The 72,089-nt window shown below is 34.8% G+C and overlaps 1 protein-coding gene across 1 annotated transcript; it reads left to right on the top strand.

Moving 5' to 3' along the window:
- Positions 1 to 45,925: 45,925 nt before the first annotated feature.
- On the top strand, positions 45,926 to 72,001 carry LOC129234021 (6-phosphogluconolactonase-like). Its single transcript, XM_054867925.1, has 5 exons — positions 45,926 to 46,056; positions 49,666 to 49,866; positions 60,762 to 60,910; positions 64,129 to 64,269; positions 71,643 to 72,001. The coding sequence occupies exons 1-5, from the start codon at positions 45,930 to 45,932 to the stop codon at positions 71,754 to 71,756; spliced, it is 732 nt and encodes a 243-aa protein (XP_054723900.1). The 5' UTR covers positions 45,926 to 45,929; the 3' UTR covers positions 71,757 to 72,001.
- Positions 72,002 to 72,089: the final 88 nt, after the last annotated feature.

The raw sequence follows: 72,089 nt of genomic DNA, 5'->3' as shown, positions 1-72,089 counted from the left end.
AACTCATTTTCAATTCATTTTGCAGTTACGTCAATGTTAAACCGGAGCAGCGACATGTCCCAAAACATTGATAAAAATTGTAACAGGGGTGATTGTGTTCCGGTATTTTACCGGATTTCGGGTATTTACATCTTGATTTCCGGTATCTTCATCTTCGAAAATACCGGAACCATCCTATATTTTCAGAAAAACCCGCTTTTGTAAAATTTAGGTCGATGTTTAATGAAACGCCGAAAGTCCAAATTTAAGACGTTTCGTTTGGTATAAAGCGTAAGCTACCATCATGTTTTGCAATCTCTATGGTAATTATTGAAGAACAGCTGGGGTGAGAGATGGAATAAAGGCTAGATAAGAAGAGAAAGGAGCGTTACTTGATATTTTTCCCCTTAATATTTTCTTTTCAAGATGTCTAATATCGTTTCTCTGTTGCATATCTTAATATGCAGATGATGTAACTAGGGTTGCCCATTCCCCCCCGACTGCGATGGCACCCCTCAATTTTACCAAGCCCCTTTTCCCTCAAGAATTGCCACCCACTAATAAAAAGACTTAAATTCTTCTAAATTAATTTCTCCAAAAGTTTCTGTGGTATAATCTGCTTCATGACGATCCCTCCCCCTCCCCTCCCCACACAAACACATGAAAATCCTTGCTATAACTCTATTATTAGATTAAATTACTGAAATATTTATTCACCAAGATGGCCTATGGCTTTTCTCTGTTGTAGATGCTTATGTAATAGGCTTTACAGTCCCCCCCCCCCCCCATTAAATGTTGAATTTAACGACTTATATATATCGAAAATATCGATATTTGGAGAGCGATATATCGTGGCATTAAAATTCGGATATCGCCCAGCCCTATTGCGCAGTGATCATAATACATTCTGCCACTTTTGCCCCAAACTTATTTAATTCCGAAATATTTATGCACTTTTAGAAAATGAATGTAATAAATGGTTAAGGATTCAGATACAATGGAGGAAAATAAAACATTCTTTGAAAAATTTTTAGAAATGAGAAAAATTAAAAGAATTTAATTCTCTCCATGCACATGGACATATTAAGTCCAATTAAAACTTCGAGTTTTAGCCCCAACAAATAATTATGTATATAAATAATGTGTGCATACACGTAATGTGTATATGTATGCCCATCAAAACACTTTTTCTTCTTGGGAAAAAAGTTCAGGTATTTTTTCATGGAGTCACAATCACCCCTGATTGTAAGAATGCCTTACTATTGAGGTAATAGTAAACCTGTATTTGTCATAGAATTGAAAGAAGTCGACAGTTTCCATCGCACTAAACTATTAAAAAAACGAGCTAATGTGTGCATCACATGACTTCCTTTTACTCCAATTTAATGTCATTTCCCCGTTACTGGCATTTTTAATGGGATTCAATAGTTCACTCTCTAAATATCACCAGCAGGGGCCGAATTGAAACCAGATTTTTAAAATAAATCGCCAAATTTGTCGCCAAGTTGACGACAAAACTTGGCGACCACAAGACTGGCGATATATCGCCAAGTGTCCGCCAAATTATAACACCACTTGGGTTTACATCGAAATGAACAATGATTTCCGCTCAAAAAGGGGCAAAAGACCCCCTTCGGAGCATACGAATGCAACCAAAAAGGAAGGTGCACAACGAGACCCCACTTGGAGTCTACGTACCAAATTTCAACTTTCTAGGACATTCCGTTCTTGAGTTATGCGACATACATACACACATAGGCACATACATACGTATATACAGACGTCACGAGAAAACTTGTAAGGGTCATTCCATGTCAAGTGATCCAAAATTTGGGAAATTTTTTCCCTCACCCTTTTGTATTTCTTTGAAATTTGGCTCATCGATTGTACCCTTCGAGGTAATCAAAAGTCCAAATTTTTAGATTTTTATCTCTATTATTTTTTTATTTATGACACTTTGATTTTTCGAAAAACCCGCTTTTTTTCATGGATGCTTGAACATAAAATGGACGATAACTCAGCCACCAAATATAGATAGAAAGATTTGGTAAAAAGCATTTTAAAGTACATTAGTTGCTGTTTAATGGGATATGCAACATGACTAATTTCAGAGAATTTTTAATTTTAAAAAAATGAAATTTAAATTTCTCAGAAAAGGTATAATGAATTTTTTTTAAAAATTGTCAAAAATTTGTGTGTATTTTATCTTTTTTTGTGCAAAGTTTCAAGTTGGGATCTCAATGGGATCATATTTTTATGAATTTTTAAATAAAATTTGACTTATGAAATAATGACATTTTTCAGATTCTAACTAGTTAAGTATGGGATTTTCTTACTGGTGATGGTTTAGTAAGTAGTAATTGATCATGATTATGCTTAAAATGAGCTGACATGAATTTGTAGATTGGTAAGCCCCCCCCCCCCCACCACTTTTAATTTTTTTTCAAAACATTTCAAAAATTAAAATTAAATAAAACAAAATAAATAGTAAACTTATCAAAAGTTGGTAAATAATCTGCTTTAAAGCAAGAAAAAGCCCCCCCTCCCCCAGCACCACCACTTTTATTTTTTTTCCAAAACTATTTTCAAAACGCAAAAAATAAATAAATTAATAAAATAAAACAAAATGAATAGAAAGCATATAAAAAGCTGGTAAATGTTCTTCTTTAAAGCAAGACGAAGTACATCCCCCCCCCCCACCCACACATACGATTAACACTATAATAGTATCACGCCTCACCTGACGCTTTTTTTTTCGGACCAAGTGTTTCTTTTTCAATACGAACTTCACAAAATTTACTTGATTAATTCACTATCTGATAAGGAAAGTTATGATTCATTTCATCCCCTACCCCTGCGCCAACTTTCAATTTTGGAGGGAGGAAAGAAATAGTTTGCCCCAAGATCATAGCAAAATAGGAGTGTTTCCCCCCATTTTGTTTCATTCTTTTCACACTAAACTAAAAACCAATCTAAGTATCAGATCATATGTATCTCCGCATAAAACTGTCTTTCTACAACATTTGGAGTGCGGCGGTCTTCTTTTCTTTAATGCAAGATTTCTTTTTAGTTTCAGTTGTAAAGGAGAACAATGCAGCGAGATCTATTTATGCATATATTAAAAGCAGTTATAGATCAAACAAATTTTGCTAGTTTGAGCATAACCTTCCATGTTGTTAAGCTTCATTCCAGATTGCTCTTCCCCCTCCCCCTATCGTCCCACTTTTCGAAAGAAAAAAAAAGCTGCAAATGAGTGGTTCTATTTGTCTGTTAAAGTTTTTCTGACTTTTAGTTTTTATGACCCCCCCCCTCCCAAATTTATAAGCCTTAGTCACTGCTGATGTTTAGCAGCATGCATCCCAGTTTATTATGATTATAACTCTTACGTGCCAGTTTTTTTTTTTTTTTTTTTTTTTTTTTTTTTTAATACAATTTTGAAAAAAAAAAGATAAAAAGTGGTTGTGCGGCAGGGGGGGGGGGTACCAATCTACAAATTCATGTCAGCTCATTTCAAGCATAGTCATGATCAATTACTACTTACTAGACCATCCTTAGTAAGAGAACCCTATATTTAACTAGTTAGAATCTGAAAAATGTCATTATTTCATAAGTCAAATTTTATTTAAAATTCATAAAAATATGACCCCATTGAGATCCCAACTTGAAACTTTGCACAAATGAAGATAAAATACACACAAACTTTTGAGATTTTTTTAAAAAAAAATTCATTATACCTTTTCTGAGAAATTTAAATTTAAAATTTAAATTTCATTTTCTAAAAATTAAAAACTTTCTGAAATTAGTCATGTTGCATATCCAATTAAACAGCAACTAATGTACTTTAAAATGCTTTTTACCAAATCTTTCTATCTATATTTGGTGCTGAGTTATCGTCCTTTTTATGTTCAAACATCCATGAAAAAAAGAGGGTTTTTCGAAAAATCAAAGTGTCATAAATAAAAAAATAATAGAGATAAAAATCTAAAAATTTGGACTTTTGATTACCTCGAAGGGTACAATTGATGAGCCAAATTTCAAAGAAATACAAAACGGTGAGGGAAAAAACTTTGGATCACTTGACATGGAATGACCCGTAATTGACTCGGGGATCGTCAAAATGGGTATTTCGGGTGTCTGTACGTTCCTAGGCACATATCCACGTGTGGTCGAGTTGGAAAAAAAAATTCAACATTCATTTGGGGGTGAGCAAAATGGAAATGAAGGCCGATTTTTGGGTGAAATTTTTTTCGCGAATACAATACTTCCTTTTTTGTAAAAGGTAGTAATAAATTTAAAAAAAAAAAAAATCCTGCATTAGCGAATTCCGAAAAAATTGAATCTATTTTTGTTTCCCATCACATGGGTGCATTTACAAGTTTAAAATTGATTTAACAGCATCTTCAGCGAGTATTTTCACAGTTATTGGCAACGACAGAGTATCAATTTGTTTTTATGGAAATCAAAAAATTTCTTCCCCAACAAACTATATTTGGCAGAATGTTTTATCACATGGGAAAGATTTTGGAAAAAAAAAACTTTAAATCCATTGTGGTATTATTTCTTTAAATGCTCCGTTTAGTAATAAAAATTGCAAATCAAAATCTGAAACTCAAAACAGTGTATAAATAGGTAGTGAAACTGCAGCAACCAGGGCATATCTCAATAGAAGCTGGAGCTGGAACATCAACCATTTTTATTCGCGAAAAAAAATTTCACTCAAAAATCGACCTCAATTTCCATTTTGCTCACCCCCGAATGATTGTTGAGTTTTTTTTTTTCAACCGGACCACACGTGGAGATATGCCTAGGAACGTACAGACACCCGAAATATCCATTTTGACGATCCCCGAGTTAATTACAACGAGTGTGACGTCTGTATGTATGTGTGTATGTACGTCGCATAACTCAAGAACGGAATGTCCTAGAAAGTTGAAATTTGGTACGTAGACTCCAAGTGGGGTCTAGTTGTGCACCTTCCTTTTTGGTTGCCTTCGTATGCTCCAAAGGGGGTCTTTTGCCCCTTTTTGGGGGGAAATCATTGTTCATCTCGATGTAAACTCAAGTGGTGTTATAATATGGCGGACACTTGGCGATATATCGTCAGTCTTTTGGTCGCCAAGTTTTGTCGCCAACTGCGACAAATTTGGCGATTTGTATTTTAATTTTTTTTTTTTTTTTTTTTTTTTGAGCAATCACGATTGCTTATTGCTTTCATTTGACTGTTTTTGACGTTCCTTTGATTTTTCCTACCGCCAGCCTCCGCGCCATCACCTTCGCCGGGCTCCTCACGATGCTGCACCTCTAGCGAAAACCGTCTCCAGGTTTCGTCAATATCCTACTCTTACACGCATACATACATGCATCTACACACATATACATATATACACCTACACACATACACAAACACATACACACACAAACACACACACCTACACACTCACATACACACAATTACCCACACACTCATGCCTGCACACAGACACAAACACATATGCCTACACACACACACCCCCCACACACACCTACACACAACTACCCACGCACTCATGCCTGCACACAGACACAAACATACATGCCTACACACACACACACACATACCCCCCACACACAAACACACGCTTGCATATACACACACTCGTGATTGCGAAGAACATAATTTAAATTCAAGAACTACGTATTTTAGTCTCTTTATTCATTCCCGCGAACATTGCTCGCATTTTAACATTTCCAAAATGGTCGCATTTTTTACTTTCGTAGTGCATACATTAATTTAAAAAGTCTTTCTTTTGGCATAAATCTAAGAAAAAAGATAAGCATGTGGTTTCCATGCTGCTAAGATATGGCATCATCACAGGCTGTGTTCTCGAAAGGGGTGTTCTCTCTTTTAGAGCGCAGACGATGGCCTGAAACTATTTCGAGTGCCGGCCGGCTGTCCTTAATTGGGGGATGTCCCAAACAATGGCCCTCTGCGAAAATAAACAGACGCCTCATCGCTTGGCAATGACGGAGGATCCAAAATAAGCCCCCGCGTTTTATAGATCGCTCCTCTCTTTCCTTCAGTTGAAGAGACTCTCAAAAATATCTTTTTTTTTCCCTCTCAATTATGCAGCTCATAATTAGTTTTAACATACAGCGGAATCACTGTGAATCAGTAAGAATCCTCAAAAAGTTTATCAATTGCTTTCAGTTTTTAGGTGCATCCAGACCCGGCTCCTAGGGTAGGCGACCTAGGCGGTGGCATAGGGCGAAAAATTTCGAATTCGATTTTTTTCTTCTGAGCAATCACGATTGCTTATTGTTCTCACTTGACTGTTTTTGATGTCCTATCATTTTATTTTCCCACCGCCACCCTCTGCACCATCACCGTCGACCGGCTCCTCACGATGCTGCTCCTCTAGCGAGCAAAGTCTCCAGGTTGCGTCCATATCCGACACTTACACGCATACATACACCCACGTACACATACACACACACTCATGCCTGAACACAGACACAAACACACGCCTACACACACATGCTCCTGCACACAGACACCTACACACTCATACACACATATATACACACACACATACCCACATACACACACATGCCTGCACACAGACACACACACGCCTACATACACACATACCCCCACACACACATGCCTGCACACACGCAAAAAAACACGTGATTGCGAAAAACATAATTTTAATTCAAGATGTCAAAATTCGATTTTTTTTTTTTTTTTTTTTTTTTTTTTTTTTTTTAAGTATGAATATCTGTTTTAGCGTCATAAGATTCACTACTTCAATCCTAAAATAATAATAATTATTATTATTATTGTTATTATTTAGAGTGTGTACCAGTGCTTGGACTTGCAAAGAAATATATAGATCAGAATTTAACTAGAGATTCAATTTAATTTTAGAGGAGGCAAATTGAGAGTTAAAAATCTTTTGAAAACATTAATATCTGTTTCAGTGCCATAAGATGCACTACTTTAAGGTGAAAAAAGATAACTTAATAAGAGAACTATAATTAAAAGATAACTTGGATATGCAAAACCCAGTTTGCAGTTTAACTAGAACTCATTTTATTTTTTTCTATTTCATTAATATTTTATTATTACTTTATATCATTATTATTTAATGGGGGTTGGGGGGTGGCACTTGCCAATATCGCCTATGGCGACAGAACTACTATCTATAAATATAAAAGAAAGTCGTTTTAGTTACACTATTTATAACTGAAGAACAGCTGAACCGATTTGGTTGAAAATTGGTAGGGAGGTAACTTAGAACCAGGAGACGGACATAGCATACTTTTTATCCGTTCGACCGCGTTCCCGAAATATTTGTAATTGTAAATTAAATGTTTAACTAATTGTTTAATTCCTAATAGATGGCGTGGTAAGTAAACTCGAGAGGGCGCTGGCCGACAGTGTCGATAGGTACGCTATTGTGGGACTGTTGTGGTCAGCAAACTGATTTTGGACTGCGTTTTCTTTTTTCGATATTCAGGCACATAACTTGATTTTGTAGGATTTTTTATTGGGTTTTGTTTTCCTTATTTCTACAACGTTTATTTTTGTTCTTATAGTTAAAGATAGTTACTTATCAAAGTAAATAATTTCATTTGTCGTAATGTTCAATTGTGATTGCTCTTTATAAAGTTTTTATTATAGTATTATTTGTTTGGAGAAACATTTTAATTGCAGGAAAAAAAACCACTTCACTCGCTAAAGGGCAGGGTTACGGTAGCATGGTTGCTTCATGCGTTAAGCGATGAACTATACAGTTCAAGGATTATTTTGAGTTTTAAAGCTAATGTTAATCTTTTGATGTGGTTTGGCGAATAGTTTTAAATTCCAAAGAGACGCTAATAGATTTTTGAAAATTTGTGTACGCATTTTAGTTGAAGAAAAATGATCATTTCAGAAGGGATGGGTGGATCGTGGATTGCTTTTATTCAACGGACTGCCTTTAAATTCTTAGCACGGGCATCGCCGTGCGGTTACTGCTAGTAAATAATAAAAAAAAACTCCCTCTAACATTAGGATGCGTACCTCTAACATTAAAAAACGGGCTGATGTGTGCATCACATGACTTCCTTTTACTCCAATTTAATGTCATTTTCCTATTATTGGTAATTTTAATGTGATTCAATAGTTTACTCTCTAAATATCACCAACAATGGCCAAATCGAAACCAGATTTAAAAAATAAAAAAAATCGCCAAATTTTTCGCCAAGTTGACGACAAAACTTGGCGACCAAAAGACTGGCGATATATCGCCAAGTGTCCGCCAAATGATGACACCACTTGAGTTTGCATCGAAATTATCAATGATTTCCCCCCAAAAAGGGGCAAAATACCCCCTTTGGAGCATCCGAATGCAACCAAAAGGGAAGGTGCACAAGTAGACCCCAATAGGAGTCTTTTAGGGGAGTCTAGGAGGAAATTTAAACTTTCTAGGACATACCGTTTTTGAGTTATGCGAGATACATACACACATACGCACGTACATACAGACGTCACGAGAAATTCGTTGTAATTAACTCGGGGATCGTCAAAATGGATATTTCGGGTGTCTGTACGTTCCTAGGCATATATCCACGTCTGGTCGGGTCGAAAAATAAACTCAACATTCATTCGGGGGTGAGCAAAATGGAAATGAAGGCCGATTTTTGAGTGAAAATTTTTTCGCGAATACAATACTTCCTTTTTCGTAAAAGGAAGTAAAAATCCATTTTTTACTTCATTTTTGTTGACTCAAAAATATGCACGCTCGTGAGTAAAATCTATATTATACGTTCGTTTTTCAAACAGTATATTTGCTGATCCGGAACTATACGGTGTTCCGGAAAATACTGTTACAAATCCTGTAAATAGTAATTATTGTAGTAACGTAACCTGTAAATAGTTTCCCGTAATGAATATACAACCCCTTTTCATATGGCTAAAGTATACGACCCCCCTATTTCCTTTTTGTTCATTGATAAAATTTGATAACGGTCTACTATTTTCCAGAAGCGTGTGGAATATTTGAGAGATTTCTTTTCGGTGTGTATATAAACCGTTACGCTGGATAAAGAGTTTAGTTTCGATTGAGAATTTGTACTGAGAGTGTGTATTAGCTCTGTTTATTGCGAGGCATTTCGCTGTGTTGTTTTCGTATTTGGAATTAAATACGTGTGTAAACGTTGAGTTTACGGTGTTGATTGATATTTGCTTAATTGCTGATGATTCATTTAGCAGTTGTTGACGATCTTTCCTGTACATAGTGTAAATAAATTTCCTGTATTTTTTTTAATCAAGAACTGTGTCATCCTTTCAAGAAAGTTGAAAGCCGCACCGAATCCGTTACAATACGAAAGATCAATGTCCAGCACAAGTACATTTCGAAATTTAGAATGTCCTAATATTTTCGAAGATATTAAAAAGGAGCTCGAATGAGGACACAAAAAACGGAGATCAACGTTTCAAATGGACTTATCCTCTTGCGCGAAGATGCTAGAGAATTGATCGCAGGCAGCGCGCCAAGAGCGCTAAGGAGAAAGATGTCGGTGCAGGCCCCCTCCCCTAAAATTGCAATGGGAAGAGTGGCTACAGTGAGATGCGAAAATTCAACGCATGTTTTAGTATTAACTAGCTGCGTTGCCCGGCTTTACCCGGTCTACTTTGAAAAAAAAAACCGTTGGGTCAAGTGAAGTAGCTTCAATAACCACGAATGAAAAATGAAAGAAAAAAAACCATCATGCAAAATTTTCTCGCCAAACAATGACGACAGATCCTAAAATACTTTTAAGAAATTAAAATACAATGAGAAAGATGGATTTAAAAATCGTAACCATGGAAACACAAAATAAAATAATTTTAAGAATTGAAAATGAGAAATATGTAAAAAAAAAGCAATGGATTCAAAAAGCGTTACCGTGGAAACGCAAAATAAAATGGTTAAAAACTTGAATAGAGAACAGATTTTTGAACTTCATTTAATTCGCTTGTAACTTTTTTGCTAATGGAGATAGAGGGTTAAACTTTCGACCCTAGGTCGAGTTAGAACTGGGGTAAAAAAAAACAGCTCTTTCCAATGCTGTCAAAAAGGGAACTGTGGGACAATTCCTTCACTTTTTATTGATTTATTTAATGAAGAAAGTAGTGCCTAAATTTCAGTTAAGCCTAAAAAAAATCGAGATAAAACCGTAAAAAACTCCCGCCGCAATTAAGTTAGAACATTGAAACAAAATGCGTAGAACGCGGAAAATTCTTCCCTTTTCAACGATATATAATATTATTATTTGCGAGTAATTTTTCACCCCCATATTCAGGAATTTATGTGAAAATTGGGCCTAAATTGGAATAAAAAAAGAACTATTGATCGAATTGTTTTCGAACTGGTCTGCAAACCTTCTCGGGACTTAAAGGAACAAACTGTGAAAATTTCAGCAAAATCAGCCGGGTAGTTCTCGAGTTCAAACACACAGACGCTTTTTGGAAACTTCAATTTATACTATGTAGAGAAGTCGCTTGGCGAATTTGGCGATGAATTAGGGAGTAGAGAAAAGCGCAGAAATCAATTTCTTTCGAATCGTACAATATTTGTCACTGTTATAGGTTGTAATGAGAGTTGATCTATAAAAAACTACGAATTCACACAAATGAAAAAAAAAAAAAAACTCCTCATAACGGGAAGAATAAATAACTAAATTCCTCATCCTCCTTAACAGCGAATGATCGAGTAACGCTGACGTCATCAACAATGAAACTCGCGCCACGGCATGATCAGTTTATAATATAATTTGGTAGACTTTAACAGGCAGAGAAATGCTTTATTTTTACGATCTGAACTGGATCCGGTTACTTCGCTGTTTTACTGGTAAGCCTCATTTTAGGAGAGTGAAGAAACGAAAAAGCGGTTAACAATGAACGCTAACCTACTGGATCTGAGGGTCCATCCACTGGAGTGCTTTTTCTGTAAAATTTTACATCCATATATATATAAATGAATGTTTGTCTGTATGTCATCCATGAACTCAAAAACTACCCGGCAGATTTGGCTGAAACTTTCACCGTTTGTTATTTTTGGTACTGGGAATGTTTATAGACCATCTATATACATAAAAATGAATGTTTGTCTGTATGTCATCCATGAACTCAAAAACTACCCGGCAGATTTGGCTGAAACTTTCACCGTTTGTTATTTTTGGTACTGGGAATGTTTATAGACCATCTATATACATAAAAATGAATGTTTGTCTATGTCATCCATGAACTCAAAAACTACCCGGCAGATTTGGCTGAAACTTTCACCGTTTGTTATTTTTGGTACTGGGAATGTTTATAGACCATCTATATACATAAAAATGAATGTTTGTCTGTATGTCATCCATGAACTCAAACACTACCCGGCAGATTTGGCTGAAACTTTCACCGTTTGTTATTTTTGGTGCCGGGAATGTTTATAGGCCGGCTCGAAAAAAATCCGATCGATAGATCCTTTTTTATTCTAATTTAAGTCACAATCCATTGGATAAATACGAATAAAATGATCGGCTGCAGAAATGAATTCGATCTCATTGATAAGAAGTTGCCATTTTTCTTGAGTTTGAACAAATAAATTCTTTCTTTATGGCTTTTCATGCAACGGGGGGATTTAAAACTTTCTCTATTTGATATTTTTAGCGATGGATTGATCTTGCAAACTGCGTGAGTACAAAATTTGAGTAGAGTCACGGCTTCACTTGATACTTGGACCGATTATTATGAAAATTGCTATATATATGTATTTTTCCACGGAGAAGGTGCATAATAGGCTCGTTGAAGCCACTCGCCACCAGGTGGCACTGCAGAGTAGCCACGTCTGCCACGTTCAACCGATTGTCATGAAAATCAGTATAATGATGTATTTTTTTGTTGGCGTAGCAACGCGCGTCGGGTACAGCTAGTTTTTATATATTTTGTAACTCTATTTCAATACCTTTTTAATGATACAAACTTCTTGATCGTGCTGATATTAGAAGTAAGTTAAAATAAGCTTTAAAATAATGTAAACCTATTTTGATGAGGCATGAATTTTCCCTTTAAATTGCAATATCTCGAAAAGGTTATTTTTGAAACTAAATGTTCCTTTTTCTCAGAAATTAAATAGTGTTATTCTTTGAAATTTTTACCACCTATTCCATACATGTAATTGCATATACTGAAGTAAATTTTTTCTCATATTCGAAAAATATTTTTTATAGAGCTGATTTCGTGTTGCAAAATGGCATTTTTTGAAAAAAAAAATACAATGACTTACACATTAAAATTAAAAAAAAAGCTTTTTTCTGTAAAATTTTACATTATTATAGAGAAAAGAGTCTACTTAAGACACTGAAAAAATTTCATAATTGTATCTTTAATAGATATTTAGAAAAAGGAACATGAACCTGTGCAAATTAACATTGACGGTATAGGGGGTACTAACTCCCCTTAAAATGTCATCTTGTGATGGAGAATAGGGAAGTTGCAACCTATTAAATGTTCATATTTTGGCTATTGGATATTGTTAATTGACCCTCAAAACTGAAAAATTCACCATCGCCGAATTTTAAAACACCGTGGTTGATTTTTAATGAATTTTTAAAAATCGCGCTTCTGAAACGTCACGAGCCTACCTCACAGTGCGCGAATGGGCAACCTTCCGCCGAAGATCCCTTGTTTTCGCTAGGAACATTTTGAGCGCGCTGATATTTTTATTTTTTAGAAATTCAATAATCCTTTTGAACACACTATGGAGACCGGATTCGTTAAAGCACAATCTAAATAATCTTCCTCATGTAAAAACAATGATGATATTCGAATATTTCCGAGAGGATGAGAGGTTTAATGTTCCAGAAACGCGAGGAGTTAAGTGCGAGGAGATAGCCTTTTACGTTTCGTCTTCGAAGTCGAATGCGTGACCTTCGGCTTCTGCCCTACCGGAAGGCGCATGACGTCACTTCCTATGCCATCTGACGTCACAGGCGCTTGAACTTTAAAAATTAATTTAAAAAAAACTACTTATCGTATCGCAAAAATTTTTTCACCTATGATGTTCATACATGTTACTCTATCATATAAAAATAAAATTGAAAAATCGAAAACTTCCCTATTTAAGAAGGATGGAATGCTTTCACTGTAGCCTTTGTCGATCCCTAGTACAACAGCGCATTTCCTGTCCATTTCAAAAAGTCCTCAAAATAGTTCACTTGACTGGCATGTTGAAATTTCGAAATGAGGATAAACGTTATTACATTAAGCATATTGCAATTGAACCATTAAAATAAAAAAAAAAAAAAAAAAATTGAATGCTGACATTTTTAATTCAAATTATGTTTTTCTCAATCACGAGTGTGTGTATGTAGACGTGTGTGTTTGTGTGTGGGGGTATGTGTTTGTGTGTAGGGGTTATGTGTATGTGTGTAGGGCATGTGTGTTTGTGTCTATGTGCTGGCATAAGTGTGTGGTAGTTGTGTGTATGAAATGTTTGTGTGGGGGGGGTAGGTGTATGTCTGTGTAGGCATATGTGTTTGTGTCTGTGTGCAGGCATGAATGTGTGAGTAGTTGTGTGTATGTGTGTATGTATGTTTTTGTGTGTGTATGTGTGCATGTGTGTATGTGTGCGTGTGTGTATGTGTTTGTATGTGTGTATGTGTTTGTGTATGTGTGTGTAGGTGTATGTGTGTGTATGTGTTTGTGTGTGCGTGTGTGTGTGTAGTTGTGTATGTGTGCGTGTGTGTGTATGTGTTTGTGTATGTGTGTGTAGGTGTGCGTGTGTGTATGTGTTTATGTGTGCGTGTGTGTATGTGTGCGTGTGTGTATGTGTTTGTATGTGTGTATGTGTTTGTGAAGGTGTATGTGTGTGTATGTGTTTGTGTATGTGTGTGTATGTGTTTGTGCGTGTGTGTGTGTAGTTGTGTATGTATGCGCGTGTGTGTAGGACATGGATGCAACCTGGAGACGGCTTTCGCTAGAGGAGCAGCATCGTGAGGACCCGGTCGACGGTGACGGTGCGGAGGGTGGCGGTGGGAAAAATCAAAGGAACGTCAAAAACAGTCAAGTGAGAACAATAAGCAATCGTGATTGCTCAAAAAAAATTAAATGGAATAAGTAAGAAATAGAAATATTTATGTGATATTATTTAGCTATAAGCGTTATAATTCCATTTAAGCATCCGTATTTTGTTGGTGCAGGGCTTTCAAATTTATGGTATTATTATTTATATTGTCAACGGGCTAGTTGTAATTAATTTTGATTCATTGTATAATTTCACCACTTTTAAATAAAAACTCAACAGCTGCCATTCTCAGACAAAGTAAATGAACAGCATCATTCTTCTTCTAAAATGAACGTTAGATAATAGGCTAATGTAAGATTAATAACAGTGTTTATCTAAGAGTTTAGAAACAGTGCAGCAAACTATAGAGATATTTCACTTCGATAGATTCAAACTATGATGACATACATCAGTGACTCCCAAAAATGTTCGTACACCTTGAAATTTTGTAGTAAAACCAAACTAACGCGAAAGTGAATTCGAATATCAAGTTAAATTCTTTTCACATCATTCCTATGCCATTCTAAATAAAACCTAGTAGTGATGTCAAAATATTGCTTGAATTTATTTTTGAAATTTGTCAAAAAAAAAAAAAAAAAGAAGAAACAGAGAAATAATACACCACAAAAGTCACCAGACACTGCAATATTTTCGAATAAATTATTGATTAAAATTATCACATGTGGTTTTTTTTTATTATTTTTGCATTGTGTTGACTCTGTAAAGTCATTTCTCTAAAATTTTTGGTTTATTTAATCCCCTAATATATTCTGCTTATTATTTTTAATTGAAGGGTATTCGTAAAAAATAACAAGCACCGCTCGAAATTTGATTTTTCCCCCTCACAGTAGCTATAAATTGGTTTGAAGTGCCTCTAAATTAATTAATTTACATCATTCTATAGTAAAAGGTTTGATAAAATGCTTTAAAGAAAAGAATCGGATCGAAAACAAGGTAAAAAAAAAAGGTAAACCTGCAAAGTTATCAAAGTGTGATCGGAGATTTACAGTTAAAAAAACTATGAAAAATACACATTTGAGTGCTGTAAAAGTTTCTGTAGAATTAAGTGAACAATTTTACGTTTTATTTTTACCTAAAATTGTTCGCAGAGTTTTCTAATTAGCTGGATTAGGTGGGACCTCTTCCCGCTGAATTTTTTTTTGTTCGTGCGAAAAACAAAAAGCTTACGCCTTCCGTCGCAAAAATCAATGATTAATAAGCTCAAAACGTTTTGGAATAACGTCTTACTTAGAGATGAAAATACGTTAACGAACTCAGTAATTGGCACTTTAAGAGTCTGTCCTTAAACTTACCTCTGTTTTCATTACTTAGAAAAAAATATATCCACTTGCAATTATTTTTGTATTAAAGAATGCGCATCTGTGCATCTAGTTAGTTATCGAAAATCAAAAATATTTGAATTCATATTTTTATAAATTATGATTTTTCTATATTAATTAGGTGAAAATAAAATATATAGGGTGTTCCGTTTTAACTTGCAAAAACTACTATTTTCTCAACCGTTAATCTAAGATGTATGCTTCCAATTGCAAAAATGTTCAAAATCAGATGCAGAGTTAGGACGTTGAAAACTTCAAGCAAAAATAAAAATGAGTCAAAAAAAATATTAATTTGAATTTTTGGCACCTTGAATTCAAATTATGTTTTTCGCAATCACGAGCGTGTGTGTGTATGAGTGCGCGTGTGTGTTTGTGTAGGCACATGTGTGTGGGTGCGTGTGTGTGGGTGTGTATGTATGCATGTGTGTGCGTGTTGTGTATGCAGTGCTGTGTGTGTACGCGCGCGTGTGTGTATGCAGGCATAGGTGTTTGTGTCTGTGTGCAGGCATGAGTGTGTGTATGCGTATGTGTGTGTGTAGGAGTGTGTGTTTGTGTCTGTGCGCAGTCATGAGTGTGTGGGTAGTTGTGTGTATGTGTGTAGGTGTGTGTAGGCATATGTGTTTGTGTCTGTGTGCAGGCATGAGTGTGTGGGTAGTTTTGTGTATGTGAGTGTGTAGGTGTGTGTTTGTGTATGTGTGTAAGTGTATGTATGTGTTTGTGTGTGTAGGTGTATATATGTATATATGTGTGTGTGTTTGTCTGTGTAGGTGCGTGTATGTATGTGTGTAAGTGTAGGATATTGACGCAACCTGGAGACGGCTTTCGCTAGAGGAGCAGCATCGTAATTGAAAATTAAAAGGTCTTTTGGTTCGCCTGTATATTTGCAAATAATGTATGGTGAAGTTTCTCGCCAATTGACTTGTACCCATGTTACGGTTCCACGTTATGATAATTTCGTCATTTACTCGTTCATCTTATGATATTTTTGTTCTTAAAATTGGATTAGAAAAAGAACCACATCGAATTTTCGAAAAATCGCTTCGAGGTGCACACCCCCATGTGCCCCCCACTTTGTGCCAAATTTCATGAAAATCGGCCGAACGGTCTAGGCGCTATGCGCGTCACAGAGATCCTGACAAACAGAGATCCGGACAGACAGAGGAAAAAATACAAAATTTAGCTTTTTATACGGGCCTTAGGTCCCCTAACTTGTATTTAGGGAAATAATCTCCATTGTAAGATTTTTTCCTAACACAAAAATCTTGACACTTGTGCGACCAAAACCCAAGGAGATATTCGAGTTTACAGTTTTAAGGGACCATGTAGAAGATGAGATTGGTACTTATCGCCCTTTTAGAAGAATAACAGGTTGTGGAAGTAAAAACACAAAGTATTTATATTTTTCATTGCTATTCAAAAATAAATGAAAATGTTAGGCAATGATACGCACAAATACACTTTTTTTTTTATTAAATACGTCATCCTTTTGTACACATTCAACAATGTTAAATTTCACAAATTATGGGATGACGTACGAGAAAATTTAACAATACTCCACACTGATAAACAATTTTGATAAATACAGAAGAAAATAATTTTGTTCAATAAGAAAGAATATATATAAATATTTACATTAAGATAAATAAAAATAAATAAATAAATAAAAATAGATGAAAGCAAAAAAAATAATAATAATAATAATAATAATAATAATAAAAAATCAATAAATAAATAATAAAAATAATAATTTAAAAAAATTAATTAAAATGCTTAATGCCTATATATTATTAAAAAAAAAAAAAATATCCAAAGAGAAAATGTTCGTGGTCAATTAGAAATGTAATAAGATCTGTAATTTTCTTTTTTGCTGCAGGAAACGAATAATAGTTTTTTAAGTCTTGAGTCCAATTGCCAGAAGAACGAAGATGGAATGAAGAAGTGTGAATGCAATGTTGTATGTAATGTTGAGGATTTCCAATTGATTTGCATCTGCAGAGGTCACTATTTCTAATATGGAATCTTTTCAAGTATGAAGGGAAAGGGCCATGGCCAGTAAAGAAAAAAATTTCATGTCTATTTAAATTCAAAGGAGTAAGTTTAACTTCCGGACGGATTTTGTAGATTAGTCTTCCTGTTATGTCTTATTCCCATCGTTCTTGCCAATCATTCAGTAGATCTTGTAATAATTTATGCTTTGCAAAACTTCTTGGAAATGGCAAAGGATGCTGTTTTGTCCAAACCTCGATCAATTTGAAAAACCACACTCGATGCACAAACAATAATTTTATACCCTTGTAAACCGCTATATTTCCCCCCCCCCCCCCAAAAAAAAGGTGTTATTGACGGCGAGTGAAAAGTGGTGTAAGTCACTTAACGCTGCGTTTCATACCTCGACCTCGGTGGATATTGGTCGTACCAATGTCAAATTTTTAGTGTTGGAATGATTTTTCAATGAAGATTCTTTCCCTAAATACAAGTTAGGGGACTTGGGGCCCGTAAAAAAAGTAAAATATTGTATTTTTTTACATTTTTAATTCAACTTTAAACCTTCAATATCTTATTCCTGCACCTGATTTTGAACTTTTTTGCAATTGGAAGTTTGCATCTCGGACTAAGGGTTGCGAAAATAAAGGTCTCAGCAGGTTAAAACGGAACACTTTGTGTATATATATGTATATATATATATATATATATATATATATATATATATATTAGGGTGTCCCAAGATATAAGGGCGAAAAAAAAATTTGTGAAATCGAATACGCATACCCTCCAAATTTTTTCCATTTCACCTCAGAAACATGAGAAAAAAGTTCCATTGCAATTAAATAAGGGGAACCCGTGCCGACTTGAGGTCAAAGTTGGACCTAAAATCCTGTAAGGCGACTACAGTGGAAAAATTGCTAACTGCATAATTCATTACTACACGCGACATCAATTTATTTAAAGCATATATTTACAACAATATTAGACTAAAAGAAACATTACTGTACATATTTTTAATTCAATGTTTGCTTTTTGCAGTCAGAATAGAACGTCCTCTGCTCTTGAACACAACGTAACAGATTGTTTTTGTTCCTCATCAGCTGTTAGCAAACCATGAAAGTTCTGCATCATTTTTACCGCTCTTTCAGCTGCATCGTTTACTGCACTAAGCTTTGAGACAGTCTTTTTCACATAAAGGAATGAAATATTATTGACCATACCATAAAAGCTGGATGAATTTTTGTAGAGCAGCTTTTGAGATAATTGGGTCCACATTTTCGTACACTTTTATCAAAAAGCACAAATTTTTTTTGGGTGCTTTGACTGTCAAAATGCATTGAAGCCATGGTTTCACGTATATTGTCACTACAAAAAAGCAGACATCAAACAATGCTTCATTTTCCTTCGTATCTAATTTTAGTTGTGAACTAAATATAATAGTTTTAGGGAGTAAATCGCTCGAGCCATCCATCGAGCTTTGCGCATGACTCCCGGTGGTCTTATTTTAAATTCATTTTCTGTATCTCCACCTAAAAATATGATAGGCAGTTCTGTCAACTCTTGATAGTCATCCCTGAGCGTAATATTAGTAAGTTCAGCACGGTAAAAGTCAAGTAAATTTTCCAAGTTAGGGTACAGTTCGGAACAACTCCGCAGCTCCTCCATAGCACTGTATTTAAGTGAGATAGATCAGTTCATATATGTGATGGCGGCAAGCAAAGGAAAGCATTTCTCTATCAAATTTTTGCTCAAGAATAGCGCAAGAACCACTTAAAGGACCTGTTCTGGAAGCTGTAATATCACAACTTAACTTTGTCTTCGAGATTCCAATCTAAAACTGCCTTTCAAACAGCCTTTGTTTGTTCTTTTCCTGTGGAATTATCCAGTTTAGACTCAGCAATGAGTTGTTCCGTCACATCCATATAAAATAACTATAGATAAGCGATCTTCTTTTGATTTTTGAGCACTCAAAGCAGGCAACAGTCCCATCTTCCTCTATTTTGATTAACCGAAGTGCATCAGCATGTGCAATATTGAATAAATTGTTTAAATTACTTGAAAATTCTTGTTGACGCTGCCTGAATACTTCTTGCAGTTTCTCTGCATTTTTTTGTAAGTCTCTCTAGATTTGATACAGGTTTTTAAGTTTATTCACACAATTTAGCAACGATTTGGTGGGAACGCGTGCCTTTTCGCAAAAGATGATGCATTCCCGAATAGCGATATTTGCACTTTCACTGATGGTTAAATTTACTTCTCGAATGTTATAAAACAAAACCGACAGAACTTGTCCGTTAGAGGGAAGTTTCAAGCCCGTAGTTTGTTGTTTTACGACTTCTATTAAAAATATCCCTTTTTTCAAACTTTGCAATTCCACTGCCATGTTTCGTTCCCTATGGAAGGACTATACTGCGCTCGCTGACCGGAATGTATTCGTACTGACATGTTTGACGGTTTGCAAATTACTACGGATAAGCCCCCCTCCCCCCAACATATGTTTTTCTGTTTTCATTTGTTTTCTGTGCACTATTTACAGCTGTTTTGAGCTTTGCAAAGTATCGCGTCGCCAGCATTCGCTTGCTTATATGAATACACGTGCTATTTACACGTTTAGGCCTTTAGGCGCAAGTCGGCACGGGTTACCGTGCTTCAAATTGCATGAAACTTTTTTTCCAACGGTTTTGATATAAAAGGAAAAAAATAAGAGGGTATGCGTTTTAAAAAAATGACTTTCGTTTTTTTGGGACACCCTAATATATATATATATATATATATATATATATATATATATACTAGTGGCACCCGCACGGCTTCGCCCGTAATAGAAAAATTAAAGGTCTTTTGGTTCGCTTGTATATTTACAAATAATGTATGGTGAATTTTCTCGCCAATTGGCTTGTACCGACGTTACAGTTCCACGTTATGATCATTTCGTATCTCGCCAATTGGCTTGTGTCCATGTTACGGTTCCACGTTATGATAATTTCGTAATTTATGATAGGTTTTTTTTTCTTAAAATTTGAATAAAAAAAGAACCACATCGAATTTTCGAAACATCGCTTCGAGGTGCACACCCCCATGCTACATACTAACTTTGTGCCAAATTTCATGAAAATCGGCCGAACGGTTTAGGCGCTATGCGCGTCACAGACATCCTACAGACATCCAGACATCCTCCGGACAGAGAGACTTTCTGCTTTATTATTAGTAAAGATATATATATATATATATATATATATATATATATATATATATATATATATATATATATATATATATATATATATATATATATATATATATACCAATTTCATCATCATAAGAAACATAATTAATGTTAATTTAAAGTAGGTAATTTTTTTTTACATGAATTTATGCTAAGTCACTCATCTTAACGTTGAAAAAGTATTTCAAAGAGCTAAAAATAAATTTGGAGTGTTGAATGGAAAAAAATATCGAGATTATTGCTGCTTCATTAGTCGGTATGTAGTTTCAATTTTACGAATTATAGCTGTTTCCACAGAAAAAGGAACATTGACCCGATGATTCTAAGGGACCATAAAAAATGAACCGTTTCTCTACCGTCACAATTTTTGACTGATGGCTAAAAATATTGGTTTTTATTGTTTCACTTAAAAATTTAACAGTATATTCTGTAGGATTCGAATCAATAGTGGATCCCATATAATATAGTTGCTGCAAAAGTATCAGAAATAAAACTAGGGACATATTGCACAACACATTAGTGTTTACAGGCACATTATTCCAGGCCCCACAATGTATGCCCGTAAAAATTTTTAGGTCCAGAGATTTTCTCTTTAGAATCTTGATCTGTAGGTGTTCTAATGTGAGAATATCTTGGGTAGACATGTTGAATCCTGCGCGAAATAATTTTACAGGCCATCAAAGATAGCGGCCATTTTGGTTCACTTGCTCATTACGTTTTTCGCAGCGTGCGTACCTATAAATTTATTTTTAGTTTTGAACTGAAATTTTTGGGCCTTAGAAAGTCAATTAATGTAATAGTAATGTCATAAAAACCGCTCTGGCTTTTTCCACAATTTTTACGTGAGGTATCTCTGACGTTTTTTGTTCAACATTCTGGTTACTTAAAAATGTACAAAAATTAATAACTCTTAATGAAACCAAACGATTTTAAAGTGTAAAACCTTTTGTGTAAATCAATATTTTTCAAGGTCACCAGTGCAGCCAGCAATATCTTCAGTAGGGGTTTTTTTGGTCAAAAATACCTTCTGAAGAGGGTTTTTTTCGATCAAAAATACCTTCTGAAGGGGATTCTTTGATTGAAAATACCTCATGAAGGGGATTTTTTGATCAAAACAGCCCTTTCATATGCATAAGCTATACTGTAATAAAATTTGCATTCATGTTAAAACCAGTGGCTATAGGGATTTTTTCACCCCCCCCCCCCCTCCCCGTCGCTCCACGCTGTTCAAGGTTATTTATCGTCTGCTATCATAGTAATTGTTTTCGAGTAAAAATATTCCACAGTTCCAAAAACTTTTTGTTTCATGTTTTTCTGTGACAATAACTATTTTAGCAATGGCTGATATTTCTAAACTGAGTTCAGAAAGTTTTGGTAGGCAATTGAAGACATCTTGAAGACAGTTTTAACAAACGTTTGTCAAAAGGAATCAAGAGAAAAATTATGTTCTTCGACAAAAACGAGTTCGGGAAGCTGCTGAAATACGCAAAGACGCAATATTGAAAAACGCGGCAAGAAAATATAGTGTGTCATTGCAGCAACTAGTGCTATAAGAAATACACGAGAGGAAAAACGCTAAAAAAAATGGTAGAAAAAAATGCACAGACAAGTTATTTTGAAAGTGAAAACAATGTTTAAAAAAAAAAATCAGAAAGTACTGAAGGAGGTCCAAATCAAGACAAAGTTTTTGACAGAGTAGCAGATCTTAACAGCGATATGAATGTTTCTGCTGCGAATTTATATGCACATCCAAACTGTATAAGTTCTTATATTCGAAAGTATGAGCGAGAAACCAATACACAGTCTGCGCAACATCTATCCTTAAAATTTGAACTGTTTAAAAAGGCAAATGAAATATTAAAGCCTCTGTTAAATGCTGGGCATGGATTTATTCTTTCAGAAATAAGAGTTGATGCTCAATGCTCAATGTAGATGAAAATGCATTGGTTTTTATTAATAAAACAAAAGTATTTCTCGTAACAACGTATAATGAAAGGATTCTTTTCTGTGCTTCCAAAAGAAAGAATGAACCTTTGTTGTTTTTTTTTAGTCATTTATCTCTAAAAGTACTTGCTGCTGCTTTTAGCTCACAAGAAGCTGTGAAGACTGCAGAAAATCATTGAGAATCTTGAGAAAATCATTATAAGATGTTGATTTTAGACTACAAGAGAAGTTCTGCTAAGCAAGTAAAGACGGTTCAGGATGCTCTTGGCTCAAAGGATGAATAAAAAAGTTAAATAATGATTCAATCGCTGCGCACAAATATTGAAAGCTTGAAAACAGAGATTGAGTTTTTGTTAAAGGATGTAGCGACAAATCAGAAATGTGCAAGTGTTGGGAAGTGTTTCGTTCACTGGTATCACTTGTAAAACACTTGATTATTGCTGATCGCGAAGAAAATTACAAATTATACGTTCAAACTGTTGTATTACTGTTTCCAGTCTTTCGTGTATTTGACTGCATCATTTATTTACTATATGAAACATGGTACGTAGAGAGGATAAAGGCGCTAGAAAATGAGTGTCCCTACATGTAAGAAAAATTCATTCAAGGCAAATTTGTTGTTAAAATTCAATGCTGTGAAGCCAGAGATGAAATTGGAACAAACGATTCAACGGTCACAGAAAAGTGCCGGAGAAATTGCAGGGCAGACGAGAAAAAGCATGTTGCCGAGTGGCATTTAGAGTATCACGAAATTTTAATGATATGCAATGTGTTTCGTGGTCTTACTAGTTCTCATTTAATGGATCACTGTGAGAGTGTCCCGCATCCTTATTTTTATAGGCAATCGTAGCCAGTATTTTGATGAAAATGTCAAAAGACTTGTTGATTTTATCTATCAACATGTAAATCCCTATGATATTTCTGAAACAGAGCAACTTTACAGCTTTCTCACTAAACAACTTGTGAATGGTAGTGTCAGGATTCGCCTTCTCAGCATCATGAATATCATGAATCATTGATCAGAACAGTACCGCCAGTTTAGACTGGATACATTTTGTTTCAAAGATTGTCTGATTTACTTTCCAAAGTCAACCTACCATGCTTTGAGGCACACAGTTCTTCATAAAATATCATTTCTAAGCTAATGGGAAAGAATCAACTTTAACAAGGGTACAGAGACATGGAAATAGCGAAAGAAAGGGGAGAATGCATTAAAAATACTTTAGCTCATGACTTGTTTCCAACGAACACATTATGTGATAGTCAGGGGCGTGCACAGAAAATTTGGGGCCCGTCACAAATGCCCACAAATGTTTTGGCCACCCTTCCATATTGTTTAAGCACATATTTCATCCCTAGTTTTAAAAATAATAGGCCCCCTTCAGGCTCAAGCCCGGGCCAACAGGTTTCTCTTCTCTCCCCCCCCCCCTGTGCACGCCCCTGGTGGTGGGGATTCACCTACCAAGCTATATTGCAGAAATATCCGTTCCCAGAACATTTTTTATTCAGCAAAGTATCCCCAATAAAAACTGCCTTCGTTATATATTTCATGCCACAAGTCCGCTAAATAAAGAAAACTTTTGGCGAAGTTATCAGCAATGTTCTGCACGGATTCATTCCTGTATGCTCTTTTCAAGAACTTCATCCTGTGTTCGATAGTTATTTGCAGCATGTTGTGAAATAATCCGAAAAGATGAGAAGAGAATCAACTAAGGGCAGAACAAACATTGCTGTAATTGACAGAAAAACACTAGTACCTATGCAGGTAGAAAAATTCTGGTCTTCAGTGTCAAATAAGGAAAATTTACAGTAACTAGCACGCAAGGAAATAGAAGAAATGTCCAAAAATGCTACATTTTCAGCTATTGCTTGTGGTTTAACATTTAATGAAGAAGCAATCTGCAATACTTTTCATAGGAGATTTGAGACACATCATTGAAGAGCTTAATTAGAATAACTCAAGAGAAGATGCAGATCTACGAATTTTTCCACACATAGACTGGGCTGATAAAAATTGCTCAAAAAGAGTGGCTGCTGCATCAAATGATACAGACGTCCGTCGTAGTGCAATAACATGCAATGCAAAAACAGATCGTAACCTTTTTTAAAAGTAACTAATCTTGTATTTTTCGTTTATTGTGTTGCTGAAGAAACATGTATGTGATAAACAGGAGTTTAAAATGAGCATTTTGGGTTATTTATTAATTTTTGTACCCTTTTTAGTAACTAGAATATTCAACAACAAATGTCGGAGATGTCTCCACGTAAAATTGTGGAAACAGCTTGAGCGGCTTTTATGACATAATTAATACATTAATTGACTTCCTTAACTCCAAAAACTGCAGTTCAAAACTAAAAATAAATTTGTAGGTACGCCCGTTGCGAAAAACGTAATGAGCAAGTGAACCAAAATGGCCACTATCTTTGATGGCCTGTAAAATTATTTCGCGCAGGATTCAACATGTCTACCCACACATTAGAACACCTACAGATCAAGATTCTAAAGAGAAAATCTCTGGACCTAAAAATTTTTACGGGACTACATTGTGGGGCCAGGACTACATGTGCCAATGACTGGAGACTAGCAAAACTGAAGCACCACTAAATGGAATCCATCATTATTTCGAAAATCCAAAAAAGGACAAAAATATATTTCTACCCATTCAAAGTAACATCTTTCAACTAAACAAAACTTTTGACAGCGAAAATTTAAAATATATTTTAAGTCAGGTTTTAAGAGCCATTGTCTGTAAGGATCAGGCAGGTTGTGATTGTTGACATTTTTAATTTTCTTTATTTTCACATATGTTGTTCCTTATCATGAATGTAATGTTTGTGCAAAATATGAGCTTTGTCTGCCTTACCGTTTTTGGGAAATTAAATTTTTAAATTTAGGGGACGTGGCACATTTTTGCGTGTTTTTCAAATTTGCAGATTTTAAAGTTCTTGTTGCTTTAAGCGCCCTTATAATGACATGGATTTTTAAATTCTATACTATTATATGGTCTTCTTAGAAACTATTACAGCTGTCAAATCGGTGTCACTACGAGGGCGACGGCCGCAAACTCCGTTTAAAAATGACCGAAAATGAATTGTTTTACTACATTCAATGCCAATTTTCTCAAAGCGCCTTCATGATGACACCAACGTTTTTACATAAATTCCTAGCTACACTTGCATACATCAAAAATATGTAATAAAATTGGTGTCACTATAAGGGCGCCAGAAGATATTGGAACTTTTATGTGATAAATTTCACAAAAATGCAAATGTTTAAAATCTAACTACTACTCTCGGCCCTCATAGCTGAGATCTGAAACTAATTAAGTTTGATAACCAACATGTTCGTCTAACATATGAAATAAAAAAATCGGTGTCACTCCTATTACTTTCGGAAATATAATCATTCGAAATTAGCATGTTATGGAGTTATTTAAAAAAAGACTTTTCTAATTCGAATGGCTTTTTGCACGGTTCGAAAATTACAGTAGTGACACCTAAAATAATATGTTTCTAATGCTTTTTATAAAAAAAAAGCTTTATAAAAAGCATTAGAAACACAGTAAATCGATATACACTGATGAGCCAAAACATTATGACCACCCAGTCAATAACCCGTTGTGCCACCTTTGGCCTGCAAAACAGCTGCGACTCGCCTTGGCATGGATACCATAAGCTCTTGGTAGACGTCTGGAAATAGATGGTACCCAATGTTAATGCAGCGGTCAGGCTAAGTTGAGATTTCTTGACATGGGGGTGTTTCAGCTCCGAGCTGCCTTTCCGTAAAGTCCCGAACGTACTCGATAGGATTTAAATCCGGTGAATTTTGTGGCCAAGACTTCTTCATGCTGCTGGGTCCACTCCAACCCAATTATAGCCCTGTGACATATGGCATTATCATGCTGGAAGATGCCATTTCCAGTAGTGAAGACCGACGCCATGTACGGGAGCACCTGATCTGCCACGATGTTCAAACAATCCACAGCCTTCACGGTATGTTCTACCACAACTAAGGGTCCCAGAGCCTGCCAGAAAAAGTCCCCCTGACGATAATAATGCCACCATCAGCCAGTTTACTACCAACGGTACAAGACGGGAGTAACTGTTCGCCTGTAAGACGGCGAACCCTGACAAAACCATCCATGTGATGAACCAGAAATCGTGATTCGTCAGACCGGACAACTGTCCTCCAGTCATCCGAGGACCAATCTCGGTGTTCTTGGTCCCACTGTAGGCGTAGTTGGCGATGACGATTGGTCAATAGAGGCACACGAGTAGGACGTTTGCTGCGCAGTCCCATATCCAACAGTGTCCGCTGAACTGTGTGTTTGGAAACACTTTCACTCGCAACTGCATTGCATTGAGTTGTCAGTTGACCAACTGTCTGCCTCCGATTTTGCTTTACCAAGCGACCTAGCTTCCGACGTCCCTTACCTTTGAGGACGAGTGGCCATCCAACACTTTTACGCCTACTGTTGGTTTCACCGTCTTTTTTCCACTTCTCATAAGTACTAACAACGACAGATCATGAACAACCTACCAGTCTCGCAGTTTCTGAGATGCTCGTTTCGAGTCTTCGGGCCATCACAATCTGCCCTCCATCAAATTCGCTGAGATCGTTATCCTTTCCCATAATTCGCAAGAGAAAGTGCTCGTATGAAGCATGACCATCTCCAGCCTCAGTTATATACCAACCCCACTTCATCATGTAGTCTCCACGTCATCCAGACGAATTCTTTGAAAAAGTTTGGGGTGGTCATAAAGTTTTGGCTCTTGAGTGTAGGTACAGATGGACGTATTGTGTAATGTGCATTATGGCTAAAATAGCATTATGGCTATAAAATAACTATTTATAACATAATGTCTTAAATAGTGATGAACATGATGTATTATATAGCGAGCATTCAGAATCTGAAACATAATTTGAGGATGACGTAGACTAAAACAAAGAAAACATAAAAAATAAAATCACCCAGTTTCAGAAAGACGGTCATTTCTATTTGATATCTGGTAATTTTGTAGCACTAAAGCTTAGGAAAACATGGTATCCCGGAGAAATAGTAGAAGTTGACCATTTGCAAGTAAAGGTCAAATGCATGGCAAGAAGGATTGGAATAAATCAATTTATTTGACCGGAAAAATGGCGAGTATTGGTATGAAAATGCAAACATATTATGCACAATAGATCCACCTGTACTTATATCAAAACGAGCATTTTCTATTCAACATAAAGACGCTCTTACTGCCCAAAGCTGTTTATGTTAAACGTTGCTTCTTTGTAATAAATTAAAAATAAATATGGTCAAAACACTATCTGGGTGTGATAAGATTAAATTAACAAAATACATAAATAAACAAGTAAAATAAATTAAAAATAATAATAATAAATTTTTAAAAAAATGCACCACAATATACTAACTTCGAATGATTATATTTCCAAAAGTAGTAGGAGTGACACTAGTTTTATTAGTTCAAATGTTAGACAAACGTGTTGGTATCGAACTTAATTAGTTTCAGATTTCTGCTATGAAGGGGCTAGTTGTATTCAGATTAGCAAATGGTCAACTTCTGGTCCGGGATACCATGTTTTCCCAAGCTTTAGTGCTACAAAATTACCAGATATCAATAAGAGATGACCGTCTTTCTGAAACTGGGTGATTTGGTTTTTTATGTTTTCTTTGTTTTAGTCTACGTCACCCTCAAATTATGTTTCAGATTCTGAATGCTCACTATATAATACATTATGTTCGTTACTATTTAAGACATTATGTTATAAATAGTTGCATTTTTAATATAAATAACAGATAAAAAAATTAGTATGGTTGGAAAAATATGAATATTAGTACGACTATTTTAGCCATAATGCGCATTACACAGTACGTCCATCTGTACCTATATCGATTTACTGTGTTTCTAATGCTTTTTATAAAGCTTTTTTTTATAAAAAGCATTAGAAACATATTATTTTAGGTGTCACTACTGTAATTTTATATTAAAGTTTAAAACGAACCGTGCAAAAAGCCATTCGAATTAGAAAAGTCTTTTTTTAAATAACTCCATAACATGCTAATTTCGAATGATTATATTTCCGAAAGTAATAGGAGTGACACCGATTTTTTTTATTTCATATGTTAGACGAACATGTTGGTTATCAAACTTAATTAGTTTCAGATCTCTGCTATGAGGGCGAGAGTAGTAGTTAGATTTTAAACATTTGCATTTTTGTGAAATTTATCACATAAAAGTTCCAATATCTTCTGGCGCCCTTATAGTGACACCAATTTTATTACATATTTTTGATGTATGCAAGTGTAGCTAGGAATTTATGTAAAAACGTTGGTGTCATCATGAAGGCGCTTTGAGAAAATTGGCATTGAATGTAGTAAAACAATTCATTTTCGGTCATTTTTAAACGGAGTTTGCGGCCGTCGCCCTCGTAGTGACACCGATTTGACAGCTGTAATAGTTTCTAAGAAGACCATATAATAGTATAGAATTTAAAAATCCATGTCATTATAAGGGCGCTTAAAGCAACAAGAACTTTAAAATCTGCAAATTTGAAAAACACGCAAAAATGTGCCACGCCCCCTAAATTTAAAAATTTAATTTCCTAAAAACGGTAAGGCAGACAAAGCTCATATTTTGCACAAACATTACATTCATGATAAAGAACAACATATGTGAAAATAAAGAAAATTAAAAATGTCAACAATCACAAATGCCGTAAACTGCCTGATTCTTACAGACATTGGCTCTTAATGGATTGATGCGCATGCTTCCCTTAAGCCAGAAAAGAAGCTTTTGCAACAAAAATGGTTGATTTGACACAAGCCACAATTGTTTCTCTTTCCTATGCACTGCTACCATTTAGTAACAACATGAAATGAAGTTATAATCTTTGAAGTACACTCCTGTTTGTGAAAATTGCAACACCATGAAGGAATCATCATAGTTGAATGAAATTTAATACACAGTTGAGTGGTAATGGTACAAATAAATGATTACATTTTCAAACCAAACAAATAATAAAAAGAGATAGAAATTAGTATTTTGAGTGGCCACCACGCGCCGCAATAAGAGTTGCTACACGACTCGGCATGGAGAAAAACGAAGTTTGAATATCTGCCTGCGGAAGAGCATTCCATATTGTTTGTATGTGCAACAACGTTCGTCTGTCGAAGCAACAGGACGAGGATCACGAGCGACACGCTGCCCAACGAAATCCCACACATGTTCAATTGGTGACATATCCGGGGAATATGCAAACCAAGGAAGAAACTACCTGCTGCGAATCAAGGTAGGATTTTTCAGTCCTGGCGACATGTAGACGGGCATTATCCTGCTGGAATACAGCCCCTGTCAATCCTTGCAGGAAAGGAATAGCTTGGGGCTGTAAAACTTCGTTTATGTATCGGGTACTGTTCAAGTTGCCCCCAATTTGTAGCAATTCTGATCTTCCATGATATGCTGTGGCACCCCAGACCATAACTCTGGGTGTTCGTCCACTGTGGCGTTCGATAATGCACTCCGGAATGTGCCGTTCACCAGCATAGTGCCTGACACGAATTCGGCCATCATGCTGCCACAAATTGAAGCGGGATTCGTCAGAAAAACGACCTGCTGCCAATCAACACGCCAGCTCTTATGCACATTGGCCCATTGTAGACGCAGGCGGCGATGGTTTTGTGTGAGAGGAATCCTGTATAAAGGAATCCTTGCGCGCAGCCCACGCTGCAGCAGACGTCTCCGAATTGATAAAGCACACAATGAAACACCTGTAGCTGTTGACCACTGTGCTGCTAATTGTCTAAAAGAAGCTGTGCGGTCCGTCAGCGCCTTACGCACCAGGTGTCTGTTATCGCGAGCTGACGTCACATTTCGAGGTCCACTCCCGGATTTCCGAGCTGTCCGACCCTCGTCCGTCCACTGCTTCCAAACACGCATGATTGTGCTGCTGTTACACTGCACACGAGCGGCTACTGTACGATAAGACGATCCAGCTTCACGAAGATCGACGATTCTGCCCCGTTCAAACTCCGGAATTTGCTCAAATTTCGCTTTCTTTTGTCGAAGAGGCATAGTAAAGATTCAGTTAACGTTTACTCTAGCATATAACCACCGATAATCATACACGCCTCGCTACAGCCGTCTATTTATATTCGGTTCGATCTGCCGTTCAGAGGGCGCTGCTCAGCATACGCATGAACTACCGGCCTGCAATTCTAATGATTTGCATATCATGTCCTACTTTACATTTCCTGCAATTTTCGGCTCGCTCGCGTAAGTCCTTGTTGGGTCCGTGGTAGCCCGATCGGTAGAGTGTCGGATTCGGGGCCGGAGGGTCCTGGGTTCGAACCTTGATGGTCGAAGACCCACCGTCGTCATTAAAGGGGACTGGGCGACGTTAAATAGGCTCGTGGTCTCAATGTCCTCCAAGTGAAACGATACCTCTGGGGGTGCTAGTAAAAGGCAGCTATTAGCTCCTGGACTAGTTCTAAATTCTTATTAACTGTTCGATCCGGTGATGGTGCAGCCATCTATCGGTTTATGAAATAATGGAGGCAAGGCACTTAGTATGCAGTCCTCGACATAAATACAGTTGTAGTCAGTTGTGACTCTGAATAGGAATAGGAAGTCCTTGTTGCAATTTTCACAAACAGGAGTGTAAATATACATTCAGTTGATATATAGCCGTCTTCTTTTAAAAGATTGGATATTATATAATCTTATTTTAGGACATTTTTGTTGGTAGTGCCAATCACTGGTGACCTGTCAATCACCGGGGGTGTTACCCTAAATCCAAAATTTTTGGGTTAATTGTTGTATAATTGTAAATAGAAGAAAAAATGAGGAATTTAATCTTAAGAACTTAGTTGGATCAGTTAATCAAGACGGTGAAGGTGTTCCTGTGTGAGGGTGCATATCAGCATTAGGAGTTGGTAGTTTGGAATTTTTTGATGAAATAATGAATCGTGCAGTTCATTTAAATGTTTTAAAGAACAATTTTAAATTAGTAACCTAAAATTTGTTCTTAAAAAAAAAAAGAAATTTGGTTTTTTTAATCAAAATAACGACAAGAAGCACAAAGTGTTCAGTTATAGAAGGAAAAACCTTACTTTGGGTTAGGAATTGGCTGACTGGAAGGAAATAAAGAGTAGTTGTGAGAGGAAATCATTAAATGAAGTGATGTTTTAAGCGGGGTTCCTCAGGGATCAGTTTTAGGGCCTCTTCTGTTTATTATTTTTATGAATGACATTGATGAAAATATTTCTGGAAACATTAACTATTTTGCTAATGATGTAAAAGTTATGGGGAATGTAGAGAATGAGGAACAAGTAAAACAGCCTCAAGAGGATTCAGATCATATTACTAAGTGGGCTGATAGGTGGGATATGGCAGTTAATGTAGGGAAATGTCAAGTGCTACACTTAATAAGTATAAGCGTACAAGTTATTATTTACAGGGTTCGGTCAGGCAGAAAACGTTATTGATCTGCGTATCTTAATAAATCGGGATTTCAAGTTAAAGTCAACAGTGCAGCATTGCAAGTAACAAAGCCAACAGAAAGCTTGGGTTTAAAGATGAAAATATGTTTTAAAGACTCCTGCGCTCTCTCTAGTTTGTCTTGCTGACTGATTCCGATTCCGAGTCACAACTGACTACAACTGTATTTATGTAGAGGACTGCATACTAAGTGCCTTGCCTCCATTATTTTTTCTACCGATAGATGGCAGCACCATCACCGGATCGAACAGTTAATGAGAATTTAGAACTAGTCCAGGAGCTAATAGCTACCTGGTGCTAGCACCCCCAGAGGTATCGTTTCACTTGGAGGACGTTGAGACCACGAGCATGTTTAACGTCGCGCAGTCCCCTTTAATGACGACGGTGGGTCTTCGACCATCGAGGTTCGAACTCAGGACCCTCCTTGCTGACTGATGCTAAATCAATGATTATGACCATAGACTAATAATAAGAATAGACCGAGATATGGCAACCCTTTGCTGCTCATGAACCAAACCATGTGACTGGTGGATATCCTAGCAACAGCGGGCGTTGATTGTAGCATACGATCAACGCCCGCGAGAAATAAAATTGATGGAACGTGGAATAATGATCTTTTATGGAGTCCGATTTGTAAATTTGTTATTCTAAGTTGTAAATATTTTGTTAATATAGTGAGTTTTTCGTTTAGATAGTATTGTGCATTTTCTTTAGTCCATTTCAATAACTCTCTAAGCAATTAAAGATGCAAGCGCCCAAATAGAATCGGCAAACGGTAAGATTTTTTTTCCTACAATTTCAATTTAAGATTCCGATGAGTACATTTTTGCGTTAACGCAAAACGTTTACTCCATTACGTTCACGCCCAAGCAGCACAAATCGTCCCAAAATCGTAGAAGTAATGTAACATCAACGTGATCACATGTACCGAAATCCTCTTAGATTCGTAGAGAACTGGTTGATAAAACAGCAAAATGTCCGCCCTGCACACAGCGATTTTACGTGAAATCGCTATAGATATGATATGACTTTCAACATTTTTGGGAGCAATTATCAACGTTTTTTGGATGCTTACAAAATATCAACGATATTTCTATTTTGGTTATATTGTACCTACTCTGGAGGAGTTTTCAACGGATTTTAGAGGTTAAATGGATTTATAACTACTAATATTAGATGAACTAACAATCTGTTTCAGATGATTTATCAACGATTTTCTCATGTGTTTGTGTCACGAAATATCTACATAAATTGCATCTTGGTAAATTAATTACCAATAATTTATAGACTGTTTGCACACTTTTTGAAAGTCTTAAAAACCTTTTTACCCTCAAACTTTTTAAAACAGTAATATACATAAGATTTTTTAAAAAATCGTTTGAATACAATTCAAATTTGGAATATAACTCAATAAAATAATTAAGAAAAACAAGAAAAATGAAATAATTTTTAAATTAATTTCAAATATAAATAAATATGCATATTTTATTTAAATAATTTAAGAAAATAACTATTTTTAGCGTTTTAAAAAAGTAATTTTAAAGATTTAAGACTTCCAAGAAACATGTAAGTAATCTATGAATAATTGATAACCTATTTTGTGTTCATATTTAAGTAGACAATAAACCATTTCTTTTGTATGCACAATTCACAAATTGTATTCTAGCAACAATCTGAACAAACAAACAAAATAATAATAATAATAATATGAGAACTTTTAATTCAGAGCTATCTCTACGTCGTTCTTGACGATCAGAACATTATTTCTTGAATTTAGAAAACATAATTGAAAAAACTTAAAAAGCAGGCAATTACTTACTTTACGTTAATACAAGAAATCGCTAATTCATTTACACACTCACTCTCGCAACAATACACAAGCCGACAACTGACAACGTGGAAGCATACTACAGTCAGTAAATAGCCATTTTTCTAAACTGAAATTGCTGCGCATGAGCAGATTAAACAGTTTTCAGACATGTAAAAACTCGTCAAAATGATTACAAAAATTAGAGATACGCTACATACTATAAATGTAAACTTTCAAACATATTTTGGATTTATTTTGAAACCTGTGCCAATTTCGTACTTCTGTCAAACATATTTGGAAAAGCCCAACTACGTGAGGAAATCTACATCGCGTCGATATCCGTCTGTGATATGTCATGAGTTTTGCACCAGTTCAACGATATAACAACGAATATTGGAAGGTCTGTGCTGTCTGGGCGCCGACGCTGACGTAGCAGTTCCGAATGAAATAAAAGTGACTGAAAACTGTGATCAAAAATTAATTACTAATGTCAAAATAATTCATAACTAAAAGAAAAACAGTTCAATCTCTGCACCTGTAAATAAAATTATATTCAAAACACATTACTTAAATTACATGTCGAGTGCCAAACTATAGATAATGTTGCCATCTAGCAACCATGCTGCCAAAGTTTTCGCCAAGCCTTCCACCAGTCACATGATGTATTCCATGAACCAATTTTTTCATCAGCAAGTCTGGGAAAGCTTTCGGTCTACTCTTATTATTAGTCTATGATTATGACTAGAGTCCCTACATGAAGTTTTCATATAGGGACTCTAATGGACCTTATTCACGGTTTGGCAACGCTCCCATCAGCTGTCCGTCTGCGGGTATTTTGACCAATGGGGTCTATTCATGTGACGTCATACTCACGGATCACGTGATCTCGATTTGCCGCGAAACTGCTGTTTACAATTTGCATGGCTGCCGCGCAAATTTAGAGCATTGGAGCAAAATGGGAAAAACGCGTTTCAAGTTTAAAATTCTAAATCAAATTAATTTTTTAAACAACTGACAACGTGATCCACCGAATAGTTGAAGCAATCAACTTTTCTTTTGTGCGTTCTTTTAGAGGAACATATTTGAATACATGTTGAAACTAACCAGATAAAGAGATTTGTTCATCGTGCAGTGATCCTAACCGTAAATGTAGGCACAGAAAATAAAATTTATTTTAATTTTTACACTCGAAGGACTCAGATCTAAGGTAGAATTCAGAGGTGATATACTAGTAAATGTTTTATTTAGCTTGTAACAATGACTGAAAGCTTCGTTATCATCATCATATTTTATGCATGACTGTTTACCCATACATGCCAAAGCTATGCAATGTTACAGTTGATATTTTTGTCAACCTAAAACCACTTCAGATCTGCATTTAAGATTCTGTTGAAATAGTATTTTCACTGTGTTGGTATTAATGGACAAAATTCAGTTTTATTTGCTTCATGCTAAATGGAAATTTCACCTGTATTTCTTTTTGAATTCTATTCCTTGTACATATTGACAGAAAACTCTGTTTCTTCAACAGTTTCATCAAAGACTACAATGTACTTCCGAATTCTATACTTCAACTGAATAAGTTTTTTTATTTTTAAAGTAGCTGCATTTATCCCATGTTGACAAGATATGAAAGTTCTAGCTGTGCTACAGAATACTCTTTAATTTTCATATTTTAATTTAAAATGATTATCTCTTCTTCTCTACAATTGCCATATAAAAATAAAAAAGGATATCTTTAAAAGGGGGGGGGGGGACTCTACAAAGGTACCGCTAGAAAAGAGGACTGCCTAGATAAATATTACTTTGCACTAATTTTCCGTGTGAAGCTTTTCTTAACTTACATATGCAAGATAGCAATATAGAATGAGTTCTCAATTTCTACCAGGATAAGTGCAAACATATATTGCACAAGTAGAATGAAAGGGGTATTTTTTGAAGTTGAATACTATTATAGTAGTACCACTTTCCTTCTATTTGTACGATATAAGTATGAATGCTCTGCTGCTTTTCTAGTACACAACAGCTACATTGAAAAAAAAAAGGGATTTTCTCGTGAATGGGGACACTACTACACTGTAAAAAAAACTGTAAATTTTGAAGAAGTTATCCGTATTTTTTACAGAAAAAAACTGTTCGTAATAAAATACAGGATTTCTCTGTTTTTTTGAATCTGTAACCGGTTATACTTTGTTTTTCTTCGAATCTTCGAAATTTCGCCCGCGTGTTTGGATTTTCGTTCTCGTGCTTGAGTTTTTGATCTTATATTTATTTAAAGCGAGTAAGTCTTAAATCGTTTGCAACTTCCATTTCATTGCATCCTAATCAATATTTTATTATTATGTTTTTTTGTCATCTGTTACAGAGGCATATTCGGAAATTTACCTTTGTATACATGTATTTCGTAGTAGTACAGTAAATATTGAAATGGATTTATGAAAGTATAGTTTCATTTTTTAATCTTCATAAAATAATAAATCAGCTTGAATAAATAATAAAAATACGGAAGATTTCTGTAAAATAAACGGAAGAAAACTGGCGTCCTGGCTGACAGTTTTTTTCTGTAAATTTTACGGATTTTTTTTACAGTGTACTTACCACAGTCTGGGCATCATTTTCGATTGATCGGACCCTGCCTGTTCAACGTTTTTAGGGAAGGGGGTATCAGAGAGATTGACAGCACGGTTGAACTTGATACAAAGTGTCGAAAATCTGCAATTTTGTTCGTAACAGCTGTGAATGAGTGATACTGTGAAAAAATGAAGAAATGTTTGCATATATTTAAAAAACATTACTACTGACACACACGCTGTATTCTAACTATTAGTACATTGAGAGAAAAAAAACCCACTTATTTCTTATAAATGAATATTTTTGAAAAAGGAGAATGATCATCGACAATCGTGGAAAAGGTTTTTAATTCACAAAGGAAGATGAACACTTTCATATCCGAGTAAATTGAAATGTGCACAGGTAAACAAATGTACAGGTTTTATTTTCTATGTAAAATATTTAGTATTTTCTTCTCTATACACAATGGGACTTCTACTATCTAAAAAAATGGTAAATAACTTCCAAAAAAGAAAATTACAGAATTAAACAACGAACATTTTAAGTAAAGAGGTCAGGAAATTTTGCTTGCCTTAGCCGAAACCCTCAATTTAATGTATGTATTGTACATGAACTTTTTAATGTAACTAAATAGCAAACCAAACTTAACGAACAAGATGATCGTTTTAGCCATGATTTCTTTATAAACACAGGTCGTGTTAAGAGAGTTTAACTGCATCAAGTATATCTCGCACCTAATACAACACTGCCACAAGTAAAAAATTGTCGATTTTTAGTTGTATATACAGTGAAGCACCGTTTATGCGTTTTTGAAGGGACTGTATGAAAAGAGCATATAAATGAAAAAACGTATAGTAGGAATGCATTAATGTGTATTAGAATCTGCAGGGACCAATTTGAAAAACGTATAACTGATAAAAGCGAAACATATAAATGGTGCTTTACTGTATGTCCTGGTGCATTTTAATTAGTTCTATTAAAATGCAAGACAGTCACAAGTTAAAAACATTTTTAACCTTATTTGTGTCAGTGCGTTACTAAAAAAATTTAAGCTAAGGCGCATTACGTTTAAATTCATTTTTCTCGAAAAGTAGTTTTTGGAAATGTGGTACTAGGTGTGTAATATATTTATATATGCCAGCATCAGACAGTGCTCATTTAGCAAAAAATATCAGCTACTGACAGTTGGTCCAGTTATTCTCATGGTCAAATTTGTTTCTATTTTTCATTTTGCCATTACCTAAAGATGAACCTTCGAGCTTTGACAAGTATAATTCTCAAATTAATCAACCAACCACACATTTACTTATCCTGTCAAAGTATTTTTTGTAGCCCTGCCATAGGCGGCTGGTACGGTGGGGCAACTGCCCCCTCACTTTTAAGATGATTTTATAGAAAAATTGTTTTTTCGAGGGTGAATAGATTTATTTTGTGAAAGTAAAAACTAAATACACTAAATGAATGAACTTTTTACATCTTATTTCATAAGAATGGATAAGGGAAAAGTCTGTGGTGGCCATTCGGCTCGATTTTCGATGCCACATTCCACATTTTTGGAAGTTATTAAATCAGTAATATTAAGAGACAGTAATATAGGCCAATTTTCTGGAAGAATAACAACAAATCAGCTTCAGGGACCACGCCCTCCTAACACCTCTTCACTTCTTTTGACCCCCACTTTTTTGGTGCAACAGTGGACATGGGCGTCGCGGCCGGGGGGGTCCAAGGGGTCCGGACCCCCCCAATATTTGAGGACCGGACCCCCTCAATATTTGAAAATCGGACTACCTCGATAATTGTCAAGATGAAATTCATTGTTTTGGGGAAATTATTTTTGCTTTGAAGACTTTAAACAGTTGCATAATGCATATTTTACCATGTTTAATTCATCTTTACTAATAATAAAGCAGAAAGTCTCTCTGTCCGGAGGATGTCTGTAGGATGTCTCTCTGGATGTCTCTCTGGATGTCTGTAGGATGTCTGTGACGCGCATAGCGCCTAAACCGTTCGGCCGATTTTCATGAAATTTGGCACAAAGTTAGTATGTAGCATGGGGGTGTGCACCTCGAAGCGATTTTTCGACAATTCGATGTGGTTCTTTTTCTATTCCAATTTTAAGAACAAAAAAACTATCATAAATTACGAAATTATCATAACGTGGAACCGTAAATGGGAACCAAGCCAATTGGCGAGATACGAAATTATCATAACGTGGAACTGTAACGTCCGTACAAGCCAATTAGCGAGAAAATTCACCATACATTATTTGTAAATATACAAGCGAACCAAAAGACCTTTAATTTTTCTATTACGGGCGAAGCCGTGCGGGTGCCACTAGTATCAAATAAAACTAAATGGAAAAAAAAAATGAACTAACAAAAATACAAAATAGGTGATGTGTATAGTGAACGGAAAGTCGGAAAGTGAACTCCAGTGACAAACCATTGCTCTGCTCACTGCGCACACTAGCTTCAGTGGAGGATGCTAGAAAGGGGACACCTTCTCCCGAGTGCAATGTCAACCATCCATAGTCGTGTCGCGGAATTCTAAATTTCTGCCCCCTTCTTTCTTATCCCGTTTCTCGGCGCTTCCAGGTTTCTGTTTCGAGTTTTGCAGTGTTTGTTTCTCCGATTTGATTCAATTTATAGCGACCCCCCCGATGTTATTCAAACAAAATGAGACACCAGACCTCTCTTTGGCGGTTTTTTGCAGCTGGCAACAACACCCTGGCCAAAGGCGATGCACAAAAATTTAGAAGACCACTTAGCTGGTCAAAGGTTAAGTTTGGGGTAGAAAGGGAAAAGACGTGTCATGTGTTTGACATTATTCAACACGTGGCTTCAAAGTACCTTACCGAAGCGCGGTTTCTCAAATGTGTTTGCGGCATCTCAAATTTGACCAAAAAAGCGTTACGTTACAGGAAAAAAAGAGGAGGAGTCAAAAAATTAACGTGCAATTTCAAAAGCAAATCGTAAGCCAGCATAACGATGGATACTGTGATGTCACTTCCGATAGACCAACGAAAAAAAAAAAAGCGCAAGATGACCAGAAAAAAAAAAAAAAAAAAGACAGAAATAAAAGGAGCTTCCCTATTGGGAAACGTTCCGACAAAAATAAAGATAATTTCATGTGATCTTTTGGTCTCCTTGAGAGTAGGTGACCTGAAGAGCGCTCCTATTTTGGTAAAAATACTTTTGTTACATATTCGATTACGGCTACGGAGAGGTGGCTTGAAACGGGAAAATGTCGCAAACCTTCTACATCAAATGAACCTGAGCAATTTTTAACTACTGAATCATCATCAACATCCACGGAACCGTCTTCAAAAACTCAAAAGACCGTGATAGGTAAGTACCATTCTGTTTAGTGTAATACATGCAGGGGCTCCCCGATTTTATACTATTCAGATGGGATTACTTCTCGATTTTCCGAATGAAATTCCTAATTACCACATTATGAGTCCTATCGGATGTAATGCGTTCAACTTTCTCTCTCTCTCTTTTATTTTTTTGAAATGTTTCATCTTTTATACATTTTAATGGAATAAATAATACTCCTTTTAGTTATTAAAGCTTAACAGAAAATTATCCATTAATAATCCTGCTTTACTGAACAAATTTTATTGAAATAACCCATTTTAAAACTTATTGTCACGTGTCAGAAAAAAGCAGTTCATTTCTCTATCTCTTTCCCATCGTTCGCTGATCAGAATTCAATTATACACCAAATGCTGTTTGTTCTCTGTGTAGGTCAGTACTTTTCAATCTGTGGGGTGTGCCTCTCAAGGCAGGCCTGTCACTTAGAGAGGATCAGGAGGGGCACTTTCCTTGCTGACTTTGAGAAATCATAAATTAATGTATTTACATGGGCATGGTTTTTGCTGTTTTTTGGTTTCATATGCATGGAGTGTATGGGGGATTCAACAAAAAAGCAAAACTTTGGTGCATTTGTTACAAAAAACCTGAAAAAATTAAGAAAATACTTTGAAAGGTTGCATTATTAAAATATGATATCATGAGAGATTAATTATTTGTGTCTTATTTTATTTTTGTAGTTGTGTTTTTCGTAGTTCGTGAATGTCATAACGGTGAATTATATACTTTATTTTTTAAATTAAAAAACGTCAAATTAAACTCCTTCGAATCCAACTTGTGCCAAGAACTTAGAGCTGCTGGGTTTATCACTATGTAATATAAACATTTAATTATACAGTTGCTTATATGAGTCACATTTTGTTCCAAACAGCTTTGATTCCCTAAAGCGGCTGATTCAATAAAGCTGGATTTCGTTTTTGATGATTTCATTCATTAAGAACGGTTAATTCAATTGTCCATTGTTTCAAAATGTTGAAAATTTGATGCGGCTACTCTTGGTGTGCCGCTCTTCGTCGTGTTCAGCGCGCTGAGAAAGCTGAAATTGTATCTAAGGTTGAAGCGGGTGAATCATGTTGCTTTATGTTACGTTCACAAAAACATCTTGGACGAAATTGATCACAAAAAAATAGCACGGATATTCGTATCCCATGTGCAGTCTAGAAAAAATGTATTTGTTGGCATTTAATTTTTTTTTCTAATTGTGTAATATATAAATCAAGATGTACCCGTTTAAAAGTATTGTATTAAATGTAAACCCATTTCTATTTGATGTCAAGTTTTTGTCATATATATATATATATATATATATATATATATATATATATATATATATATATATATATATATATATATATATATATATATATATATATATAAATATATATATATATATATACGAATTTTTCTTAATGCAACTTGAAAATGACAGAGTCAGAATGGTCCCCCCCCCCCAATAAATATCAGCTGACGACGCCAATGACAGTGGACCGTGCAACTTCGGACATTTTCAAAAGCCAGATTTTCGTCATTTTGAGGAGACTGAAGGCTAGCAAACTTAAATTTTTTTTTAGTATAACGAAGGAGACACATCCATTGGGTAACCAATCCCATAGTTATGCAAGGCGCAGTAAACCAATTTCTTCTGTAAAAGTGTACCACCTTTGCATTTTTCAATATTAAATTGAAAACGAGTCATTTTCATTAAAAAAAGAACTATCTGTTTTGATTATTTGAAACTTTACTGGTAATTAGAAATATGCATCACATAAAATGTTTAATACAAGAATTTAAGGACATATACTTTATTTAGAACAACAAAAAACTTCTAAATTGCAGTAGAACTCCAATTATCCGAATCAACCGGACCCCATTTAGATTGTTAGTTTTTCTGAAAAAGGGGCATATTTTAATCTTTTTACTGCATGAATGTTGAAGATCAGAAAAACTATTTTTAAAGAAAAAGAACTTTGAATTAATCAAGTAGAAAGGTAGCGCTTTTGATGCTATGTGTACTAACAAGTGCTGCTGCAGAGAGAAGGATAATAGCATGAGTCGACAGAATCAGCATTTTAAAAATCGCAGCAAGTGCAATCGCCTTAATTTTTTGCTCAAATTCTGAAAGCGATTCGGATAGTTGTTGTAGAGTTCTACTGTATGTTTATGTATGGCATAAAAATAAGAAAAGCTTAAACTTTTCAAAAACCATTTTATTAATTCAATTTTTAACAGTACTTATGCCATTTACTTAAATCATACATATTACAGGTATCTCTTGCATAACATGGTTGTCTAATATGAGACTTTTTTATAAATAGTTTTTTTTACTTTTTTTTTTGAACTAATTATGTCCTACATATTATTAACCATGTTATATGAATCTTTAAAATAATGTGAATCAAGAAATGTGTACCGTGTAATATTGAAACCATGTCTTAAGGTAAATATTTTATAAAAGCTGAAATCTCAACTAAATAGGACATACAAATGAAAACTGGCTGCTAGAACATATAACAGTTCAAGAAAAAACGTTATCAACTTTCTTTTCTAAGAAAAAACGCATTTTATCAGGAAAAAAAATCGGAGCTTTTCTATAGCAATAAAGTTTGTCTGCGCAGCGACGACCAAATAAAAAGAAAAAATAAAATAAAATTATTCTATTATTTCATTGTACTGTTCATCGTACTTACACTACATTTTTTATTTATTGTTTTCAAAATTTAGCTTATGTTTATTCCTAAATGTTATTTTCTTACAATGAATTGGAAACAAACCAATTATTGTGTGTGTTTTTTTTTTTATTTTTAGAACACCAATGAGAAAATAAAGTATTTAAAAGTTAAAAGTTACTGTTATACGTGGGTTTAGAACAATTGGTATTAAACAAAAATGAAATTCTATCTTTTGAAATTCATGTTATATTAAAACCATGGGGTATTAAATTAAAACTTTGTACCGCGTAATATCAAAACCGTGTTGTAGAAACACCGTGTAATATGAAGTATGCCTGTATACATATATGCTAGTCACCGCTCAATAAGATTACTTAGACAATAATTTTGATAACTTATTCAATTTTCAGAAAATTTTTCAGGGGTCGATCCAAGTTTTATTTTTTGGGTCCCCATTTTGTTAAAAAAAAATATTTTTCTAAATTTTCTTTATTTTTGAAAATGAAATTATTGTGAACTGCTAGGTTATATATGGGTATGGCAAAATGATGCTTGTGCAACCACAATATGAAGTACAGTACAACCTCGATATCTCAAATCTCTCGGGACAGGGAAAAATTTCGAGTTTTCGAGTTATCAAAGTTTTAAAAAAATAACACTAGTAACTCTCACATTTACACACACGTACGCTATATGCATTTATATATGTACTATGGGACGACTTCGAATTACGATCAATAAAGTAGTCTTCAATATTTCACTAGATTTGAAATTTTCTAATTGTCGAAAGTGCACAGGACGAGATTTTGAAATGAACAACAATTTCAGCTTGGTTTTTTCACCTAAAAATTTAAAAATTCTAATTTTATCTTTAACCAGTACTTTCACATTCAAAAAGTTTTCAGCAGCCATTTTGTAGAAGTTAAAAAAGCTGAATGATAAAAATGAGGAACGCATTTTCCATTTTCGCTTGAAAACTGACGGAAGAAAAATCGATCCCCTTTCCTCAAAGTGGACAACATGTTCGAGAGAAATGCACAAAGATTCTAAACTCTGGGGAAAACACTGCACCCCCTAGATGCCAACACTCTCCTATTATCTTGCTCCAGTCCCCTATTCACAAAATTTCGAAGAAAAAGGATGATAAACGTTAAGCAATCGTCTCTGGAACTGGTTTTGCTACAAAAATTGCCAAAGCAAAAGGACAATTAAAACTTGCTTCTGTGCAAAAATTTCGACAAATCGAGGGTTTCGAAAAATAAATTTCGAGATAACTATGGAAAATACATAGGGGTTTTTATAGAAAATGCTGGGGAAAAATTTTTGTTTTGAGACATCAAGGGTTTCGAGATAAGGAGGTTCGAGATATCAAGGTTTGACTGTATAAGAAGGCAATTGTTAATGTCCAAGTGATAGAATCACAAAAACCGTTTTTTGGGGGTCGGCACTTGGTCACACTGGAGCGCCACATGGCAAGGGGAGAACCTAAATCTTGAATTTTATTTCACGATGCGAATTTTTGTGAATGAGCCGCTTTTACGGTGTGGAATTTTGTGAAACGGCCACTTTTACAATGCAGATTTTTGTGAAGGAGCCACAAAGTGCACCCAATTCAATTCCGAGTCGACCCTATTTTGGCGAGCGCAGGGCCACACAGAGCTGATGCAGGCCCCTTGTCAGTTTGTTCGCCAGGTCTCCCTCTTCTCATAAAACTTGTAACATTTATATACCTCAGATTCCAAGCTGGGTCCCTAGTTCCCGACCAGGGGACTAGTCGGGAACTCCCCCCTCGCCCTGACATGGCCTCCGAGCCAGCAACAAATATTGTTCGCTAATTTTGCCAATTAATGTTGAAAAAAGAACAAATGTAATTAAAAAACACATGCTGGTATCATTGTGGTACTCTACTCACCGACATTTTTGCTGTTGGTTTTGATATGACAATCAAGACTCTGGAGAAATACAGTGGTTTTTTGCAGAATTTTTTAAAGAGAATTTAAATTCAGTTTTAAATTTCATCAACATCTTGGTTGAGGTTGTACTGCAATGTAAATGTGTAAATTATTGTTTGTGAATTCAATGAAATCCATCAACTTGAAACAGCAAAACATGCGAAAAAAAATCAAGTAACTTCAATTGTTAATGGAGTTTTTTACCATAACAACAAACAATATCAATACATCCTGATTGTTACATTACGCAAGCAAATGAAACGAATGTAAAAATTTGAACATCAAAACACCATAATTGAAATAACATAGAATAAGAACTTACTTACCTGTCGAAAACCAAGAAAAATGTAGCATATAGAACAAAAAAGTCAGCAATAGAGTATGGTAGATTTTAAAGTATACTAGCACTCTCTTTTGCTGCCCATTTTGTTATCGATGTTTCCATAATAAAGTTCGTTTGATGCAGTAGCATTATTATATTGACTTCAAAAGAACGATGCGGGAATGACAACAAAAAAGACTTGTAAACATTTTTTTTTTTAAACATTCTTTGATTCTTACGCCTATAGTGCACATTCACTAAAATCAACAATGAGAACTAAATAAAAGATCACAGAATACTTAAGACGAATCCGATTGACTTTTTACACGCTTTCTCTTAAGACTATGGATCGAGCAAATGACAGGTATGGAAGCGTCTACATTTTACGCTACAACATGATCTTGATTCACTATTCCCACATTCGAGTGCCAAACAGAAGCGCAGCACAATGTAATCTTTCTCCCAAACCAAAAATATAGCATGAAAACAACAAAAACATAATTTTAATCCTGAATTTTAAAGGCGAACTTTTCCAGTACTTAGCATTGATATTCAAAATGTAAACTCACGGATCACGTGGTTTTCCCTAACCTCGAACCCAAATCGTGAATAGACCCCATTACGTAGTGTCGGTAGTACTAAAGAAACTCGTTTTATTTAAGGATTACTGGACTTGATGCGCATAATAAACATGTTTAGGGCTTAAAAAGACTTACGAATGCATGAAAAATGGCGAGAAACGGGGAAAATAAAGAGAGAATTCGAGTTTTCACCATGTTTCTGATGAGGAACCAAAGAGGCTTAAACCCATGAAAATACGATAATAAAGAGAGTATTTCGTATCAAATGAATCGTTCATCATTCTTTCACAACGTTTCTTAGTTAAAAACGTAAAAAACCTGCCATTTTTAAATAGAAAGGAGAGTTTATAAGCCACACAAAAGCAAGTGTTATTATACGCTGTAGTGCCGGATTTTCGTCTGCTACAGTTCCCACAATGCGCTGCAGTGAGGGGTTTTTACCCGCAGTGACGTCAGGTGAATACTGTCCATTACGACTGAGCACGAACGCGTCTGGTTCTCTATTCGAACAAACCCTGAAGGGCAAAATATCACTCCAGTGAAGTGGCATCTCTCCGTCGTAGAGACGCCACGGTTTGGTCGTGGTCGTTAACTGTGTCAACATGGCGAGAGACATGGCACCTGTTGAAGTGAGTGTGTGTGCGAACGAGGCCGAAGTCGTCTCGATGCTGTGCAAACTCATCGAAACCAAAGCCAACGAATGCCTCAAAAGAAATAGCGTCTTTCGAGTCGGTCTTTCCGGTAGCTATCCCTTTTCAAATCCTTCCTTCTTCTCCGAGTTCCTTGCGTTTGTTTGTTTGCGTCGTTACGATCGTCGCGACCTGTCATTTTTTTTCCTCCTTCGAGAACGTGATTCGCGTTGAGCGGACGATGTTTTCGGGGGAATTATCGTAACGTGGAGCACTTTTTCGCCTACCTTATAAATATAAAGCACTTACGTGCTTGTCAAACATTGCCAAATCAATTATTGTTGAAATTTTAAGTGATATTTTTTTTCTTCTAAAAAACAAAATACAGTCTATTACACAAAGATTAAAGTTGCACTAAAATGAAAAAGTTCGGTCAAACAATTGAAGTAAGCTATTAAAACAAAACAGTTCGTTAAATGTGTACAGTCGAACCTCGTTAGACCGCCAACCTTAGTGACGGGCCAAAAGTTGGTGAAATTCGAGGGTGGCGGTTTAACGAGGTTTCCCCTATCCTTCATAAATGCATGGTTTTAAAAAAATATAGTTAAACATATGTATTTTCCTTCCCAGTTGATCTTGGAATCATAATAGAAAACGGATACTAAGACAATAAATAAAACAAACACAAATATTTAAAAGATAAACTTACCGGCATGAAAAAGGTTAATGTTTAAAAAAATAACTTTTTAAAGTGCTTTGTTTTTTTTTTGTCGGGTACATAACTCATCCACATTTTTTTCAAGACAGAGTACATTGTTAATCATTTCTCTGTCAGTTTTTTTGTTTTGTTCGAAGTAGAGTCTAAGTTTTTTAACGTAATCCTCTGCTTCTTTCCCGGTGATTTTTGGTTCTGATTCCTCTTCATCACAATCCGATTCGCTGTGGTCTGATACTTCAGGAGCTTTAAAAATATTAACTATTTCTTCATCTGTCAACACTTCAAATATGGGCTCGTCATGGTGAATGTTTAAAAATTCATCTGCGCTCATTTCAAGGCTAAGCACCTCATTCGCTTCTTGAAATGTTTCATTAAAGGCTGTGATTGCAGGGTCTTGAAAAATCTGTTGGTCAACATTTGCAATCCGGTATGTTTCCAACAGTTTTTGATTGTGTCCTCACTTACACAGTCCCAGGCTTTTTTTTGCAAAGTAAATTGCATCTTTCAACGTAACGTCACATTTACGATTTTAATTTATTTCCTCGAAGGTTTTGTTTTTACCAAAAACCATCTGTAATGAGCCTTAAACGATTTGATGATGCCAGCATCCATTGGTTGCAAAATTCCTGTGGTGTTCAGTGGCAAAAATTCTATTCTCACATTAGACAGTTTTTTTAATTTGTGGCATGGTGCATTGTCGAGAATTAGCAGTATGTTTCTTTTTTGGGTGTTGGGTTGCAGAAAATGATTCACATGAAAGCAGGGTTGGCCGGATTGGACCCAATGGGGTTTTTTTTTTGTTGAAAAAATCCATTTAAAAAAACCCATTATTTAGCCCACTTTTGGGTTTTTTAAAGTTTTTGTAGAAGTTTTTTAAAAAATTTATTAATTTAAATACTTACACAATTTAAACTTCTGTTTTATTTGTTCTTACCACACACAATGAACATAAAAAATGAATTTTGAGCTTTAATAGTATTTCTTAACTCTTAACGGCATTTTAAAAATACTTTAAAGACTTTAAATAAATGTATTTAGCTTTTTTCTTTATCTGGTCAATAAATAACTCAAATTATCATGACCAAGTCCTGTCACGTCTGATTTTCTCAATATTTGTAGATTGAACAGAGGAAACTACTCTAGCTAAAAGGCTTTCATGCGAATTATTTTCTGCAAACCAACACGTCACAAATCTCGAATAAACAAGGTATATTTTTTTAGAAATTAACAGGTTTTACAAACGGTCGGACAGAAAACAGAATAGGATGTACAGTATTTTCATTATTTTACGAAAAAGTTTAATATTTCTTACTCTGTACACAGAAATAGAAAATTAGGCAGCATAAAATTCAAAGAGATGTGTTGATTAAGCTGGAATTCAGTAAAAAGAGATTTAAAATACTTGAGGTTCTACAGTAGTTTTGCATAACGTGCTCTTGCCTTCTGGAGCAAAAACTTTCTTCAAAAATAATTTCTTTTTTATGAAATATAGGAACCGTCACGTGCGGGACAAAATGACCCTTTTCAATGGAATGGGCATAGACACATTTTTTTCCAAATGTTTAAATAATTATTTCTAAACTAATGAGATATGTTTCCCTTGAGTTGGAACCATAACTTTCGAAATCTACAATTTGTTTCGTCATTGCTGTATTAATAGAGCAGAAATATTAGCTTATTCATCAGCAAGTGACCAGAGGTTGATCTGGATGTCCCGCACGTAAATAAATTTTATTTTATATAACAAAATTGTTTAATAAAAATATTATTGTGTCAGGAGTATCTTTGTATCAAATGTAAAGATTTTTAAAAAATGCTTACCCCCGTTTCATTAAAATATTAAGAGATATGACGAAATGTGAATGAAATTTAAGCGTATTTTTGTCCCGCACGTGATGGTGAAATGGCCCTTTACCTATTTTTGCCTTTTGTCTTTATTTATCGTTATTTAAAATCAGGACTGGAACTAATGTCATATGCCCCACCCTTGGCGACTTTTTCCTGTTGGCGCCAAGAAGCCTGTTGGCGGCTCACGCTCAAAACAACATATGACAATGGCACTTTACAGATACACACCAAGTTGGAGTTTACTTTTAATTAACGTTAAAGTTTGAAGAAACTGGCATTTTCTACTATTTATTCATTAAAACACATCGACTGAATTTAAACTAACAAAAACAAAGTAAGCTTTCCTGTGAGGTATAGTGCACGAAAAAACAAGAATCTCTCCTGCATGAAACCGATAACAAGTGAACAAGTTTGAACAGATCTAAAATTGTCTTTGGGTTGCCAAACACAGGTCAGTTTCGCCAGGAATGCCACGCTTAAAAAATTATCGCCTCATTGGCGAGAAAAATATTTCAATTTTGCGTGAAAAATCGGATGTCGCCAAATGGGGGTGTACAGTAGAAGACCGTTATAACGCCGACCTGTATAACGTAATTCTCTATAAACCGCACAACTTTTCAGAAGTAAGCAATAGCTTTTGAAGTTTAAAAAATCCCTCTGTTTCGTCTTGCAAACATAAAAATGGTTAGGCAAATTAAATTTTGAAAGATTTCATCTTTCCATCTTATTTCAAAGCATTTAAATTGAAAATTAGTACTCACAGTAAACAGAAAGTACCAGATGGCTCTTGAAAAAGCCGCTGTTATGCAAACCATGAAGCTAGCAGAAGTGCAGGATTTTGATTGCGAAACATATTTATTTGTGAATAACTAATTGTAATATTAGTGCTTTAATACTCATTGCAGATAAAACACATTCTGAAGTGCGAATATATAGATATAATCTGAATATTAGTTTCAAAATTTGTGAAATGATCTGTATAACGCAAAAACCTGTATAACGCAAAAGCTCTGGTCCCAAGGTGTGCGTTATAACGGTCTTCTACTGTATCACATCTGTACCTCAGGACTTGATACTGGACCACTAAAATGTTGTCCAGTGACTTATTTTTCCGAGTTTCTAGCCCTGAGCTTGTGTCGCCATTTTCCTCCACAGGGGGCAGCCTGATCAAGTTCCTGGTGAAGGGTCTGCCTGGGATCAAGAGCTCCTGGGCCCAGTGGCGCCTGTTCTTCTGCGACGAGCGCCTGGTCCCCTTCGATCACGAAGAGAGCACCTACGGGGCCTACCTGAGGAACCTGGTCCCTTCCCTCCCCCTCGATCCCGATCAGTTCGTCAGAGTGGACCCCAGCCTCAAAGGTGGGTATCTATGCAAACTTACGTTCTGTGCGAATCGTTATCGTTTAATTTTTATTCGGAAAATCAATAGATTTAAATTGTGATCAATACAGTCAAACCTTGATATCTCGAACCGCTTTACCTCGAAACCCTTGATGTCTCGAAACAAAAATTTTCCCCAGCATTTTCTATAAAATCCCCTATGTATTTTCCATAGTTACCTCGAAATTTATTTTTCGAAACCCTCGATATGTCGAAATTTTTGCACAGAAGCAAGTTTCAATTGTCGTTTTGCTTTGGCAATTTTTGTAGTAAAACCAGTTCCAGGGACGATTGCTTCACGTTTTTCATCCCTTTTCTTCGAAATATTGTGAATAGGGGACTGGAGCAAGATAATAGGAGAGTGTTGGCATGAAGGGGGTGCAGTGTTTTCCCCAGAGTTTAGAATCTTTGTGCATTTCTCTCGAACATGTCGTCCACTCTGAGGAAAGGGGTTCGATTTTTCGTCCGTCCGTTTTCGAGCGAAAACGGAAAATGCGTTCCTCGTTTTCATCATTCAGTTTTTTTACCTTCTACAAAATGGCTGCTGAGAACTTTTTCAATGTGAGGTTACTGGTAAAGGATAAAATTATAATTTTTAAATTTTTAGGCGAAAAAACCAAGTTGAAATTGTTGTTCATTTCAAAATCTTATCCTGTGCACTTTCGACAATTAGAAATATAAAATATATAAATGCATATAGCGTACGTGTGTGTAAATGTGAGAGTTACTAGTGTAATTTTTTAAAAACCTTGATGACTTGGAAACTCGATGTCTCGAAATTTTTCCTCGTCCCGAGAGATTTGAGATATCGAGGTTGTACTGTATTACCAATAGGGAAGTTGCAACCTATTAAATGTTCACATTTTGACTATTGGATATTGTTAATTGACCCTCAAAACTAAAAAATTCACCATCGCCAAATTTTAAAACACCGTGATTGACTTTTAATGAATTTTTAAAAATCCACGCACAAAAGTGCGCTCTTCTGAAACGTCACGAGCTTCCGCCGAAGATCCCTTGTTTTCGCTAGGGACATTTTGAGCACGCTGATGTTTATATTTTTTAGAAATTCAATAATCCTTTTGAACACACTATGGAGGCCGGAATCGTTAGAGCACAATCTAAATAATCTTCCTCAAGTAACATCAATGATGGTATTCGAATATTTCCGAGACGATGAGAGGTTTCATATTCCAGAAACGCGAGGAGTTCAATGCGAGGAGATAAGCCTTTTACATTTCGTCTTCGAAATCGAATGCACGTCCTTCGGCTTCTCCCCTATCGGAAGAGCGCATGACGTCACTTCCTCTGCCATTTTACATCACAAGTGCTTGAACTTTAAAAATTAATTTAAAAAAAACTACTTATCGTATTGCAAAAAAATTTTCACCTATGATGTTTATATATGTTACTCTATCATATGAAAATAAAATTGAAAAATCGAAAACTTCCCTATTGCTGGATTTATTTATTGTCAACAGTAGAAATGCACAGGATATCCAGTATCTAGCCTGCCTGACTGATTTTTAATCATCCGAAATCCGATCCGGCCACTCCACCCTACAAAAGATATCTGGATAGTTATCTGGTATTGATGTGGGGGTTACCAGGTATGATGGAGTTGAGGGGGGGGGGCTTAATTTAAAATTTCCAATTATAAATTTCTTTTTTGATATACTTTTTGGATGTGATGCAATAACTTTTTTTGTTTCCCTCATCCATTTCTGCTTCTAAAATAAAAATTACAGGTTATACCTCATAGGCGGATTTAGGACTGAGTTCTTGGGGGGGCAGGATTTTTTTTTGGAGCAACATTTTTAATTGCCCTCCCCCCCCCCCCTCCCATGTTGTTATCTGTTTTCTGTGATGCATAAGGCCATTCTCTACTTTTTTATGTGCCGTTTTCATTACTGTGTGTAATCATGCTGTCCTTTTTGAATTGACCTTAAAAGAGAGGGGGCTGGTATTAAGAGAGTGACGCAGTGCTCCCTTTTAAGTGGGATATAGAATATCTCCAGTTTTAGGGGGGCCCGGGGATTACTCCCCCGGATGAAATTGTCTAAAATGGATATAAAATTCTGCATTTTGAAGTCTTATAAGGGTTAATTGGAAATAATAGGCAATTTTTTTTTTTTTTTTACGTTTTGTGCTTTAAAAGTGCTTTGTGACGCAAGTTAATACTTTAAAAGAAATGGTGTACAGATTTAGAGAATAGGTATAAAGAGAGTAACATACTATCCATTTGAACAATTCTCAATTTATACCCTTGATAAGAAATAAAACTGAAGCACACTTTGCTTAGGAGTTTCAAAGACTTGTCTAATTATTTTCAAGGTTTGGTTGGTTAGATTGGGTTTCTGGCTCAAGAGCCAAACTAGGCTATACTGCGCCAATTCTTTTCAGGGATTTTAGAACCAATAATTTGCACTTTCCAGTCTCTGAAATTGAGTAGTAGATTATATAGTTGTACAGTATTGTTCAAACTTTGTAAGAAACGGCTATTTTCAGTTTAAAAGAAAAAATAAACTTTAATTTCTCATTACAACTTTTTTTTAATTATAAGTAGTGCAGAAAACGAAAAAGAATAGGGGTAGTGTATCATTTTTTTCCCCGGGCTAAACAGATTAACAATATGCAGTAAAAGTAAGGTAAAAGCAATCAATACAAAAGAATTTCCAAAATTCTGCATTCGGGATTAAATAAATAGTAATATGTGAAGCATGTGAGTCACAAAAAAATGTATTTCAAGTAATATATTACAAACGCGAGAACCATGATTTTTACATTTTTGATGCAAGATGTAGCAAGGAGCTGAATTTGACACATTTTGGCATTCCTACCCCTGCAATTTGTTAGAAATTTTAAAATTTAAGGTTTGTAGCCACACATTTCCAAATATTCAAGGTTTTCAAGTACTTGAAAATGAAATTAGTTTTTCAGGCACTTTCCATTTTTTTAAGGAACAAATCACAATTTTTTGGGAGTTAAGGGTCCACTTCAAAGCAGGGGCCCCAAGCTATAGCTTGTTTATCTTATAGGCAAATCCGGCCCTGCATGTAATTCACTCTTACCTGCAGATTTTTGTTTGATTTTTTGTAATTTTAACGAAAATTCGTCAGTTTTTACAGTTAAAGGATTTTTACGATTTTACCAATCTGTGTAAGGTTTTTATTGGTTTTTATCAAATTTCAGCAAATTTTTCCGAAACTTTGGATGACTGATTTACTCAGATTTCAATAATGACAATAACTGTCTCATTTAGACTTAGATGATTATGACTTACCTTAATTTTTAGACAGTATATAGAAAGTAAAAAAAATGGTATTTTCCCTCTAAGTAAAAAGATTCAATTAATCAAAACGTTCAGATAACTGAAATTTATTCAGTTTGCGATAGTATTTACTTTTCTTTCTCAAAAGACAAGCCGAAAATTTTCCAAGCGCATGAAGTACAGTTCTAACTATTAGTTTCATATATACAAATTTTTTCCTTTAAAAAATAAAGAAAACACAGTTAAAAAAACATTTCATCAGGTAATAATGCGATCTTACAAGAATTGTGCAAAGCTTTCGTGCCGGAAATATATCTCCCTCACTTTTTCTTTTATCCAGACGTTTTCCTTACAATATATGATTCTGGAAAATCAGAAATTTAGTTTTGAACTGCTAGGGATTGAGATTCCTAATTTTTTTCCCTAAAAAATTAACACATTGTTTACAGTGATTTTACGTTCTGTTTGTTCAATGGTTGGACAATTTTTCTAGTCTTTTGTTTCATTGTTACATACATTCGTTGAGTATGCTGTTAACTGTTACATTTGATTGTATTTTGCTGTACAAAAACCTTTTAGCTATGTACTTCTTTTGCAATAGCATACATTTTTAATCAGCCAATTTCATTTGAAAGTGTGATACCAGAAGGTTCTTCGAAATCTTTCGTCTGTAACAGCCCAAAACATCTAGTTTTTGAAATCACGCAAATTGAAATTAAGCATTCTGAAATGAGAGAAAACAAATCGTAACGAGTAGATCGTTCTGTTAGCGCAAATTGGGAAGGGGGGAGGGAGGGTCCCAAACGTCAATTTTTATAAGTGTTGCAGCTGAATGCATAGCTTGTTTAGCCTATATTTTCATTCATATACTTGCTCAAATGGTTTTCAGTCCAAAATAGTGAATTTAGACCAATTTTCAGTACTGCAGTGACAGCTGTACTATTTGAGTCATTTTCCCTAAACAGCGCAATTTGGACAGGGCAAGGAATGGCATTCACTGTGCCAGGGGAATGACACTTAGAAGAAATAATGCGTTTTACTGACGATATTATAATTTATGTGGGAAAAGGAAACACTACTTTTATGAAATTGAAAAGGATAAAATGTCGTGGTGTCCAAAAAGTAGTTATTGTGATTATTTGTTTCCCTTACATTCTACAGGGGAAGGACGACAGGGGAATGAAAAAATTAAACTTAACTTATATATTGTCATAACTGCAAACAACAAATATTAAAGTCACTGAAAGTAAGGGGGGGAACTCTATACAAACAAGAGTCAATCATTCACTGAGCGATTATTACAAAATTAAATGAATTATCAAAGACAGGGTAATGACAGTCATTAAAAATACTTATCAAGATTTAACTTGAGATCATCCGAATATACTCGACACCGTGTATTTATTCAAAAAGAACTAATTAAGATTATTTCTATGATGAGACCAGAATTCAAAGATTAAATTATGAGTTGATACAACTATTACCAGGTGTGTGAAACATTCATTCCATTCCTTGACAGGGGAATGACAAAAAATCAAAGGATATTTTTTACTATTTTTTTTAAATAGTTCAAACCTTGAAAATTTTTTATTTTTCTATTTTACAACATTGCATAACACTTGTTAAGAGGTTAAACAACAATTTCTGTACAAATATGCATGGCTTCCTGAATCTTTAGAGCTGATTGTGCTTTAAGGTGGAGGTAGGGACACACAGGGGAATGACATTTATCATGTCAAAAAATTATTTAAATGTATAATAATAATAGAGTGTTTGTTTTAACTTATTTTACAAACATAAAAACATGTTGTTAAAGCATTCTAGCGTTAGTTTTATTTCTATACTAGTTAGTTTGTTATTTTTGGAGCAAGGACAAGAATTTAGCAGTTTAGAGAAAATGACCCATTTGTATTTAATGTTCGTTTTTTTTTTTTTCGTTTTAAAGAACATTCATTATTCTCTTCATTTTCATTGAACTATTCAAAAAAGAAAAAATATCATTTTTTTTTTTGTTATAAGATTTTGGAAGATAAGTTGTTACTATATGAACTCCTCTCAAAACTGGGGGGGGGGGGGGCATTGCACCCTTTGCCCCCCCCTATAAATCCACTCATGCTCTTCTGAACTATTCGAAAATAAAAAAATAATGTTTTTTTTTAATTTTTGGAAGATGTGTTGTTGCTACATAAAGTCCTCCCAAAACTGGGGGGGCATTACCCCCCTCTGCCCCTCCATAAATCCGCCCATGTTATACCTCCAACTTTGTACTGGAAATGTGTTTTTGCGAACAATAGTCGTTTTAATATAAGGTAAGGTCTCTTCGGTAGAAAGAGGATGTGTACCACTCGTGTCCCGCATGTAACGTGTGATAATAAATTAAATTTTAAGTTTTAAAATTATTTATCATTACTATGCAGGGCCCAATACAGGCTGATTTTGCTACCGTTTTTCGGTACCTTCACAAAAATCTTGTTTTGAAATCGATACTTTCACAAAAATCAAGTAATAAAATCAGTAGTTTCACAAAAACATCGAAAATTTCACAAAAATTCGCATTTTAAAATATAAAATTTGTTTCTCTGTTTAAAACAAAATTTACTCATAAAATTAATTCTTAGCAGGTTTATATGAACAATCGCTTAAATAGAAACCTTTTTGTATATTTTAACTCATTTTTAGAGCTGTTTCACACCAAAGTGTATTTATGCAATAGTATCGCAATCTTTCAACATCTGTTTTGGGAAACCGTTTTTTCTCATCATTTCCTATATTGTACACAGTACATAGCCCATTAAGCTGAAAATACGATGGTATTTTTTGTACTTCTCAGGTTTTTAGCTCCCCCCCCCCCAAAAAAAAAACGAAACCTGTTAAAAATAGATGACCTTTACACTTTTGGAACTAAAATTTGGAACTCACTTATTCTACTTCTCTTTTACAAAAATGAGGATGCCTCTTAAATGTCACAAAAAACAGTGCTGATAAAAAAGAAAACTTTCACAAAAATAGAATGATGCAATACTTTCACAAAAATAGGTAGCGAGAAAAAAATCCTGGATTGGCCTCTGATATGACTGATTCAGAAATATCTCCGCATCCAATGTAAAGATTTAAAAAATATGCTTACTCATGTTTAATTAGAATTTTATGATCTATTAGAAAGTTTTGGTGAAATTACAGTTAGCTCTCTGTTTAACGACTTTCAAGGGACCACAAAAAATCGTCCTTAAGTAGAAAGCGTCCTTAAATAGAATGCTTTTAACACTATGGTGGACCATCTGGGACCGTGAAACGCCGTCGTTAAATAGAGAAAGTCGTTAAATAGAGCGTCATTAAACAGAGATCCAACTGTATATTCCTGCGTGTGACAGTAGAATAGCCCATAACTGCCCTGCTCAGCACTAAACTCGTATCTGTTGCCAAGGTCAAAATGAGAAACTCAATTTTATAATTTTGCGCCTCCATATACAGGCGTCCTTCGTATAACACAATACTTGTACAACAATTCAATATAATACAGTACCAAATTTGTGATTATTATAACACAATTTCGATATGACACAGTACGAAACTTGAATTTAATACTTCATGGTTTTGATATAACACAAAGATAATGTTTAAAAATGATGAAATTTCATTTTTGTTCAATACATTCTGTTAATACATGAAGCACACCGCCAGCTCAGTCATTTCCAGCCGAGGACTGCAGTTTCGTGCTTGTTAGCACTCATCAGCCCGACATAGGAAAGTGACTGAGCTGTGATACTGAATATACCATGCCTTGCCTTCAATCTTCGAGTTGAACCGAACCATTGCTTCGGTCACTTGTCTGGTCGTGCTAATTCCATATTAGCTACCAGTTTGTCTGGCACTCTTGGCTTCCTTAAGAGGTTTTCCACCTCCAGCTCAGTCACTTTCCTATGCCGGGCTGATGAGTGCTAATAAGCACGAAACTGCAGTCCTGGGCTGGAAATGACTGAGCTGGCGGTGTACTTCATGTATTTTTGCTTTAGCCCTGGCTATTGGGCGGTAATTTACTGAATGAATGCTTACTCATGTTTATTTAAAATTTTATGATCTATAAGAAAATGTTGGTGAAATTAAATTTCTGTGTGTGACAGTAGAATACCCCATAACTGGCCTGCACAGCACTATGCTCGTATCTGTTGCTGAGGTCAAAATGAGAAACTCAATTATATAATTTTGCGCCTCCATATACAGGCGTCCTTCGTATAACTCGGTACTTGTACAACAATTCGATATGACCTATTCCCAAATTTGCGATTATTATGACACGGTTTTGATATGACACGGTACGAAACTTGAATTTAATACTTCATGGTTTTGATATAACACAAAGTTAATTTTTAAAAATGATGGAATTTCATTTTTGTTCAATACATTCTGTTAATGCTTGATAATAACTCTAATGAGTTTCAACTTTCTTTTTATGAAACTTGGTTTCGATATAACACGGTACACATCCCTTGATTCACATTATTTCTAAGTCTCGTATAACACGGTTTCGATGTTACGCGAAACACAATTTCGATACAACAAGCTACCAAAATTTCTGATAATTATAACGCGGTTTCGATATGACTCGAAACTTGAATTTAATACTTCATGGTTTCGATATAACACGGTACACATCCCTTGATTCACATTAAGTCTCGCATAACACGGTTTTGATATTACGCGAAACACAATTTCGATACAACATACGTTGGATAGATAACATTAGTTCTCCATGCAGTTGGGCGGGAATAAATATTTACTGCGGCTTATCGAAGTTTTCGGTTCATCAAAGTTTGACTTGCCGAAGTTTCACTGTATATTTTTTCATCTTGAATATATTTTTTAAAGTTTAAACAAGAGCAGTTAAAAATAAAGCTCTTTAAAAAAAATTTTAAAAAGAGGAAAACGGGATACATCGTAACATTGTGATGGTTTTGATATGAGACTGACATGATTTTTACTATGTACATGATTAATGAGTAAAAAATTAGTTAAAGTTATTTATAAAAAAGTCTCATGTAACACGGTTTCTGTACTACAGGGAACAAATTAACCGGGTTATACGAGGGACGCCTGTGTTTATGTCAGATTGCCACTTTTTCAGAATTTTTTTTTTAAAATATTTTCTTTTCACAAATGACCATGAAGCATTGTTTGTAGGTAAAATATGTTACAAAGAACCACCCATTGAGGTTAACTCATTTTTGATAAAAACTGGATGCTGGAATGGTGCATGGCAAGGCAGTGCACCCCCATTCTGCAGTCTTACTTAGGGTTACCATGTCACAAAGAAATCTGAAAAAACAGGAAAAATGGAGAAAATTCAAAAATTTAAAAAAAACATTGAAAATAAAGGGAATTTATTTATTTATTTCATTTTATTATTATTATTTTTTTTAAATTGATGTTGCAAAAATCTGGGTTTACGCATAAAAACTATCATAAAATGATATTATATTATGAAATTCATGAGTAAAATACAGGGTGTTTCAAAAAGAATAACCCGATTTGAAATGAGTACATTATGAAAACTATTAAAAATAGACACTTCAGATAAAGTTTGTATTACACGGAAAATAATCAAGTTTTTTTACATACAAAATTAAAGGTGCTCAATCTGTCCACTTTTGGATGCACGGCATATGTCTACACGGTAGTTAGCAGGGCCCAATACAGGCTGATTTTGCTACCGTTTTTCGGTAACTTCACAAAAGTCTTGTTTTGAAATCAGTACCTTCACAAAAGTCTTGTTTTGAAATCAGTACCTTCACAAAAGTCTTGTTTTGAAATCGGTACTTTCACAAAAATCAAGTAATAAAATGAGTGGCTTCACAAAAACATCGAAAATTTCACAAAAATTAGCATTTTAAAATATAAAATTTGTTTCTCTGTTTAAAACAAAACTGACTCACAAAATAAAAGTCTAAGCAGGTTTATATGAACAATCACATAAATAGAAACCTTTTTGTGGTATTTTAACTCATTTTTAGCTGTTTCTCGCCTAAATGTATTTATGCACTATTATCGCAATCTTTCAACATCTGTTTTGGCAAACCGTTTTTCTCATCATTTCCTATATTTACACAGTACATAGCCCATTAAGCTGAAATTACGATGGTATTTTTCATACTTCTTAGGTTTTTAGCTCCCCCTCCCTTCCCCAAAAAACGAAACCTGTTAAAGATAATACTAGATGACATTTAAACTTTTCGAACTAAAATTTCACTTTTTCTACTTCTCTTTTACAAAAATGAGGATGCCTCTAAAATCTCTCAAAAACAATGCTGATAAAAAAAAAACTTTCACAAAAATAGAATGATGCTATACTTTCACAAAAATAGGTAGCGAGAAAAAAATCCTGGATTGGCCCCTGGTTAGATTCGTCCCAAACTTTTAGAAACATGTCTGCATCTAAGCAGTGTGAAAGCAGTGCTTCCACTGCTTTCACAAACAACCCGTGTTTTGAATTTTTTATACCATTTTCTAATGCTTTTCGGGGCAGGAGGTTCAACACCAGAGTGTTCTCGACAAAAATCACGCCGAACTGTTGTTAACGACTCGCACTTTGCGGAGCATAGAACACAATACGATTTTTGTCGTGCAATCGTCATTTTCACAAACACTGAAATGGCGGGTGAAAAAAAGTGTTACCACTACATATGTGGGCAACTCGAGATTTTCCCCATTCTAACGATACCTTTATTTAATGAAACGGATTAAAATCTGAATTTATATGATTTTTTGAAATCCGGTCATTCTTTTTGAAACACCCTGTATAATAAAAAAATTACAATTTTAAAGGGTTTTTTTTGTTTGTTTCTTTAGTTGAATATTAAATTGTCTATCATAAAAGCAAACATTATTTATTTTTTATTTTACATGCATCTTTTTCTAATATCAGTGTTTGCTCGTTTGTAAGTCGAAAAGTGCGTTATGAACGTGGCTAGGGTTGCCATGTCACAAGGAAATCGGAAGAAAAAGAGAGAATGGAGAGAATTCAAAAAAGAAACATTGAAAATCCAGGGAATTTTGCTAATTTCTTCAAAAACCTGGAAAGTACAGGGAATTTTATTTATTTATTTATTTTTTGAAATTGATGTTGCAAAAATCTGTGTCTACACATAAAAACTGTCATAAAATAATATTATATTATGAAATTCATAAGTAAAATGTAATAAAAAATTGCAATTTTAAAGGATTTTTTTTTGTTTGTTTAGTTGAATATTAAAATGTCTATCATAAAAGCAAACATTATTTATTTTTTACTTTACATGCATCTTTTTTAATACAGTGAAGCACCGTTTATACGTTTTTGAAGGGACTGTATGAGAAAAGCATACTAACAAAAAAAGTATAATAGCTATAGGTTAATGTGTATAAGACTTTGCAGGGCTCAATTTTAAAAACGTAAAATTGATAAAAACATATAAAAGAGAAACATATAAACGGTGCTTCACTGTTTCAGTGTTTGCTCGTTTGTAACACTGCATACCCTGAGTGGCAGCTGTGTATACTCTTTCTTTCCAATGATTTTAAAATGAAATGCAACCATTGATAATGTCAGGAGTTGTTTCGTGTGTTTCAGCGCCAGAAGCGGCGAGAGATTACGCCCTCAAACTGGAGAAGGAGTTTGACGTCTCCCCTCCCTCCCTCCCCAGATTCGACCTCCTGCTCTTGGGCTTCGGAGAGGACGGACACACCTGTTCCCTCTTCCCGGGACACCCCCTGCTCAAGGTACGAACCACCTGTTCAAGTCCAGGCAATTTTGTGTCATGGATCACGCCACATTTTTAACCCCTTCAGCCAGAATCATGAAATATTGGACCAAAAATGTTGATATTTGGTACACAGTGTACTATGGTAAAGGGTATCTCATAGACAAAATTTTGAGTTTGTAGGAGAAAAGTTAAAAGAGTTACGGCACGTCCAATATTCCTGACTTTTTGAAGTTCAAGAACATTTCTAGGAAATAAAACCAAAATTGTTGCCATAAAAATCCAAAAACTATTTAGTTAACTTGCTTATGACAAATCCTATTTTTTCACATTATGTGTTGCATTACATAAAAAAATGAATGATTAAATAAAAGTTGAAAAGAAAAAAAAAGCGATCCTGACTGACTCCCATTTATTGAAGAAAAACCTAGCGGCCGGAATACACATAAAATATAAATATATCTAATCTTTTACCAGATAATTATTGGGAGAGCGATGACGGTCACAGCTGTTAAATTTTGCTATAGGCGCAAAAGCAGAATGGCAACAATTTTGGCAACAGATAAACATTTCAATGCAAAATGGAAACAGATAAACATTTCAAATCACTCCAGGCTCTTCATGTGCTACCATAAAATCATAATCAATCGCGTGAATATAAGTTATAGAAGTATACTTAAAATTTAGTAAAAAAGACTGTATAATTCTGTATGACTTGGAGGTTCCAAGCAAAATCCATTATACGCAGGAAACTTTCCTCTTTCGAGTGATACTCAGGTTCTAAATGTGCAAGTATGCCAAAGTTCTATTCTGAAATTGCGAAAAATGTGCTATTTCTGCCGTTTTTAATTAATGTATCCCGTAGTTAAAGTCCCATGATTATGATACCGGGCTAAAAACACTCGCGATCAAGTCTCGTTTCGAACAAAGAAATAAAGATCAAAATTCGGTCACCCTTTTAACCCCTTCAGTCGGAATTATGAAATATTGGACCAAAAATGTTGATATTTGGTACACAGTGTACTATGGTATAGGGTATCTTATAGACAAAATTTTGAGTTTGTAGGAGAAAAATTAAAAGAGTTACGGCACGTCCAATATTCCGGACTTGTATTTTTGAAATCCATAGTTCATATACAAAAACGATAAAATACCAAACAAACCTCATTATAAAATGTTCTACAAACAATTATAAAACATAATATAAGCGTTTGAAACGATTAATCAAAGATTATATATTTTTAAAAAATCAGAAAAAAAAACCTCGCTTTTCAGTTGAAAATCCATGGTTGGAAAAATGAGCCACTCTCTATCTCTCCATCCTCATATGTCAGTGTTGTTGATCCCGAAACGAAAAAATTATTTCACAGATTATAATAAGTAGAATGTAAAGAGTCGGCTACAAAAAAAATCAGCTAGTTAAATCAATTATTAAATGATTAGCAGCTGTTTAAAGTGTATGTCCGGTATACCGGACACCAGGTCTGAAGGGGTTAATCATTTTCATTTTATTTATAGTTGTCGTATTTGGTGCAAGCGATGGTGAACAGGGTTCAGAAATTTCCGATATTTTGATATAAATAGGATATTCAATGTCTTTAAATAATAACTGAATCCTCAAATAAATGTTGTTTATTTTCTTATATTATTAGTATAATATATAGACTTGAAATTAATGTTTCTTTCATAATATGAAACTATACATTTTGTGTAAATATTTGCATGCTTTAAACCAGGGTTGGCCGGATCGGACCCAATTGGGTTGGACCCAATGGGTTTTTTGAAAAAACCCATTTATTTAGCCCACTTTTGGTTTTTTTTTTAATTTTAAGAAGTTTAAAAAAAAATTAAAATACTTTCACAATTCAAACTTCCTTTTTTATTTGTTCTTCACCACAGACAATGGACATAAAAAATGAATTTTGAACTTTAATAGCATTTCTTAACTTTTTAAGAGCATTAAAAAAATGCTCCAAAGATTTTAAATAAATGTATTTAACTTTTTTCTTTAACTAATCAATAAAAAACTCAAATTATCTTGACTAAATCCTGTCACGTCTGATTTTCTCAATATTTGTAGATTGTTCAGAGAAAACCACTTTAGCTAAAAGGCTTTCGTGTGAATTATTTTCTGCAAACCAACACATCACAAATCTCGAACAAACACAAACACACACAAGGTATATTTTTTAGAAATAAACAGGTTTCTGAAAACGTGGACAGAAAACAGAACAGGATGTACAGTATTTTCAATATTTTACGAAAAAGTTTAATATTTCTTACTCTGTACACAGAAATAGGGAACATAAAATTCAAAGAATTGTCTTGATTAAGCTGCAATTCAGTAAAAAGGGATTTAAACTACTTGAGGTTCTACAGTAGTTTTGCATAACAAAATGAAATACAATAAAGTAAAATGCAAAAGAAAAAATGTTGTAATTAAAAACGAACAATAGATTTTATCACTCGTTGGTAATAATGAAAACTAAAAAATCTGAAACTTCACCATTCTTGGCTTTTGTTGTCTTTTATACTTTTCTTCAGAAGATGCTGAATTTTAACTAGTTTTCCAGCTTTTTTTTACCCAAAGACATTTTTTGCACTTTATCCATATACTTAGGCTACAATATGCTACAAGTACCCTACATTTTCCCTAAAAAAAAGGCAAAAAAAAACCACATTTCCTTTAAAAAACCCAGCTTTAATTGTTTTTGTTTTTGGGTTTTATTTAAAAAACCCAAAAAAACCTGTGTCCATGGGCTTTTTTTTTAAAAAAACCCGGGTTTTTGCCAACCCTGCTTTAAACAGTATTGAGTTACAAAAGCATTAGCTGCTTCACCCATTTTTCTTTTGTTAGCTATTTGTACAAAATTATATAATGCAGAAATAAAATTATATACATTTTTCAGTGTACAGCCACAAGACATTTTAACGGTTGTTGTAAAAAATAGCTAAAAAGATTTATTAAATAAAGGTTAAAAAGTTAAAAACAGAAACAGCAAATGGTGTTCACGGAACATTTTTCTGTGCTAGAAGTAAAACCATCATTTATGGCACCTTTTAGGTTTCACTTTATTTTTTCGTACTGCATTTTCAAAATGTTTTTTTAAAGTGGCTATGATCGACAAAAAATTTCGTATTTTTCTTTGGCACCAACATGTTTTTATCTGTTATCAGTTGGATGGCTGTAAAGTTTGATGTTATATTGATGTTTAATGCAAATTGTTTGGCTTGCAGGAAGAAAAATTGTGGGTTGCGGGCATCCAGGACTCCCCCAAGCCTCCCCCCTGCCGTGTGACTCTAACCCTTCCCGTCCTGAACAATGCCAAGAACGTCGTCTTCGTGACCTTGGGAGAGGGCAAAGCAGAAGCCATCAAGGTCAGTCTCCGTTTAGTTTTTCTCACGTTCCGTTTTGTCTAGGGCAATGAAAAACAAGAACGTAGTCAGAGTTAAATTTTTTATTCACATTCCGTATTACCCCGCATTATCTGGCATGCCGGGTAAAAGCGAGATTGACCGGGAAATTCGAATTTTCCGGCATGCCGGATAATTTGTGGTTAATTTTTCAACAAAACAAAAGTAAATTTCTCCATTCAGTTCCAATCAAAAAGCAAACCACTGTAAAGGGGAAAAAATAAATACTGAAAGTAACCTTCTTTCGAGAAAAAATGTGTATTGTATATACGTGCTTGTTATTTATGGTAGGTCAATATGAATGGATTTAATTATATGCCAGTAAAGTAATCAATTCAGAAGCAATCATCGTTACTGCGATTCGTTAATAATTCTTTTAAATAAATTATTTTAGGTTCCTTTTAGATAAATAAGTTTTAATTTTACTATATTGAATAGCCATGGTAAATTTTTTAGCACTAGTTTTGGGGCGGTAACTTACTGCCAGGCTTTTTTCTTTTCTTTTTTTATCAGCATTGATTTTGTGATCTTTTAAAGGTGTTAGCATAAAATATTATTTTATTTTATTTAGTTTTTATTCTCGGTCCACAGCCGATAATTTAAAGAAAATAATTTAAAGTTAAGTGTACCTACTTTAAGCCCAGTCTGGTAAAAGTAGAACCTGTCAACTAGTTGGTGCTAACACTTCAATCGACGATTCCCCCACGCCATAATTAATGGCGACTGTTTACTGAAACCATCGGAGATTGCATGTCTCGATGTGTCGATTCAGAAAAGTTGAGTTGTCACCTGATCGACTCGAATTAATTCCACTTGTTGACCGCACGTGCTATGGAGAGGAGTACGAATATTCGCGGTAGTGGAATATGCAAATGAGTGATGGTCGAAGTAGAAGTTAGTGTGGTGACGTCATCGAGGCATGGAATCTCATTGGTTGATAAAACATATATATTGTGGCGAGTGGCAGCGATCTCTCTCTCGTTTTTCTTCTTTCAACGATCCCCAGTGGTTGGTTCTGATCGTGAAGCCTAGTCCGGCTCACGTGTGGGGGGTTTTTCCCCGCGATGCTAGCGGGGGTTTTTGTGGTATGTGATGTTTAATCTTCCAAGTCCTGGAATTAGTGAGTCCAGGTGAAGAACCTGTTGTGTTGTGTCCGGCCAATTAAAATGTCGGGGATGTGAGTTCCACGTGTCTACCTGTGATGTTTACCGATCTACGTATTGTGTAATGTTGCCTGTTCAGTCCGGACATTCCTGAAGTGTGATTCGGCGGACCTTTTGTGCGTTTTCTACCTGATCCTTCGGAGTGGCAAGTGACTGCATCGACGTCTTGGTGACATTTTTCTTTATATTCTGGAACCACTTTTGTTATGATATTTTGGGGGTGTATTTTATGGGGATGTTATTCTAGTCATATTTAATAAATGTATTTTTCTGAAACATGTTTTTTGCTTGTCTCCAACTTGACATTACACGGCCAGTTAATGTTGGCTTAGTTTAAATATCTTAACTTCTGGATTTTAAACTTAACTTTAATTTATGCCAACAAAAGGCACATTCTAATTTTTCTCAGAAAAATTAGAGCAATTTAAAAGTTAGTTTGAAAAGTGCAAATTTTATTACTAATTTACTAATATTTCAAACGTTTTTTTTTTTGGGGGGGGGGGGGCCTAAGAGGTCGGAAAAATACCATTGTATCTCAGCTCAATAAGCTTTGTACTGCATACAATTCAGGAAATCATCATCCCTTAAAACTGATGCTAAAAGATTGCTTAAAAGGCAAAAAACAGTGAAACTTGAGTTAAATACTGTGAAAAAGTTGTTACCTAAGCGATTGTTCATATAAATCATCTTAGCATTTTATTTTATGAGTAAACTATGTTTTAAACAAAAAAACATGTTTTCTATTTTAAAACACAGTTTTTTGTGAAACTTTCGTTTTTTAATATTGCTTCTAGAATGTGTCGATTTTCAAAGGTAGTTTTGTAAACCTGCTGATTTTATAACTTGATTTTTGTGAAAGTACCGATTTTAAAATAAGGTTTTTGTGAAAGTACCGAAAAGCGGTAGTAAAATCAATCTGTATTGGGTCCTGACTGCTTAGCCTTAGATGTTTGCTTACTTAGTTTTAATTCAATTTTCATAAAATTATTCGTTATTGAACAATATTTTTCTTTTTAAAGTAACAAATGACATTGTTAGTAAATATTTGTACAAAATTAAACTGGTTATTAATACTAATAAGATATGTATAGAACTTATATTCATTTTTAAGCACAACATATATTTTTTATAGTATTATATTTTTTTCCCTAACCTCGATTTTTCTGGCATGCCGGAAAAGACCAGGAAAGTGTTACTGAAAATCCGGTGACCCCCGAGTTTTGCGGCATGCCGGATAATGAGGGGTAATACGGTAAATTTTCTATTAAGCTACATCATGTCATCTAATCTATACTAATAATATAAAGTTTAGTTTGAATGCACTAATCTCAGGAACTAAGGTAATAACCAGTAGTGGTCATTGCTTGAGTAGTGGCCACTTCAAGTTTAATTATAAACTTTAAAGAAAGAAATGAAAAATAATAAAGAGATTTTTTTTGTAGGTACTTAATGTAACTATCATATTGAATCCGTTTTATTCATCAGTTATTTGAATTTAAAGTAAGTGATTCGGCGATATTCTAAGTGGACTGTAAGTTTTGTTTTCAGTGATGACTAATTGCTTTAAGAAAAAAGACTTTATAAACTATTTACACATATTTACAACATGATTCCAGTAATCATTTCCAGCTAACCAATATAGCTGTTCAAAATTTAGGGACGAATACCCTGTTGCAAAAGAAAGCTATGCTCCGTAGCGGGAGCTCTACAAAAACACAACCATATTCGAGCAAGTCGGCGAACAAGCTGAAACCGAAAACAGAGCTAGGCGCGCAGGCTGCGTTGAGTTGTTCTTCGGAGGCTCGCAGACGATTTCTAGAGTCCGTTAAACAATCAAGGCTTGTCTGTAGCGTAATGACGCAACAGTAAGTAATGAAAATTCTTCGGATGTGGGATGTCAGATGGCCACTACTGAAATTTTCACACAGCTGGATCACATTCAGGGTTAGAGCTGAGTTTAAAACTTCTTTAGCAAAAAAGCTAAAGTTAGAAGAAAAGTTTAGCAAAATGCTAAAACATCGACATTTAATGAAGCCCAAAAATTCATTTATTAGGAGGTCAGATTGCAAATAAAGACTCAGTACTGGCTGTTGAACTTAATAGTAATTGAAACATTTTCTGAACTAAGAATTGTAATATGATTAAGTTGAGTATCGCTGTTCTTGTTTAATGATCTCTCGGATCATGCTTCATGCATAGTTTTGTTTTTTTAAATTCTTTATTTCTGTACTTTTTTATTTGAGCAAAAAAGCGAAAATGCCTTGTTTTATTTTCGCAGTTTAAATAGGTTTTTCGCATTTTGCGAAAAATGCGACTGTAGCGGAAACCCTGATCACATTTGAGGTTAGGGAAAGAATTGAGCAAATTGAAATTCTGGCATTTTTAGAAATTGAGAAGATTTTGAAAAAGTTGGGCTGTAGTGCACTCATTGGATTTCAAGAAAGGTCATTAATGTTGTTCCATAGTTAAAAAATATACTTTACTGGCACAGGGTTCCTGCCAGTGGCATAGCGAGAAAAAATCCTTGGGGGAGGGGGGGGGGGTAATTTTTTCTGAAGTTTAACACACACGCACACACACACATATATATATATATATATACATATTACTCTTTATCAATTAAACAACAAAGGGCATTATAAACCAATCTCTTCTTTGAAACTACCTTGATCAATACTGCCGTCATGAGGAAGAAAGTTCTGTCTCCAAGAGAAAAAATGTTGCGCAAAACAGGAAGACATAAGCTTTTTACCGTCATAAAAGCTATTATATTAAATAAAAGTCTTTTAGCTTATTAACAGAACCCTTCAGGTTCGACAGGAAAGTGATTTTTTGGATCTCATGGGGGGGGGGGGGGGTCTGACCCCCCGATCCCCCCATGGCTACGCCACTGGTTCCCGCAACTTTTTCTAAAATCCCACTCAATAAAAATTCCTTTGTATGCTGTTCCTGCTGATCAATCCTGCAATTTTTCATATTTCTATTCAGAAGATTGCCAATATAAATGGAATGACTTGTGATAATTTTCAATCCTCATCTTATTATCAATGAACAGAAGAATTTAGCCACAAAGAAAAGATTGAGATCAGATTTTATTGTCATTTGGTTTTTCTGATACATTGATTAACTATTCGTTTATTGTTTCATAATTTATTCATTCTTTTTTCATTAATTTGATAAAAATATATTTCATTTAAGAAATAGTTCATGCAAAAAAAAAGAAGAAGAAGAAGAATGAACTGTCTAAAAAGGAAAAATTGTATTTCATTGCAAATTTTAGCATGATATGTTTCGCTCAATAATAGTAAATAAATAAATAAACGAGCAAATAAAGTAGTAGCACCTTTTAAACAAAGCAGCTAATATATTTTTTTTCCATTTAAAAAAATCTTCAACCACTTTCAAAAAGAAAAAAAAATAAAAATAATATGCTCATTAAAATAAATACCTACATTATGTCAAAAAAAAAAAAAGAACATTGTTTGCTTTTCCACTTTTGCTAAAGAATAATTTATAAAATCAATACTTTTAAAATCAATAAAAACAAGAAAATGTCAACTTAAAGGAATAATTTTCATTGTAAAAAAAAAAAAAAGAGAGAATAAATCGCTTGTGCATATCTTTATGTAGAAACATAAAGGACTCTGAATTTATCTGACGAAAACTGAATAAATTAAAACTTTAAAGTGAAAAGGAAAACAAATCATATCAGCAATAATTATTTCACAGTTGAAACCATGGCTGCATAGTTGAAGTCGGTCAATTTCATTTTGGGACAAAAGACAGTACCAAAGGTAGACTAAAACTGCACTTTTAAAACTAAGCAAATTTTCGGGAAGAGACACTCAGAAAACTTCTATTCAATTTCGAGACCTTTGAGAGTTCAATTTTGAAGCATTTCCTTAGGAGGGCCCCAAATCTCTCCTCCCCCAACACCACCAAAGAGCGTCTGAAACTGCGTTTTTAGAACTACAATTTCGAAATTTTTCTGATGGAGATCCCCGACCCCTCCCCGCCTCCCCCCTGTCGTAATCGAAAAAAATTCCGCTCGGGTGTTTCTAAAGATTTTACTTCGGAAATTACCGAGGGAGAAACCCCCGAACTCCCTATATCTGAGAGAACCTTGCACTTACGATTAGGTTTATATTGCTGACATTTCAATCTTAAAATGACACCCTCTTAAACTAGAAGTTGAAATATTGCTCTCTGTTAAAATGTGTTAAAAAACTGAGGGGCTGCCAAAGTCATACGCTTCCCAAGTTTTTGACTTACGACGGCCCTGTATTTGTTTTATTTCAAATCAGACTTCATCCATGCTGAAATTATACCAACAATATTAATATACAGTAGGCGCTGCTCAATGTGATCACTTTGGGACAAATAGAATTTGATAACAATAACCAAAAAGAATCCAGGAGACACAAAAAATAATTTTTTCCCAATTAAGGTGCATTTATTTTGGCAACCTCAAATTAAAATCACAATGACTCAACTGAAAGCAGTTTTAAATTATAAATTATTAAATTAACAGAATGGAAATATTCGAATTATAAAAAGTTAAAGCTAATTTATGTAATTTTTTATCACATAGTAAATAAAATATGACCATGTTCCCTGACATTCGTAAACCAGTTTCAAAGCACATTCTGCTTTTCTATCTTTTCCAGCATGGTTTTGCATGTTGTTTAAATTTAATTTAACTTCGCTTTGTTTTCAATCTCAACACAATTCTTTAATAGTTCAGAAAGTAATGGCAACAATGGAGGTCCTACATCAATGCCTGCAACATGTCCAGGGACTGAATTTTTTTCGGTGCAAAAGAAAGTTTTCTTAAGGGGAGTCTGTGATCACTGGGGGGGGGGGGTGAAATTTCTATAGCTGCATTCCTAGAAAAATTTTGAACTGCTATTGAAAACCACAAAATGCTACACAGAAAGTTATTTTCGTCAGGGTAATTCTGTTAATTGAGGAACAAAAACGGGTAAAAAAATTTAAAGTTTATGAAAAAGTGATAACAATAAACGAAGACACCGATTACAATATCCGATTTTTTTAACGTGTGTTAATACAAGTGTTCCGGGACTTCGTGATTCTGATAACATTAAGCGAATGATAACATTAACCGTGATTAAGCGGCACCTACTGTAATAAATTGTTTGGATTCACTCCAGTTTTTGATTGTGTCATGTATAGTAAGGATTTATTTGGGATTTGAATGGGGAAAAAAAATTAAAGAGAAGAAAGAAGTAAGTTGGTTTCTGTCAAAACCAGTACCAGCCAAAGCATGTTTATCTAAACAATGAGACAATACTGTTAAAATTATTTTCACAACCTGTTAAAATGAATCACACAATAACCTGTTATCAAAAGCAGATATAATCTGAAACACTTTGGCCATTTTACGAAACGTTTAGTAAAACATGAATAAACTAAAACGAGAGATAATACATGATAGCAACTTGAAACATTTTACATGTTATCTGACTAATATTTTTTGGAACATGGACTATTAGGATGGTTCAAAAATACGTGTAAAAAAAAAAGTTTCTTCTGCATAACACCCCTCAATATTTTTAGGCTTGTGGACAGTAATATACTGGAAGAATTTTAGCTTCCTATTTTAACCCTTTCCCCCGAACTTCATACCTATGGGAAGGGGGGTTAAAAAATAGTTTGAACTGAAAAAGCAATGCTACATATCATAATATACAGCAGTATTATGTATATACATTGCAATAAAATAATTATTTACAGAAAAAAACTGCTGTAGAAATTTAATATTTCTAAATTTGTGGCATTTTCCATGCTACAGCTAATGTTAAATGAATGGGGTCATGGAGCACTGTCTTAAAATTTGAGTAAGAAGCTAAAACTTTTTCAGCATAATGCTATTAGTAACTCTTAAAAAAAAATAGGGGGTGTTCTGGACTCTAGCTGAAAAAAAGTTTTTTTGAACCACCTTAATGGACTATGCACTTAATTTCAAACTGTTGCCAAACAAAAACTTTTTGCTATTAACAATAACTTTAAAATAATATTTCAACTTATTAAATATATGCTCATTTAAAAAGAAGACAAAAACAAGGTCATATTATCTGGAAAGAAAAAAAAAATCTTTCGGAATAAGAGTTGCTTTTGATACCGAGCACCTGATTTGGCTCCTCTTGCTTTCAGGATGTCCTGGAGGGTACCAGTAAGACGCCCGTCTTGCCTGCAGCCATGGTGAGCCTCATGGAAGGAGAACTGCGTTGGATCGTGGACAAAGAGGCTGCCAAGCTGCTGCTGTGAAAATGCAGCGAAATGCCCACTCTCGTCTCTGGGGAGCTTCACTCGAACGTGTCCTTTGCTTTAGCAATATGTTCTACTAACCATTGTGCCTTTTTCTTTGTTAACCACTGCGACTCAATGTAAAATCAATATCGACTCTCGAAACCCCCCGACGCAAAAATTTTAGACAATTGTCTAAAACCAATTGAAAGTTTGAGATGTAAGCAAAGAAATGTGCAATTAAATATTGAGTAGGTAAACCTTAGAAATAACCTTTAGCAATGTTGGGAAAAAAAAGAAATAAACTGTTACACTGTACTCCCTATTATCAGTGCTAATTAATGCAAGGGTGTA

Source organism: Uloborus diversus, unplaced genomic scaffold (genome assembly GCF_026930045.1).
Source record: "Uloborus diversus isolate 005 unplaced genomic scaffold, Udiv.v.3.1 scaffold_918, whole genome shotgun sequence".
NCBI lineage: Eukaryota > Metazoa > Arthropoda > Arachnida > Araneae > Uloboridae > Uloborus > Uloborus diversus.
This window is presented reverse-complemented; position numbering and strand designations above follow the sequence as displayed.

Excerpts from the sequence above, each read along its gene's own strand:
- LOC129234021 (XM_054867925.1), top strand. The coding sequence starts at position 45,930 with ATGGCACCTGTTGAAGTGAGTGTGTGTGCGAACGAGGCCGAAGTCGTC. Across the intron at positions 49,867-60,761 it reads AGTGGACCCCAGCCTCAAAG|CGCCAGAAGCGGCGAGAGAT; the intron begins GTGGGTATCTAT and ends CGTGTGTTTCAG. Across the intron at positions 60,911-64,128 it reads CGGGACACCCCCTGCTCAAG|GAAGAAAAATTGTGGGTTGC; the intron begins GTACGAACCACC and ends TTTGGCTTGCAG.